Source organism: Zalophus californianus, chromosome 1 (genome assembly GCF_009762305.2).
Source record: "Zalophus californianus isolate mZalCal1 chromosome 1, mZalCal1.pri.v2, whole genome shotgun sequence".
In the NCBI taxonomy this organism is placed as follows: domain Eukaryota; kingdom Metazoa; phylum Chordata; class Mammalia; order Carnivora; family Otariidae; genus Zalophus; species Zalophus californianus.
In genome coordinates, this window is record NC_045595.1 from 43,576,404 (window position 1) to 43,648,492 (window position 72,089).

The following is a 72,089-nucleotide window of genomic DNA, read 5'->3' on the forward strand; positions in this document are numbered from 1 at the left end:
TGTAAAACATGCAGTGAAATATAGCAATTGGTTTGGCGGTTTTCTTCTGGTACTCTCCATTATTTAAATGTGCTATAAGAAAGGAAGATTAAAATGTTGCTATGTAAAGTTTCAGTTATAGATGTATTTTATTTTGCTTAAGTTTTTTAAAAATCAGCCATTCCTGTTTGGCGATGCTCATCATACCTAAGAACTGTGTGTTTTGTTGAATTAATTGCCATCTCTTGAGCATCATGCCCCAAAAGGAATGTGGTGGGGAGTGTGTATGCATTCACTTGGAAATCACATGAATGTATCTATGGTTTTACATACATGGTGAATACTCTTTGTATTTTTACATATGGTGGGAGAAAATGATGAATGGTCTGTCTCCAGAAATTCTGATAATGCTTATCTGTAGATGGAGAAGGGCTTCCCAGATGAATGGAAGCATTTTCTAATATCAGCTTCAAATTCTCTGTCTGCATCTTCAAGCAAGCACACTTAGGTAGAAGAGATTAGATGCAATTGGACCCCATTATGTAATCCGCTAGTGATGCAAAATGGGTTAGTGGTATACTTCATTTTTTCTTTTGTGACCAATCAACTATTATAAACTGTTCAAAGAATGGTGGTGAATTTCTTATCTGTCAAATATGTATCAGAGTCCAGGGATGGTAAGAATGTGCATGCATTGGTAAGCCAGTTACAACACTGATTTTTTTTTTAACACATAGATTCCTATATTTTCCTAGTACCATCAAAGAACACACGGTGATGCTATATAACGTGGTGATCCCTAGTTTACTCCCTTTAATTGGAAGTGTCAATAAAATGGCAACGGTCATACCTTTGTTATATAATCCAGTACTTTTTCTTATTTTAGCAATCTGTTTCATTCAAGCATTTGGACATATGTTAAGACTTTTAACCCAAATAAGTCAGTGAATTAAAACTTTAGGAAGATTCATTTGGGATGAGATCATTAAGAATGGGGAATTGAAATGTTCCATAAGGCAACATACTGAGAACTTGCCATCTTCTGTAGCGAGCCATGTCTACTTTGTTTTCTGTATAAGCTAGTCAGAAACAGGGATGTTTTTCAGAACTGTTCCTTTCAGAGAGCAGAATTCCAAGCTTTCCTCTCTGATAGTGTCTTCACTTGAACTACTTCATACACTCCTTCCCCCTGGAATGGTTTGCCCTCTTCCCCTCACTTCAAATTTTATCCACACCTCCATCACAAGTGAATCCTGCTGAAGGTGTTTTGTGGTCATTTACCTTCTTGATCTCTTACTTGTATCATACATTTGGGGCATATAATCTATTTTGTGAATTATAGTGGGTCAAGTTATTCTAGAAAAATAAGATTTCTCTTATATACTAAATCATGAAGTCTATTGAGATCTGAATATTGAAAGTGAATTTTACCTGATATGCATATAAATTATCTGTTAATTTTTTTTGCTAATCTCTATTTTATTTTTGCTAATCTCTATATTTGCCCAAGAAGCTAAGTATGATCATGCAGTATTTATTTGTCCCTTTTCATAGCACCTGAACAGTGCTTGGATCATAGTAGCAATAAGTAAAAGTTCACAGTTAGTAATATTTCCATGGAGAGAAACGTAAGTAGAATATTAGCATAAAAATGTCTCCAGGCTTAATCTGTGAGAAGCCACTGAAGCTAGCTTGCCCCGGGGGGAAATCTATGGCAAATTTGAAATATTTGCACTGTGCAGAAAAGCCTTAGTCCTCTTCTGCCGAATGGAGTGGTGAATTACTTACATAACCATCACATAACAATTTATTGACTTCAAGATTGTAAAGTACCCTATTAATGTTTTAAGCATTTCCCTTTATTTTAACACAAGTAAATTATTTAGGCAATGTTAAAATGTTTTATGCTTTGACTAACGAGTAGAGAAAGTGTATATCATATCTTATTTTAATTGGCTGTTTACCTTATCCTGTGAAAAATCATACATTTATTATTTCAGACATAATTAACCATGCATATACTCCCTGATGGATCTGTATGCCATTTGCACATGCAATATAGTCATTAAGACACATATTTGTGCAGATAATTGTTACATAGAAAAATGTCACTCTTTCTTTGACAAGGAGCTACATTTCCACCTAGAGGCAAAGCCAAATTTTTACCATATCTCTTTCCTCCATGTCATCCTCTTGGTGCTGTCTAAACAAGCCCTGTTACCAGTTTCTTAACACCTTATGCTCTCAGTCAACAGATACTGCAGGTATAAAATAGACCACCACAACCACAAGTTCATAGCAATAAACAAGTACCTCCTCAGTCAGGCTTTCTCTTTCAGAATTGTATGGACTCTCCTGGAATGGATTGACTCTAAAGCAATATCCCCATGTACCATCCTCATTATTTATCTAATCCATCCCATCACCTAAAGGAATGCCCTTTGATAAAGTGGACCTTGACTGTGGCAGAAGTTAGGACTATTTCTCAGAGTTATTTTAGTAGAGTATAAAATGAAAGGACACTTAGAACTTCATTTAATACCTGTGTAGCACGTGAAGGTTTTATTTAGTTTATATATTCCTCACAAAATCATGAAATAGGCAGAAAATTTCTGTTTTCTGAAATTCTCAAGCCAAAACCAGGTGTTCTAATGCCACTGTCTAGCTCTTAGGAAAATATAACCAGAAAATGAATCAATTTCACCACTAAAGAGCTCTAAAGAAAAGTATTCTGCAATCTCCTGAAGACACCTAATGAAAGAGGTTTCTTTCCTAGGGATCCTCAGACTAGTTTCCCAAATTCAGAAGTGAATTAAAATAAGGATAATTTATATATATTCTTTTTTTTTCTTAGATGAAAAATGCCTCTCTCTTGCCATAAAATACGTAATACTCCATTAAGCTATTGTAGTTAAATTTCAAATGCCCAGGGTAAGCAACATAAATGTAAGCTGGTTGGGTATAATATAATAGAGAGTGCTGACATTTATAGTAAACTAGAGAAAACAAGTCTCATGAAAAAATTTTCACAGTTAAATTTCTTTTTTTTAAGACAACCATTCATGCATTTTATTTATTTTTTAATTCAATTAATTAACATATAGTGTATTATTAGTTTCAGAGTTAGAGTTCAGTGATTCATCAATTGTAAATAATAACCCAGTGCTCGTTACATCACATACCCTCTTTAATGCCCATCACCCTGTTACCGTTAAATTAAAAAAAAAAAAACCACTGTACAATTGTACTCCTTGTTATTTATCCAAATAAGTTGCAAATTTATGTCTAAATAAAACCTGCCCTCAGATATTTATAGCAGCTTTATTTATAATTGCCAGAATTTGGAAGCAACCAAGATGTCTTTTAGTATGTGAATGGATAAATAAAATATTGTACATCCAGACAATGGAGTATTATTCAGTGCTAAAAAAAAAGGGCTATAAGATATGAAAAGACATGAAGGAATCCTAAATGCATATTTGTGAGTGAAAGAAGTCAATCTGAAAAGGCCAAATACTATATGTTTCTAACTATATGACATTCTACATAAGGTAAATCTATGTAGACAGAAAAAAATCAGTAATTGCCATGGATTAGGGGAGAGGGAAGGAAGAATAGGCAGAGCACAAAGTATTTTTAGGGCAGGGAAACTATTTTGTGTGATACTGTTGTAGTAGATATATGTCATTAGAAATTTGTTAAAACCCAAAGAAAGTAAACCCTAAAGTAAACTACAGACTTTGGATGATTCTGGTGTGTCAATGTAGTTTTGTCATTTGGAAAAAATGTTCCACTCTGGTCAAGGATGTTGGTAGGGGGAGAGGCTATGTATGTGGGGGGACAGGGAGTATTTGGGAATTTGCTCTAATTTCTGATCTCTTTTGCTGTGGACCTAAAATCCTCTAAAATGTAAAGTCTATTTAAGAGTTAAAAAAAAGAATCAAAACAAAATAGAGAGCCACCAAAGAGAATCTGCAAACTCTCTGGCTTTCAACCACTAGCTGAAATCTAAATGAAGATTGCTTTCTGTTTTACCTCAGGATAGAAGAATCTTTCTCTTACTTCTTGTAGTTAATATGTGAAAAATTATTAAATATTTTATAGAATTTTAAAAACAATTTATAGGTAAAGTTACCAGTTGGGAGTATACTAAGTGACTTTGAAAACTATAGTCATATATCTTTTTTAAATGAGGTTACCATAGATCAACATATATTTGCATATTCTCACTTTTAATTTAAACTCCTTTCTGTGTGTTCTTATGTCACCTTCATCATCTTTGATTTATTTGTTTTTTTCTTTTTAATTGATTAGTTTGGTCTGGAGATCATCTTCTTCTACCACTTATATGCATATTATATTGGATCCCTTTATCCAAAATCCAGCTCTTAGATTTATCATTTTTAAAAAAATGTTAGTTTTTGGCTTTCTCTTTATTGTTTTCTTTATTTTCTTTTTTTAAAAGATTTATTTATTTGAGAGAGAGAGTGTGCACTTCTGCCTGCACAAATAGGGGGAGGGGCAGAGGGAGAGAATCTTCAAGCAGGCTCCCTGCTGAGTGCGGAGCCAGATGAGGGCTAGATCTTAGGACCCATAAGATCATAACCTGAGCCAAAACCAAGAGCTGTATGACCAACCTACTGAGCCACCTGACACCTCTGTTTTCTTCTTTGTTTTAATTTTGTTTTCTTACTGTTTTTCTTTCCTTTTTTTTTAAGATTTTATTTATTTATTTGTCAGAGTGCACAAGCGCGGGGAGTGGCAGGCAAAGGAAGAAGCAGGCTCCCCGCTGAGTGAGGAGCCCTATGTGGGACTCAGTCCCAGGACCCCGGGATCAGGACCTGAGCCGAAGGCAGATGTTTAACCAACTTAGCCACTCAGGCACCCCTTATTGTTTTTTTCTTAAGCGGAATTCTTTATTTTTCATTCCTTTAACAATGAAAAAAATATAAATCTAGAAGTAGTTCTCTGAATATAATTTTGGCTGCTGCCCCTATATTTTGATAATTTTTGCTGTCAATATTACTGTCTTTAATGATTATAATATTTAAATTTGGAACCATTTTTGTATCCTCAGTCACTTGCAGAAAGTTTATAACTTTGTAACTTTTGAGAAAATGTTTGATGAGTGGAGAAATTTCCAGTTTAGTTATTGTATAAGTTCATATATAGACTTCCCAGACATAGATGTTTCAAATAAAAATAAATAAATGAAAATATTTGATGCCAGTGGGGAAGAGGATGTTTTTTGCTTTTTTAAACTACAAAAAAATTTTAAAGCAGTTAAATAATTTAATATCCATTAATTCCCCATATTTATTAAATCATATATTCAATACTTCTTAAGAAAGTACTTGCCATATAACAAGAATATAAATCAATAGGAAGCCATTTACTTTTATAATATCTTATATGGAAACTACCACCTAAATAGAAACTTCCTCTTAGTACCTCCTATTTTACCTTGCAAGAAATTCTGTTTTTAATAGTAAATCTAAAAATATACATATTTTAAATGTTTCTGAACATAAAATACATGAATCTGAAATTGTTAATTTTTGCAGGTGAATGGTAAGAAAATTGATGAGAGCTTTACCAGTGTGTACCTGGGCAGCAAAAACGAGCAAAGAAAGAGACAAAGTAGGGGCCAGGTGATGGGGAGAAGAGCTAACAGAAACTCACATGAAGAGAGCTGGTCTTTAATGGTCTCTGTTTTAGATGCACTCTCAGATCTTATCACATTTTATGGACCCTGAAATTCTAATGTGAGGACATCTGTTTAACAGCTAATGAATCAAACAAATGATTCCCAGAGGGCTCTAAAAGCTCAAAGTTTGCCTTGCGATTTGTGTTAAATGATTTTAAGTAGATTTGTTATCTAAATGTAAGCACCTGTAAGAAGGCATGACTACTTGCATTTTGGGGGGACGTTTTTGCTCTCATGGCCCCATGACCAAATTCTGTCTTCACCTCAAAGCCAACTGGACACTGGGACAACTGTAGAAAGAAAGCAGAACAGTTTTTGTTTTGTTTTGTTTTGTTTTGTTTTAAAGCAGAACAGTTTTTACAATAATAATTTCCAGGGGCTTTCTTCTACTCATTGGTTAGTGAACATTTTCTACAAGGGACTAAATAAAAGTTATTGTCAGTTTTGCAGGTCATATGGTCTCTACCACAACTACTCAGCTTTGCCTCCTACCATGAAAGCAGTCACAGACAATATGTAAACAAATAATAGCAGGTATGTTTCAATAAAAAAAAATTATTAAAAAAAAAAACCTGGCAACAGGCTGGATATGACCTATTTTTTTCCCCAGTTTTAATACTGAAGTTATTCAAGCATGTTAAAGCATTCTTTCTAAGATGTTTCAAGTAATTTATACAGTCCATCAGTGTTTATTTGGTCATTTTTGCTACCAATTATTTCCCACAAAAAATTGCATAATTATGTCTGTCTTAGCAAATTTCACATGTTTTTAAGGTAAATATGTGTGCCTTTGCAACCTGTAACTATACTGGAAGCTCTGGATTGTTTTTAAACTCCCTCCCTGTCATTATCTTAGCTTCTTTATCTCTGTAAACAAAGATTGTAGTTCCTTCCCACAGTAAATAAATCTTAGTACAAGCACTAAACTCAGAGTGCATGGGTTCAAATACAAACTCCATCACTTATAAGCTGTGAGTTTAGGCAAGATGCTTCTCTCTCCATGCCTCAGTTTTCTGCAGTGAAAACTGGTAATCATGATAATATGCTTCACAGTGTTGTCACAGGCTTAACTGTGATAATACCTAAAGTTCTTGTAACAGTACCAGGGCACATAGTAAGTACTTGATAAATATTAGATATTACTCTTCTTATTAATTAAAACATTTAGTTTATATAGTGCAGGACAAATATTGCACATATAAGTCAGTTTCTTTCCCCAGTTAAAAAAAATCCATAGAAAGGAAATAAAAGATATCAATTAATTCATGGAACAAACATTTATTTTCTCACTTTAACTTTTTCTCCTATGATAGGAAGTCATTGGCTCCTGTGGATAATAACTTGAGCCCTTGGCTGAGAGTACGAGCCTGCCATTCCTGACAGCCTGCCCTACAGATTTCTCACTTTCTTAGTCAGGGTCCACCAGCCCACAAGCCAGTTGACTGCAGCAATGTATCTCCTCCTTGTCCTGCTTCTCCAATAGAACTCTGCCTGATTTGTGATTCACTGAGGACTTAGATGTACCCGTCTGGAGTTAGAGGAAGGGTCTTGGTTAGACACAGAATTTGAGACTCATGGGCATGTAGATGTTAAACATAGACCTTGAGAATGGATGCAATTTCCTGTGCAATGAGTAGAGATATGAAAAAATAAAAAGACGGAGGATGGAGCTGTGGCGGCTGAGGGCTGCTGAGAGGTTGAAATGAAAAAGAAGAATAAAGGAAGGAGTCTGAAGATTAGCCAGAGACATGGTGAAAGTGAGTCTAGAGGAAGTCAAGTCCTAGAAGCCAAATGAAAAAGTTGTTTTAAAGAGGAAGGACTAAGAAGTAAGGGTATGGCATGAACAGGGGGAAGCAAAAGAAAGCAAGAAAGTATGTGGCTGTGAAGTGAACACTTAAGTCTCTGAAAACAGAGGCTTAAAGAGAAGGAAACATTAAAACCTAAAAAGAGAGAAAAGAAAGATCTCAGTCCACTCAAGGAAGAAGTCCCCCAGTATCCTTCCTGCTTATTCTTCCAATGTAACACACAGCTGAGCCCACCTGACCACATCCTGGTCGATACCAACTTTATCCACTTTTCCACTGAACACAAACTTGCCTTAGTCCAGTCAGTGATGGGCCATCCATATGCCACGTGTATCCTTGCAGAAATGACTGTGTATTGGCTGTCATTGAGAAATGAGAGCAGAAGTATCATGTGGCTCTAAGGATTGCCAATGATCCAAGATTTGAGCAATTACTGTCAACACACAAAAAACAAATGCAAAGGACTGCTTAGTACAGAGAGTAACTCAGCACAGGTGTTATCATGTGGCCACCAAGACCCTAAAGGAAGGATCTGGAAGATCCCTGGAGTTCTCACCATATACGTTTCTAGCCAGAGGTACAACATGGAGCAGATACCAGATGATTCTGGAGCCCCTCAGTTCTAATCCTTAGAAGATAGAGAGTTCCTCTGCCTTTATCAGCTTGTTCTGTTGCCCGTTCATAGAGCAGTACATGATAGCATGAATTATTCCACTTACCCATTTGCTCTGTTATGAGCTAGCTGAGTATGGTTAGATACACCCGGTTTTGGATGTTGTTTTGAAATTGATATTTTGTATCATTTTAAACTTTATTGTATCTTTTTATAAATCAGATGATTGCTCACATAAAAATAAATAAGACTGATAACCTGAAGAATGAGAAAATAATAAATGGTAAAGTGAAATATTTATGGATTAGGTCAGATCAAAATTATGGATTTCTTTTCTACACAGGACATCATGGACAAAATTAACAGTCTGGAAGAATATATTTTCAGGATCTAAAATGAAACAAGGTATTGCTATGTGGAATATATCAATCATGCCTTCAAATTACCAACAATAACAACAAGAGACATTAAACTTGGTAGAGAAAAAGGAATAAAAATGTAACTTAATGAAAAGGAAAGTGTATATGAAGAGAGTCCACGTTTTTAGTAATTAGAAAAAATGGTTATTAAAATAATTGGGTGATATATTTTTATACCATCGCATTGACAAAAATTAGAAAGTGAGAGAATTTTAGCTGCTGGCGATGGGTGAAAATGGAACCATTTGGGCTTCTGCTGGTGAGATGTAAACTGGCACAGACTTTCTGGAGAGCAATCTATCAGATTTAATGAAATTAAGTGTGTATTAATCTAATATCACTGCTGGTTTTACTCCCCACCCCACAACCTGACAGCTCGAAGGAAAACTCATGCATAGAACCATATGGTGGCAAATACAGGATGCTCTTTTAAGCATTGTTTTACACAAGCAGAGAATTGAAAGCAGTTTAGATGTCCTGCAAAGTTGATAAATCAAATAAATACGGTGGGTTCTTTCAGTGGAATATAATGCACTAGAAAGAGTGAATGAGAGTTATATGCAGCCAAATGAATAAAAAAGACAGGGAGAAAAAATTAAAAATGCTAGGTCAGTGTTCTCTGTGTGAATTAAACCTGCATAAGAAGAACTATATTAAACTATACTATGTTCTTTTTTAAAGAAACACACTGGTCTCAGGTCAGGTACTAAGCACTTTATAGTGCTTGCTTGTGTGTGGATGAGGAGGATGGGTGAAGAGATGATAATTTTTCAAAATAATGGGAAGAATATTGCAGAGATGATGGTTATGGTTTCCCATGAATTTCAGAGTATCTGAAATTAAAAAAGTTTAAAGAGCATACCCCCATAGTCACCATTCCAAAGCTTCAGTCAGCATTATTTCTTTGATTACTTAGTGTTCCCGTGTTGAAAATTGCAAACAAAATGAACTTTCATTTCTTCTTCCTTGTTGGTAAAAGATTCTCTGTTCAGCGAAGTAAGAAAAACAGGCTTCTCAGGAACCTCCATGCTGATCTGTGTTTACTCTCTGATCATTAAATGGTGTCTTACTTTTTCTAATCAAAGTTTTCCCTAATGGACTTGCCTTAGAGTAGGTCAGCTGAAGTTCCTTTAACGTGATGAAGTAGGGATAAGCACATAAGTCTTTATATTCTTCTTTTTAAGTTGCTATTGTTCACAGCCTCAAATCTTCAAATGGCAAGTTTATGCATCTCTGTTTTCTTACTAAATAATTTATAATCTCAAGTATTATACAAAATTAATGTGAATAGGCAGCACTCTGGGGATGCAATCTCATAAAAAGCGCCAATGGAGGTTCTTTTCCCAACTTATTATATTTCCAGTGTACAATAGCCTAGGCACGTTATGCTAAATTTGGCCCAAGAGGAAATGTAGTTTTCAAAATATTGACCAAATCAGAGAACTGTCATGTAACATTCCTTTCCTAGTGACCTCTAAAAGTGTTTTTTCCTAAACCCATTTGATTTGTGTTATTTGAAGTGCTACTTCCTTCTTCTGGCCTTCTCTCTTAACTTTGTGACTGTCAAGGGGGGATTTACTTTGAATGTCTCTACAAGCTGATTGATTAATACGATGATACAGTCTAGGTCAGAAACTGCCACACAGTCTGATGTATTGATTGCACTATCAATTGAAATACTGAAATAACATTATGTAGAAAAACTGGGTAGATTTTTTTTTTTTTTAATCTGGACCCATAGTACTGTGAAAGCAATGAAGGTGGAGGGGACATCTCCCTTGAACTAGCATGTTTTACTTAATATGCAACAAAAGGAATGATACAGCTAACAGAAATTTTTATTTGATCAAGAAATATAGCCATCTGTAGGAAATTTCATAAGGCATGGCCTGAGCAGGAAATGTCTTCAGGCTCACATAAAATTAGGTCATTGTCCGATATGCCTTCAAACAATTAGGATGTTAAAAACTAAATGTCTACTTTGGGTATCTAATTTTGGCTCTCTTATTATCCTGAAATACTGGAGGAGGGAGAATTTGTCTAGAAGAGGAAGAATGGAGCTTTCATTTGGGGGGAAAGAGAGCTATCAAGATGTCCACATTGACATACCAGTGACAGTAAGCAAAACAAGCCTTTGTTTCTGCTAGGGCTAGCCTCCATTTCCGTGGTCAAAAGTTAATACCACACTGATTTAAAATTTTGATAGAAACCTTTCTGTAAGATGCAAGAAAGTTAAACAAATTGCCTCAAAGTCAATATCTTTAACCAGAAATTATAGTGTCTATGTCTACCAATCTTTCTCCTCAATTTTGACAGGAAGCAGAGAAACAAACTAACCGAGTGAAAAAAAAAAGTTTCTCTCTATTACTTATTTCATAAAAGAAAACATACGGTTTGAACTCTACTCATTTCACAATGATTTAAAACTCAGAATTGGAAAGATGGCTCCCAGCTCCACACCATTCAGTTTTTGCTTTAGCAGATGAACACTTAGAGCCAAGCAAATATATCTAGGCTAGTTGTTTTTTTTTTTCTTTTTTCAGATGTAGTACAGAGATGGAGTCCTATGGCACAAAAGAAATATAAGACAGCAGTGAATATATGTAAAACAAAAAAACCGTAGAAATGCTGTGAATAGGGCGCCTGGGTGGCTCAGTTGGTTAAGCGACTGCCTTCGGCTCAGGTCATGATCCTGGAGTCCTGGGATTGAGTCCCACATCAGGCTCCCTGCTCAGCAGGGAGTCTGCTTCTCCCTCTGACCCTCTTCCCTCTCGGGCTCTCTGTCTCTCATTCTCTCTCTCTCAAATAAATAAATAAAATCTTTAAAAAAAATGCTGTGAATAAAGCAGGAAGAGATAGAGTCTGTAGACTGCTCTGCTCCTTCATTCTTGTTCCTCACCCATCCTCTGCCACCCTCCCCCGCACAGATGAAACCTCAAGGTTTTTCTTTACATAACATAGTTTGCAAACCACTGGTCTACATTGTGCCTCAAAATATTCACTCCTATTTTCTCAAATGCTATGCATATTTTCCCAACTTAAATCTTAAATGACATAGAATCAAGATTCTTAGATTACAGAGAAAATCAAAGACATATATGGAGTTTTATTCTGCTAATCACCCCACAGTCATTTTTGAATAGGTCTATGACTTATACAAACCATGACATGGTTTTTTTTTTAGTTTTTTTTTTTTCCCCATGATACAGCAACCTATTTTGTCTACAAATCATATTCAGGTCAGCCTCCTGCACACTGTAGTTCTTGTCACAAAAGGTGTCTTAATGCTCCCTTTAGACTTGGTGCCTGCAGAAGAGGCAGTCCCTCAGTCCCATAGCAGTTGGCTACTTATCTCTCATTCCCTAAAGGGTATTATCTGTATAGATATTGTATTTAGAATATCTACATACATCTACCTATCAATAGATTATATATATATATACATGCACACATTCATTTCTGAAGTTTTCATGACTATTTTGAGTATAAGTTTGAATTCTGTGACTACAAGTTCTGACTTGGGAAGAAGTACTAGCCTTTATGGATATAAGAATTTAAAACTATGATATCAGGAGAGGAGGTTGTATTAGTTTCCTGTGGCTGCCACGACAAATGATCACAAAATTGGTGGCTTAAAACAATAGAAATATATTACTTCATCATTCAGGATACTAGAAGGGTTAAGCCCAGGTATTGGCAGAACCATGTTTCCTCTGTGACCTCTTGGGGAGAATTTGTTCTTTGCCTCTTACAGCTACCAGTAGATGGCCTGGCATTCAGCATCACTCTGATCTCTGCCTCTATGGTCACTTTGTGTCTACATCTTCTGTCTGTGTCTTCTCCTCTTCTGTCTCAAGTCTCCCTCTATATTTCTCTTATAAGGACACTTGTCCTTGGATTTAGGGTCCACCCAGATAATCCAGATGATCTCCTCATCTCAAGATGTTTTTTTAAGATTTTCTTTATTTGGGGATGGGGGAAGGAGCAGAGGAAGAGGGACAAGCAGACTCCATGCTGAGCACAGAGCCTGACGTGGGGCTTCATCCCATGACCCCAAGATCATGACCTGAGCTGAAATCAAGAGTTAGAGGCTGAACCATATGAGCCACCTAGGTGCCCCTCATCTCAAGATTTTTAATGTAATTACATCTATAAAGGCCCTGTATCTAAGTAAGGTAATATTTATAGGTACTAGAAATTAGAACATGGATGTAACTTTTTTGGGTAAATTGTATTTAACTAATTTTTCACATACTTACCCTAATCTGATGGTTTTACCACCTCCCCACCTTTCTCCCAAACACATACCCAGTTTGAGGCCCCTGTCATCAGTAGTATTAATATTTTATACTTTTCCATTGACTCAGTTTAGCTAAATTATAATTAAATATTTTTATGATTATTTGATTAATGTCTGGATCATAATATTTCAGGGCAAAGACTTTGTCCCTTAGCTTGTCATTGTATCCCCAATATTCAGCAGATTGCATGCCACATTCTGTAAATTCAACAAACATTTTAGGAATGAATCAATAGAATAAATGGGTAAACTGAGAACAGGTGAACAGATGATTGGTTGGCTGGAAGAAATAAATTCATAACAGAGACAAGGACTAGGGAAGAGAGATAAGATTGTCCTTTGCCTTTCTTGACTAGTGGCTTGAGTTGTAACTGGACAGATCAGGAGATTGGGAAGGCCATAGGAGATTATGTAGCTGAGAAAATCTGAGTAAATTTTATTATGCTGAGGTGAGTTTGCATACCACATTTCAACTATGTCTTCTGTTGTTTGTGCTAGGCATAATAAAAATAGTTTCTTATCCTCCTTTAATTCTGAAAAACAGAGTGATCCCTTCATCTTTAAGATTCTCTGGGACCAAAGGTAGCTACAGCTACACGAAAAAGGACTGCAGGTACTACTAATATGGAGTGAAATGCGAGATGGTCAGATATGTTAAAGTCCTGTGTCTGTCCACAGTATGATTAACACTGTACAATTGAAGTCATTAAGTTCACAAAGCTTTGAATTTTTTATCATGCTTGATTGTGAAGAATCATGAATAGAATCAGTCTTCTCATTTTCTTTTGAAGATTCTAAAGCTCAGGGAGTTAGTGCACAGAACAAGTACATGCTAAATCTGGAACTTAAATTTACATACAGGACTCTCAATCTATATGCTCTTAAAGTATTATTACAGGTCTCACCCATCATGTTTCCCTGTATCTTGTTTTATGATGTAATTGGTTGAACTATATAAAATGACCATTTTTATGTGTCAAAAATTGCCAAATTTGAGCAATTACATATGGTTCAGCTGATAAAAACTGGACCTTTAGAAAATCAAGTAAACCTCTCATATTCGTAGGTAACAATGTGGAAACATTCCACATTGTTTTCATTTTAGTAAAAAGAATAACAAAGAGAAAAAATATCATGAAGGTTAGGAAATGAGATGTATTTAATCATAATTAAGACTCATTATATGATCAGTTAGGCTTGATACCTCCCCCAAATTTGTGCTTATTCATTGTTCTTTTATTTTTTTTATATATTTTTTTAAGATTTTTTATTTATTTGACAGAGAGAGACAGCGAGGGAGGGAACACAAGCAGGGGGAGTAGGAGAGGGAGAAGCAGGCTTCCCGCTGAGCAGGGAACCCGACACGGGGCTCGATCCCAGGACGCTGGGATCATGACCTGAGCCGAAGGCAGACGCTTAACAACTGAGCTTTTAAAACTATCTGGACCTATGCTAGTTGATATTTGAAACGTAAGTATGTTACTTACCACCTGGCATATTTAGGGTATATGTGAAGTGATGCTCAAAGCTGACTATTGGAAGAATCTGAAATTAAATACACAGAAAATATGTAAAATGTCATAGGTTCAAGAATTAAAAATACCCAGAAAAGAGTGGTTTGTTTTTGGAGAAGGTTAATATGGAAAACTCTTACCTTGAATTCAATAACATGAATATTTACGTCTACGTATGTGTGTTTTGTCCCAGATTTCATTATCAAAATCCTTCAGTCCATTGATCCCCAGAGATAGGAGATGACCTTCTTGGGTTACTAATTCAGGATAGTTTTATACACTGAATATTTTTAAAAATAGAGTCCTCCAAAATACAAAAGTAAATATAGGAGTCCAAAAAACAATAGTGTTGAAAGGCAATATAATCAATAAAGTGAATTCAAGTGAAAAGAAAACCAGTCTCATTATTTTACAGGGCTATATATGAACCTATTTTCATATATTTACCAAGGTGCTGAAACTAATTGCATGACTAGAGGGAACACGTATATTTACTGTTGTATTACCTAAAATGTGTATAGCCCTGTTGAATCTAAATACAAAGAATGATTTTTCCTCCTCCAATTAATATGAAATACAAAACATGCCTTCATTTTCTCTGATTGACAGCCCCAATTTTGGATATATATTCTAACTAATGGAATGAAAATTGCAATACATGAATCAATTACAGTTGTTCAATTGTCTATTTTATAAAGTGAGAACAGTTTAAATTATATATGATTTCATTGTGTATGTGTCATAGTATCTTAACTGACAACACTACCATTGGTAAATTTGGTTTTAATGAGGAGCTTATCTGAATGCACACAGCCCTATCCAATTGCTCATTTCCTATCTATTGTTATTTATGGAAGAAATAGATCTTTATTAATATTCAGATTTCTTCATATTTGCCTTTGACACAAGAGTTTACTTGGAATTGGATAGGGTCTTCAAACAATACCATACAGGTGGTATCTATGTGGTACTAAACAAGTGAAGTAGAGTTCTATCCCTAATATGATCTCTCCCCATCCCGAAAAAAAATTTAAAAAGAGAAAAAAAGTAAAGCACGTCTGTTGATTCAGTGACCAATAAGATGCCTCAAATATTCCACTTCAGTCTTGTCCAAGTTCATGGACACTAGCATATTTTATATAGCAATTTTAGGGAAACTAAAGTGAGTTGACAGCTTTTAGTTCTTCCATGTGTCTAGTTGCTCAAGCCAACTGATATGAACTGGACAACCCCCAAAATAAATGCTATACTAATGCTACCAGCCAGTTTTCAATTAATGGAATAGCAATGTAAAGGCAGCCTTGGTGTTTATCTAAGGAGTCTTACAATGCTATACTGTTGAAAGTTTTCCTATAGTCAGAGAAGCAAGGCTTGAATATTTTCACCATGATAACAGTCCTTTGCAATTTTTGCTTTTGCATTTTGAAATGTCAGTTTTATGACATAATGAAAGAGGCGCCTTATAGAATCTAATTGAATCTTTCTGAATGATAATATTATGTAAAACTTTTTTCTTGATACTCTAGATTTCTAAATTTACCACTGTGAGTGTGTGTTTACTTACTAAAAGCAGAGAAACAAAAAGTCATCTAACAGCAAGAGAATGGGAATGTTAAAGAGAGAGAAAGATTGAGGGAATGAGGAAGGAGGGGGAAAAAAAGGATTGAGAAATTTATTGGTTGAAGCATTCTAAGTTTTTCATCTGTTAGTGAGGTCTTACTACTTAGCTATATGAATTTCTGCCACTTCACCTCTTCAGAACAGTTTCCTAGTATCTAAAATGAAGAGGTCAGATATGATGATCTCCAGGATCCTTGAAGCTCTAACATTAACTTCATGTATTGGTTCAACTTTCTGCTGTTTTGGTAAAGTTGATTCTTCTAATTTCTTGCATTATTATAGTGAGTACTTAGAGGCTTGGAAATTCTACATTATATTTTTCTAAGCACAATAATTGATACTATGAATTGATATTTACGTAGCATTTCAGACCTAGGTAGAACCATGTGTAGTTCCATTAATAACTGACTCAGGGTTATACACATAAATATTGGCTGAAATATTCTTTCACCTGTCACCCAGTGCTATTTTTACTATACCATGCTGCACTTCTTTCATGATAAGAAAACAAGAACTACCAAGAACTTCCTAAATATTATTTCTACTTGCAAATATTGTTTTTCAAACTTGAACTTAATTAGAAAAATATTATTTTGCTTGTACAGTGCAAAAGGTTGAGCTACATTGCCACTTTAAAAAATGAAGTAAAATATTTTGGAACTTACTGATGTATATTTAGTTTTCTAGCATATAATCACAAAATCCCTTCTAAAATTGCTTGGGAATCCATTCCTGTATGCATGCAATTTACTGATGTGCATAGGCAAATTTATTTTTCTATATTCACAATGATACATATTTGCTACTTTCTAAGTAAGCTGCATTGTTGAATTGATATAAACAATAATCAGAAAACTCCATTGGCCACATTTGGTTTTCATAGTGCAGTACCTAAAATAAATAACTGGATAGATCATAACTAGCAAAAATATTTGTCACCTATATAGAAAACAATATTTATTTTTGAAAATTAGTATTCAACATTAAATACTCATATGGAAATATAAAACCATGATGGGCCAAGAGTCAAGAAAATATAATATAGATCACAGTTATCTAAAAATGTCAATGGGCACACACATTCTGATGTATTACAAAGTCCCCAATGCATAGCAATGTATCAGAACAATGTCTTTTCCTCAGCATCTCTATCCTTTGCAGCGGTCATGTAGCATGAATTCATGTAGAGAAAAGGAATGCCTTTGAGAATTAACCATTGTAGAAATAACTTACAAAAGCCTCTCTCTCTCATTAAATTTAATCTGGGTCTTATGTGACTTGAGCTGGAACTTCAATTTCACTGGGATGCCTGGAAATTTAGACAGTTTTTGAATGTTTGTTTTTCAAGTTAGTCTCAGTTACTTTTCTAAAGCATGACAGAAAATGAAATTCTAATAAAATGGGGGCTTAAAATTCTTAAAAATATGTATTTTTATTCCTTTAGTCATTTCCAGTTTACTTCTGTTAGTGTAAATTAGCATTCAAATGTAAACTAAAAAATAGATTTATTTTATATTGACTACTTTATTTATGATGTTAAAGTAGTGCCTGTTTGCAGTCAAAACTCACTCATGTTATGCAAAGTAATTTATTAATTCAGGCAGTTACATTCACTTTTTCATTCATCCGTTTATTTGCTCAATCATTTAACATATATTTTTGAGCATCAACTATGTGCTAGATATCACAGCAATAGGAAGATAAGGGTGAACAAAACAGTCTGAATCCTTATTTTCAGGGAATTTACAATCTAGCGGATAGAGACGGAAAATAAACAACAGTATCATGAGGTGATATATTTTGTCAATAAAAATAAAGCAGGATTAGAGTAGAGAGAGTGAGTGAGAATGCCATTTTTCATAAGGTGGCAAAAGAAAGCTTTTCCAATACGATAACATTTGAAAAGAGCCTTGTATGAAGCGAGGGAACAAGCTATGACAAACCTATGAATAAATTCTGCAAAATGCTGCTAATCAGCATAATGTATTATCTATCTGAAATGTAAGAATTAGTAAAAAATTATTTTTTTGCAGATCAGTTGAATAGACTGGTTATTTTAAGATTCTGTACATTGAAAAATGAAATTGAATACTTACTTATATTTCACTTAATTCTTTCAGATTTTCACAATATCTACTTAATTCACATTAATGATATAATAAAAACAGAACGGAGGTCATTTTGGGTCAACATCAGGGAATCAAGCTCTGTTACAGGAATGAATGAATGAGTGAGTAGAGTTACATAGATGGAAGGGCCCATCAGAGATCATCTAAAAATCATGCTAACTCTTCAGTAACAGTGGTCATGCAATTTTTTTTAACATATCCAGAAACCACAATTCATATCATAGAGTAGCCCACTCATTCTTTTGACAGCTTCATTAATTAGAAAGATAGTATGTATATTAAACTGAAATTTATTTCTATAAAGGTAGGGTCGCTGTCTGCCCTTTGGATTCATATAGATATAATTCTGGTGACCTGGCCTAAGAAGTACTCATCCTTAGGCTGGTGAGATTGCTAAATCTAACTGCTGTCATCAGTGTTCCAAGTCTCCTTGGGAAACGGTATGGGTAGTTTGAGAAGTAGGCTGTTTGCCAAACTGAGCTGAAGCTCTGATTTTCCTCTGGTTTATATTCCATTTCTGCCTCAATAGGTTAATCCCAACTGTCCTCATTATGTGTCAAGTAGTTTTTGATGCCAACAACATCAGGGCTAAAATGTTGATAGTTCAACCTAGATCATGACAGTACACTTAAAAAGGACATTTTTTACCTTGTTTTTTTCTTACCCTCTTGATCCCAATCTGAGAGGTCTAATGCCATTTTGCTCATTCATAAACATAATGTCTCTTTCATTCACCTTACAGTAACCAAGCAGATGCTTTGCAATGATGAGCCCTGGTTTGGATTTTTAAATTAATGTCGTTAGGTTTCATTTTTATTCCATCAGTGAGGAGCTGATATATATGGTAAAATCTCCTAGAACACTAATGCTTTGTTCCCTAAAATATGATTATAAATGTCAACAATTTTTTATAGATACCATTTTAAATTATAGCTCATAAATATTTCCCTTCTATCTTAAAGTGTGATGATTTCTTTGTGAAGTAACTGTTGGGGACACTTATGGAACTACGGTACCTATGAACTCCTGTACTGTTTAATCCAGTTCTGCTGTCTTTTTCTGTTTTAGAGTGTCTGGAAAGATATGAAGTTCCCCATCTCTGGAGGTATTTTACAATACTTGGCAAAATCACAGTAGAAAAAACACAAGAATCAGGGGATTGAACCCAGTGACATTTAATATCACTTTATCACCTTAAGATGATAATACATTCTAATGTCAATATGTCATAATGTTTTGTTAGGGTGGGTAGGAAGTAAGAGTTCCAGGCTTTACATAGACTTTGTGACAATCCTTGGGCCCCTAAGAGACCTATTTATGTTTGAGCCTATTTTGCTTCTGTGTTCCTAAGTTTGTTGCATTAGTTTGAGACACCATATGTCTAGAACCAAATCTGTCTGCAGGTAAACAAACTGAGGGGCTCTCAGAGCTCACTCTGCTATGCCAGCATGAATCTAATACTCATTCAAAACTACTGTTTTTCATTCATGATGGATACATTTATTAGGAGTTATATTTATTGATTTCACTGGCAAATAATCATTCATGTTATTGATTTTGTGGCTGACATGTTCTAACCATTATCTTTGGGAAAATGAACAGCGTTGATAGCTATCTCTCAGCCCCAGAATATGGAGGTTTTGGTCTGTAAAATACCAGCTGACACATCCTAAAATAATTACCAGTGTTAGCACTCCTTCAGGTAGAAACTCTTAGAAACTAATTTGAAAGAAAAATAAATAATGGGATCTTTTTGCATGAGTACAAATTGCACTGTGTGTTGCCATCTCCATGAAATGTGGCATTTTATAGCTTTGTTTTTAAGAAAGATTACAGAAAGCAATGAACAAGAAATTGTTTCCAAAAATGGTCAGTAAGCATTGTTCCCACTTTGATTTTCCATGGTAATGAGCAACATAACTTTTAATCATAGATTTTCTAGCCAGTCATATTGACAAGCATATCCTCTTTGTGTTCAATTCTGCAAAACAGTATATAGACTGTTCTATATGCTAACAAGGGAGCAAAAGCAATATGAATGAGATCAAAATACAAAAAGAGAGATATGGCCAAATTCTGGAATAAAAGTGATAAATTTGTGGTATAAATGTCTTTGACTTGAGGACCTATGAAGCAGGGAGCAAGATAATGTGGGAAAACAGAAGTGATGGTCTGTGCACTATATGCTTTAGAATATGTTAAGAGGTATGTAGGAACAATCATCTAGTCAGTAATCCAGTCACCTCTGCTCTCCGTGAAATTATAATTCTCTTTGCCAAGTGATTTAGGCTTTCAATAATGTCTCTCTATAAATAATGGGATAATGCAACACAGAAGTCAGTTTATCCCTAGTGAACCACTGGAAGACTTAATGCTACCATATTCCAATGTCAGTGCTTTAATAATTATATGAAGCTGAGGTCTGCTGAAATCCTCTATCTGAGAAAAAAAAAAAATAAGGTCCATTTGAAAGTGATCAAATAGATGCTGGAGTTAAAGAAAAGAGACCTGTCTGTTCTACATCATGTTGCAAAGTACAGAAGAAAATTACTGGGAGCAATTTACCAGAGATTGCACTTACATTAGGGTCCTGAGACATGGGTTTGGTAGTGAATGTTAAGTAGAACAAGGAAGATGGGAGATATGACTAGGTTGAGAGTGTAGACTGACTGACACTCTCCATCTTAGGGCAAATTGTTCAGTGATAGAAAGAGTTGGAAAATAAAACTCTCCAGTGATATTTTCCTCTTTTCGTGAGTCTTGGATTGCTTTTTTTTTTCTTAATTGTATCATTATCCAATATCTGTTGATCCAGCCATTTAAGTACAAAATCTGGTTTAAAACAGAAGCTTCTCTCGGCTTTCAGTTATGGAAGTCTTCGTGTATGTATGTACATTCCTCCTAAGAAAGGAGAGAAATGTAGGAAGAGGAAATATGAGAGTACATTCAGTAATGAATAGAATTAGTATGTCGTGATATCATTGATTATATTAACCTCTTCTAAACCTTTCTCAGAAATACCTCATTTTGTTCTGGAGAAATAATTCCTTGAAAACCGTAGGTGTTAACAGAGGACACAGAGTTAAAGGTACAGAGAAACAGAGTAACTTTTAGTTACAGGGCTTTGGAGTCACCTGGCCCATATAGTTAGATATGTGTGTGGTTGGAGGCAAGTTACCGAAATTCCTGCATCTCAACTTCCTCATCTGTAAAATGGAGGTAATTAGTTTCGCAGAAACTAAATGTGATAGTTAAAGCATTTCATAAAGTGCTTGTACTCCTTAAATTCTTTTTTTTTTTAATTTTTTATTGTTATGTTAATCACCATATATTACATCATTAGTTTTTTGGTGCAGTGTTCCATGATTCATTGTTTGTGCATAACACCCAGTGCTCCATGCAGAACGTGCCCTCCTCAATACCCATCACCAGGCTAACCCATCCCCCTCCCCCCTCCCCTCTAGAACCCTCAGGTTGTTTTTCAGAGTCCATCGTCTCTCATGGTTCGTCTCCCCCTCTGACATACTCCCCTTTTCTTCCTCTCCTGTTATCTTCTTCTTTTTTTTTTTCTTAAAATATGTTGCGTTATTTGTTTCAGAAGTACAGATCTGTGATTCAACAGTCTTGCACAATTCACAGCACTCACCGTAGCACTGTACTCCTTAAATTCTTGATCAGTGGTAGCTGCCAGTAATTGTAGTAATAGTAGTAGTAGTAGTAGTAGTACTAGTAGTAGTAGCAGCAGTAGTACCTGCTAGTAGTAACAGTAGTTGAAGGAGGAGGAAGAAGAAGTAGGGGTGTTTTTTTTGCAGGACATAGTAGAGTTCTTCAATGTTGCATTTTTAGGATCCAATATTAAAGATGGAATAATCCAGCTAAAAATACATAGGGAGGTTACAAATTATGAGGTTGGACTGAATGCTGCCATACTGCCCGGATTCAGGGAAAGGAGAGCCACATAAATGACTGTCTTGGAGCAGCTAGTACTCTAAGAAAGCCAGAGCAGCCAGTGTGTTCTGCCAAAGGTGCACCAACTCACTGGGTACCAGAAGCCTCTGCCACTGCCATGTTGTAAATAGTAGGATAAGGAGTATAATTTTCATGACAGATTGGACACAAGCACACATAATATATGAAAATTAAAGATGCTAATTTAATACTTTTTATCTGTCATCCAACAAAATAAATAAAAATGCTAGACTGTTTCTCTATAATCCACCGGTTGGTTTTCAAATGTTATTACTCTCTTTTCAACCAACAACAAACAGAGGAGTTGATTTTGCGGACTTTTTTTTTTTTTTTTTGTAGGTTTCACAGTCTTTCATATTTTTCTTTTTTGTTTAACAAATGTACATACCGGTTTTGACTACGTGTGCCATATTGAGTGTACTATTTTTTTTTCACTGCTGCAGTGAACCAAAAATCAACTCATCAGCAAAATGTACTTAGCTTTAATTTCATATATCTGTCTCATGACAGTGAATATAGAAAGTGTTGCTGTTAACTGGGTTAGATACTTCCCCACCAAGTCACAACCTATCTGTTTCCCCTTTAAAGAAATAGGTATAACATCCATCACTTGGAGAAAAGGGCTTGGTAAAGCAGAAAGGTGAGATAAAACTGCACTTGCTTAGTTACTTATTCAGGAAACGTATGGGGATAGAGTCAAATAGACAAGCACCTTTATGATTTATATTGTTGCATAAGAGACAGGCTCAAAATTCAAGGTAGGAGAAGAAAAATAAGAAAGAGGGCGGGAGCATTTTAACCTATCACTGAAAAATAAGTTCTTCATCTTGACAGTGATGCATTTAACCCCATTTAAAAGGTTGAAGACATTATCAGTTTTTGGGAGACATGCTGAGTGAATACTTTTATGTCAAGGACACGTTGCATATCAACAGTAATTGCTTCATTTGATTTAGCAAGAAAAAATAACAGCTGAATCCATATATCAAAAATCACTATGATTTTCTTACTATACTTCTGTTAAACAAAATTCAGCTTCCTATAATCAAACTCTCTATACCATATATGGATCCTTTTTCAGAACACTTCTCCCCCAGAACAATATCCAGTCTCTGAACGTCCAGTTTTGGGGGGATCATTATCTTCTGTTTTGTATAGCTCATGTTTTTAGTATGTGCTCTTTTTATTAGTCCCCTGCTGCTGCTTTAACAGAGCACCACAAACTTGGTGGCTTAAAATAACACAGGTTTATAATCCTATAATTCTGGAAGTCAGAAGCCTGTGTTGGGTATCACTGGGTTAATATGAAGGTGTTGGTTGAACTTTGGAAGCCACCTGCATTGCTTGGCTTGTGATCCCTTTCCATCTCAGCAATAGCTGGTCAAGTCTATTTCACATCACATAATTTTCACACTGATCCTTCTACCCCCTCTTCCACACTTAAAGACTGTTACCATTACATCCAGACCATCTGGAAAATCCAGGATATCCACCCCATTTTAAGGTCAGCTGATTAGCAACCTTAATTGTATCCACAAACTAAATTCCTATCCATACAACACAATGTATTCACAGGTGACAGGGATTGGGCATGGACACCTAATCATTCTACTTAAGGCAATTCCAGATGTTAGGTTCCATATTTCTCCTAAATTTTATGGTACTGTTTATTGTACCCCATGGAACCACACAGAATAAGTCTAATTCATCTCTTACAAGACAGCCTTCGGAATGTGTGAAGACTGCTATCATGCTTCCCATGATTCTTTAAGCACATATTTATTTTAATCACTTCATAGTGTAGTTTTACATATACTCCCTGTCCAGAAAAAAAATAACAAGTAACATCTACCAAGCAATGTGCCAGGTTGTGTGTATACATTTACTCATTTACATATATTTTCTCATTTAATTATTACAACAACCTGGTAAATTAGGTTCTCTTTTTTGTCTACATTTTCTAAGCTTTCTGAGACTGAGAGGGTTTATATCACTAACCCCCAAATTGCAAATAGACCAAAAATTGGAAGTACAGCTTGAGTCAGGTCAGTCTGAATATAGTAGAAGCTGTTCATTTAACCATATGCTATACTAAAGGACATATCCTATTTTGACAGTGTTTCTCTTAAATTATGGTTCCCAGCATTGAATGTCATGTCTCAGATATTTTCTCTCCAACATATGAAACTATTTTGTCCCACTAATAGGTCCCCAAACCATTTAATGTTGAATAGCAGAAATATAGAAATGGATACTTCATCTGACCCAAAATATTTCTGCTGGAAGAAATGTGTTAGAATCTCCTGTACTACTAGGGTTGTTCACAGAATGGGCAAAGAGAGAAGGAAATGTATCTAAAAACAGGTTCTACATTTGCTTTGACTATGTTGAAATATAATTATCTTTCTAACAACAATCTTATGCAAATTATTTTCATTATATCTTTTTTAAATGTGGGATTTGTTTAACATGTACCAGGCTGCAGAGCCTTATTGAAGAGTCAAATTTAATATAAATATTAGATTTTAAAATGTTAATAGTACAATTAATTTTTGTCAAAACTCATTTGCACTTAGAAGCAATTCATCCTGACTAGCTCTGCTCAGTTTCTCAATAGCAAAAATAAAACACATATGTTCTATTCTTATCGCTGATATGTCTTGAGTATAGGTTCTTAGGCTGTCACAAACCTTGAAACTAGGAGGGTGGTTTGCCTTCTGGTCTTTCTTTAGCAGGAAGAGAATTGTGGGAATTATTTTTTTCTTTGAGGTTTGCTAGGAAAATTAAATTGAGGCAGTAAAGGGGTAGTATTAACAGGGTGATTTGGATCTAGACATTAAAATGAAAAACAGAAATAGATCTCTGATATAGAAACCCTACAACATGGAAAGACTTGAATTTAAGCTAGTAATGACATAATTCAAGGAAAAGAAGCATATGACTCCCTAAGGTTCATTTCAAGTCTTTGCCCCTAGTGACATCTAGATAAACACTCAGCTTTTCATTCAATCATACATTTAAATATCTGTATTGAGTACCTACTGTGCTCCAGTCAGTATGCTAGGTACTGGGAATTCAGGGGATTTTCTTAAAACATCAAACATTTCTACCCTTTTTAAGGGTATATTCTAGTCAGTTGACAAAGAAAATAAAATAAATATGTAAAATCTATTTTATAATATATTGGATGGTAGTAAATGTTAAGGAGGAAAATGAAGCCAGGAAAAAGGGAAAGGGACTGTCAAGTTTAACCTAGAAAGGCCTTCCTGGGAAGACAGCATTTGAGCAAAGACCTGAAGGGAATGAGGGAGCAAGTCATGTGAATAAGTGGGCAGAAAGAACAGCAAGTACAGATGCCATTGTGTGGGTGGGTGTTGGAGGTCCTTATGGAAGATTCATGGTTTATATTCAAATTTGGAGAGCTTAGGGAGGAAAGAAGGAAAATCAGTGAAGAACAAGAAGCACATCCATTCCAGTTTTAGGCTCAAGAATGAAGAGTATAGAAAGGAAAAAAAAAAAGACACTACTTGATAAGGCTCAGGGGAAGCAGGACCCTGGGGGCATAGGAAGCCAGGCTCACTTCGAGTAAGGGAGTAAAAAAGCAAATGTTCTGAAAGGCATTGGAGAGACAGGAGATTTTGCTAATGATTGATCTTAAGGTTTCAGAAGTGAGGAATGGGTGGAAGATGTGGTCAGAAAGTGGGATGCACAAAGCAGCATTGAGATTACGGAAAAAGAGGTAAGAAACAATGTGGGAGTGCTGTCTATTTGTGACTGACATACATGAGGAGAATGGCAGAAAGTCGTGATTATCTCAAAGCAGAAAGTGAGGGGGAAAGAGGTAGGGAAAAGTGGGAAAATTGTCAAGATTTGCAGTCTTGAGCTCCTTCTTGACTGTGCTACTGGAAGTGTGCCTTGGAGGCTCATCACTGCCACTTCCTGTGCTCTTGACACAGCCCTTTGTCAGAAATTGTTGATTTTCTGGATTAAGAAATAGCTCACTGTAGTGAAGCTTGCTCTTTTAGCCAGAGGGAATTTGTAAGTTATAACAGGTTGAACATTAACAGTAAAGTGTCTTGGTTACCGAGGAAGATCTTCCTCCTTCAGAAAAGTTGAATCCTTTATAAAGAGTCTCTAATTTATTTCAGGGCTCATTGTATCTTAGATAAAGCTGAAACTAGAAATGTAATTTTTTTTTAAGATTTTATTTACTTGACACAGAGAGAGACACACCGAGAGAGGGAACACAAGCAGAGGAAGTGGGAGAGGGAGAAGCAGGCTTCCCATGGAGCGGGGAGCCTGATGCGGGGCTCGATCCCAGGACCCTGGGACCATGAGCTGAGCCGAAGGCAGACGCTTAACGACTGAGCCACCCAGGTGCCCCTGAAACTAGAAGTGTAGAGTGGTGGATAGTAAGCAAACAGCAAGCTTGAGATTCAGCAAAGGTATATGGCAAATTAACAGTGCAAGCTATCAGGAGAACAAAAGTTAGACAAGCATCAACACAGAGGGTAAAACTGAGAATTCTGTGTAAGTTCAGGAGGTAATCAAGGTATTTGGTTTAGATTTTTATTAAGAAGCATGATGAATGTTGTCAAGGTAACCACTAAGGAATAGACATAGAACATGTAATTTCTAAATCACTGGGGGGGAAGGGGTAAATTAAATAATAAAAAAAAATCCTACAATTATTTAATTTAAAAAAATGAACACCAAAAGAGATATAGTAACCATGTCTTTATTTTCTGTATTTCTGATGCTTTGACATCTGAGGCCTTGCTGCCTCTGGAAGGACTGCCTCTCTCGGGATTAACTAATTCCTAGAAATAGTAAATAATTCACCTGTAAACATACTTTTTACATGCAAACCAACCAAACCAGAGGCCATATTCTAACCTCCTCCTTTATTGGTTCTCTCAATCAGGGCCACTGTTATCTGCTCTAATCATCCCAAGGTCAGGTTCCAGACAAACACTGACAGCCTCTATGTACCAGAGCCTGCTGAAATTATTCAAATTCATCAATCCTAAACCTGTCGAAATTAAAGATTGAGAAAAAAATCTTATGAGAAGTCAGAGAAATTTGATTGCCTATGAAGGAGCAAAAATAAAAATCAAATGTGACTTCTCAGAAACCATGCAAGAAAGAGAGTGATGTGAAGCATTTCGTGTTGAGATGTCAAAAAAAAAAAAAAACTGCCAACCTAGAATTGTGTATCCAGTGAAATTATCCTACAACAGTGAAAGAGAAATAGATTTTCTCAGATAAGCAAAAATTGAGGGAATTTATTGCAAGTAGACCTGCCTTGCAAGAAATGTTAAAAGAAGTTTTTCAGAGAGAAGGAAATGATATAGGTAAAAAATTTGGATCTATATAAAGAGAACTAGAGAATAAACACATGTAAAATAAAAATTCTTGTTCTTACTCTTTTTCTTCTTTTATTTATGTATGTATTTCTATTTATTTTATTATAAAGTTTTATTTTAATCACCTGGTGCTCATCGCGACAAGTGCACTCACCTATTTTTCCTATCCCTCCACCCACCTTTCCTCTGGTAACAAAGCGTTTGTTCTCTGTAGTTAAGGATCTATTTCTTGGTTTGCCTCTCTTTAAAGTAATTATTGGTAGATATGTATTTATTGTCATTTTATTACTTGTTTTGTGATTGTTTCTAAAGATTTCCTCTGATCCTTTCTTGTCTTTCTTATTTTCATAGTTGGCTTTTCTTTAGTGCTATATTTGGATTTCTTTTTAGTTGCATATTTATTAGTCATTTTTTGATTTGTGGTTACCATTAGGTTTATATATAATGTCTTCTGCATATTGCAGTCTATCTTAAGTTGATGGTTGTTTAAGTTTGAACCCATACTTTACTCCTCTCCTCCCCATGTTTTAAGGATATAGTATATATTTTGCATCCTTTTATTCTGTGAGTTCTTTGACTTATTTTTTACGGAAATATTCATTTTTACTGCTTTTGTTTTTCCTACCTTTATACTGTCACTCTTGGTCTTTCTTTTCCACTCAGAGTCTCCTTTAATATTTCTTACAGGGCTGGTTAATTGTCATGAACTTCTTGAGTTTTTGTCTGAGAAACTCTTTATCTCTGCTTCTGTTCTGAATGATCACCTTGCCAAGTAGGGTATTCTTGGCGGAGATTTTTCACATTTAGCACTTTGAATGTATCATGCCACTCTTGTCTGTCTTGGAAAGTTTCTGCTGAAAAATCCCCTGATAGCCTTATGGGATTTCCTTTGTATGTAACTATCTTTTGTCTTGCTGCTTTTAATATTTTTATCATAATATTTTGCAAATTTAATTACAAGATGTCTTGCTGTGTATCTTCTTTTGTTGATTTTGTTGGGGTTTCTCTGTGCCTCCTGCATCTGGATGTCTGTTTGCTTCCCCAGATTAGAGAAGTTTTCAGCTATTATTCCTTCAACTAAATTCTCTGTCCCCTCTTCTCTTCCTTCTTCTTCTGGAACTCCTGTAATACAAATGTTACTACATTTGATGGAGTCACTAAGTCTATTCTCATTTTGCACAATTCTTTTTTCTTTTTTGTTCAACTTGATTATTTTCCATTACTCTGTCTTCTAGGTCATTAATACATTCCTCTGCTTTTTCCAGTCTGCTATTCATTCCATCAAGTGTGATTCTCATGTCATTTATTGAGCCCTTTATCTCTGCTATGTTATTCCTTATCTCTGTGTTAATGGTCTCACTGATGTCCTCCACTCTTTTCTCATGTCCAGCGAATTCTTATAATCATTGCTTTCAATTCTCCATCAGGCATGTTACTTATATCTGTTTTGCTTAGATCTCCAGCTATGACTTGGTCCTATTCTTCCATTTGGGGCAAATTCCTCTGTCTTCTCATTTTATCTAGGTTTCTCTGCCTGTTTCTGTGTGTTAGAAAAGTCAGTTATGTCTCCTGTTCTTGGCGGTAATGGCTTTATGAAGAAGAGGTCCTGTAGTGCTATGCAGTGTAATATCCCCTGTTATTCAGGGTCTGGTGCTTCCAGGAATGTCTCCAATGTGTGCTGCATGTGCATGTTGTGTTTTGGCCACTTTATTCTTCAGGTCAGTCATCTGCAGAGGCTCTCTTTGCCTGTTATGCACAGTGTTTAGTCCCTGGCCTGAATGTGGCACATTTTAACTAAGTATATTCTCATCTGCTTGTGAAATGAGACCATTCACTGCTGCCCCCAGAACTGAAGCCTCACAAAACTCCCAGGTCAGGAGACATGCTGTTGGCAGGGGTTGGGGCCAGTCTTCTGGGGGAGAGGACCTACTGCACTGGGACTGAAGCAAGCTTGACAGGAAAAGGCAGTTTTTCTGAAGCACAGGGGTAGGGGGAATGGGGGTTAGGGAGATAGGGCTTGGGTAAGCAAGTTAGTTAGTGAATGTCTGTGCTGTGCTGGTTCCTGCAGGTGGCCCTGTGCTTATGCTGAGAGGCAGGGGAGGAAAATGGTGCCAGTCAGTTCCTTTGTTTCTGGAAGAGTCTCTCTGTGAATGGTGCCTCTCTGCGATACACTCTGAGATGAGAAAATAATCTCCCCACTATGTGCCCCAGGCACTCTTCACTTTGCTGTTTCTACACTGTATGTCCACAGGCTTTTTGCCCTGACTTTTCTCCAAGAGTGGCCCTAATGTCCTCCAAGTTCTCTCAGAGCCAAGAATGCTGACCTTTAAAACTCCTGGTTTTAAGCTTTGCTGGTTACAAGAACTCACAAAACTCAGGCTCTCTCACTTTCCAAGTCAATTGCTATGAAGATTTATTTTCCCCATGCACTCCCCTGTGTGCTAGCCTGTCTCTTGCCCTTCTCTGTGACCCTAGCTCCCTCGCCACCACAGCAGCCATGATCTGTTTCTCTCCCAAGCTGTGTCTCTGAATATCCTACCTTCTTCATTGTGGCCTCTTCTGTACCTTGAGTTGTGGAGTTTTTTATGCCAATTCTCAATCGATTTCTGGGATATTTAGAATGAATTGATAGTTATCTAGTTGTATTCATGGGATGAGGTTAGCCTAGGGTCCTCCTACTCTGTTGCCATCTTCCCCCTCTCTCTTTTCATTATTGTTAACTGAGCTAACAGATCAGAGTTTGTTCATGATAACAATAGCAAAACTATATATTTTGTTATTATAGTTTGTACATAAATAAAATGAATGGCACCAATGATTTAAGAAATGGGAGGGAAGGATTAGGAAAACTTTATTATAAAGTGTACTACCTGTGAAACAATATAGTTTTATTTGAAAGTGGACTTGGGTTACTTGTAAATATCTAATGCAAGCTCTAGGGTAACCACTAACATTTTTTTTTATAAGAAGTAAAATTGAGGGACACCTGGGTGGCTCAGTCAGTTAAGCATCTGCTGTCGGCTCAGGTCATGATCCCAGGGTGCTGGGATCGAGTCCCACATCAGGCTTCTTGCTCAGCGGGGAGCCTGCTTCTCCCTCTGCCTGCTGCTCCCCCTGCTTGTGCACTCTCTCTCTCTCTGACAAATAAATTTTAAAAAAATCTAAAAAGTAAAATTGATATACTAAGAAAGGAGAGAAAATTGAATCCTATAAAATGATCAGTTAAAATCACAAAAAGAAAAAAAAAGTAAAGACAAAAATAGGAACAAAGAACAAAGACAACAAAAAGCAAACAGGAAACAATATGATAGATATCAATCCAAGTTTATCAGTAACCATACTATATTTCTGTAGTCTAAATACACCAATTCAAAGACAGAGATTTTCAGAATGGATTAAACAAAAGGATTCAAATGTATGTTGTCTGTAAGAAACCCACTTTAAATATAAAAACATATAAGTTAAAAAAAAAAGAATGGAGAAAGCTATACTATGCTAACATTTATTAGCCAAAAGAAAGGTGGAATGCTCTGAAAACTTCAGAGCAAGGAAAATTGTCAAGGATAAAAAGGGCATTATATATAGCAGATGCTTCTACCGATGGTGGATTCACAGCTGCCTGTGGTGAACTTTGGCTCCCTGCCCCCAGCAACACCTTCTGCCCCACCACCTCTTCCTTTGTTACCCATGGGCTCAGCTCTACAGACCCTAGCCTGACTATGTGGCCCCCACCTGCTCCTGCTACTTGGGTGCTACCTTCACCTGCCAGACTCTTCCCTTCTAGTTGGAGGCAAGCATACCTGCACCCAGTGGAACTAAAGCCATTCCAGGATTATCATAAACTGAGCAAGGGGACCTGAGTCATCACATACTCTCCCAGCTGGAACGTCTTTGTCTTGCCTCAATTCTTGTCTCAAGGCCCTACTTTCTACCTAAGTGGAGTCTTCTGCACCTAGCACATCAACCTCTACCAATAGTCCTCGACACCAGATGCCCTGTGCTGAATGCTGAAGCCTTGGGAGTAGACTAGACAGGGCCAGCTTGTTGAGAGGGACCTTCCCCAACAGGCAGATGAGCCTGGTTCCTGAGCGGACGTGGACTCTTGGTTGCTCCCACCCCACTAGGGAGTTCCCCTTCCCCCTGGCCCCCTAGGGCTTGTGTATAGATTATAAATATATAAGGGGGAAAGGGGGGGTGGGGCTGGGGCCTCACTTTCCCTCTCCTCCCTCCCTTGGTCCACTATCCCTGGGGCCATTTGTTAAAAAAGAATAATAAAAGGATTTTTAAAAATAAGAATGAAAGAAGAAAAAAGGAAGAAGAAAGAAAGGAAGGAACAAAGAAAGAGAAAAAGAAGGAAAGAAAGAAAAAAAGAACATTACATGGTGATAAATGGATCATTTCTTCAAGAAAACATAAGAATCCTTGATGCCTATGTGCCTAACAATAGAGTACCAAATTATGTGAAGTAAAAACTGATAGAACTGCAAGGAGAAATAGATGCATCTACTATTATAGTTGGAGACTTCAACACCCCCCCAGTCAAAAATTAATAGATCTAGTAGGCAGAAAATCAGTAAAGACATAGTTGAATTTAATAATACTGTCAGTCAACTGGTTAAAATGGACATCTATAGATGACTTCATCCAGCAACAGCATAATACATATTCTCCTCAACCTCACATAGAACATATGCCAAGATAAATTACATTCTGGCCCAGAAAAAAAAAAAAAAAAAGAAACCAACAAATTTAAAAGAGTGAAAATCATTCAATACATACTCTTAGATCACAATGGAATTAAACTATAAATCAAAAATTTTAAAAATTCCAAAGTCTTTGGAGGTTAAATGTGCCAAAAAAGTAATCTCCAGAGAAAATTTTAAAAATATTTTTAACTAAGTAAAAATGAAAATACAAATTACAAAATCTGTGGGATATACAAATTTATAGCACTGAATGCATATATTAGAGAAAAAGAAAATTCTAAAATCAATAATCTAACCTTCTATTTTAGGAAATTAAAAAAGAATAGCAAGTGAAATCCAAAGTAAGCAGAAGAAAAGAAATAATAAAAGTTAAAGCAGAAATCAATGAAATTGAAAATAGGAAATCAATAGAGAAAATTAATGAAACCAAAAGCTGGTTCTTTGGAAAGATCAATAAATTAGTAACTCTGTAGCCAGAGTAACTAAGCAAAATGGAGAAAAAACAAATTACTAGTATCAGAAATGAAAGAGGGGACCTTCCTATAGATTTGATGGAAAATACATAATAGAGGAATACTATGAACAGCTCTGTGCCCACAGGATTCGATAATTTGGATGAGGTGGACCAATTCTTTGAGATATACAAATTGCCAAAACTCACACAAGAAGAAATAGACAAAATGAATAGGCCTGTAACTATTAAATAAATTGAAGCAGTAATTAATGACATCCAGAACAAAGTGCCAGGCCCAGCTGAGTTCAATAGTAAATTCTACCAAATATTTAAGAAATATACTAATTTTCTAGAATCTTTTCCAGAAGATAGAAGTAGAGAGAATACTTCCTAAGTCATTCTTTGAGGCCAGTATTACTCTGATACCAAAGCGGACAATGACATTACACGAAATCTTAACTATAGACAAGTATTGAACATATATGCAGAAATCGTCAAGAAAATACTAGAAAAGTAAATCCAACAAAGTAGAAAGGCAGTTATTCACTACAAGCAAGTGAGATTTACAGGTTTGTAAGTTTGGTTCAACCTTTGAAGTTATAAATATATGAACCTTTGATAATAAATGTAATTCATCATAGTAATAGACTAAAAGAGAATCACTTGATCATCTCAGTAGATGCAGAAAAAGCATTTGATAAAATCCAACTCTCATTCATCATAAAAATGCTCAATAAACTAGGAATAGAGGGAAACTTCTTCAACTTGATAAGGAATATTTACCAAAATATCTACAGCTAATATAATACTGATTGAGAAGAAACTTATGTTTTCCCAGTAATTTCAGCTACAAGGCAAGGATGTCTCTCTCATCACTAAACTGATAAGCTAGACTTCATTAAAATTAAAAGCTGCTCTGTGAAAGACAGTGACAACAGAATAAAAGAACAGCTACACATTGGGAGAAAATATTTACAAAAGGCACATCTGATAAAGTGCTGCTAACTGAAATATACAAGGAACACTTAAACCTCAACAATAAGAAGACAATCCAATTAAAACATGGCACAAAGACCTTAACAGATACCTTAACAAGAAGATATGCACATGACAAGCATATGATGCTCCATGTCATATGTCATCAGGGAATTGCAAATTAAACCACAATATCACTACACATCTATAGAATGGTCAAAATCTAGACACAACAGATGCTGGTGAGGATGTGGAGTAATAAGAAATCATTGCTGGTGGGAATGCAAAATGGTATAGCCATTTTGGAAAACAGTTTGGCATCTTTTTTTTTTTTTTAATAAAACTAGATATATTCTTATCATACAATCCAGCAATGATACTACTTGGTTATTTATTTAAAACTATTGAAAACTTAGCTGCACACAAAACCATACATATGTATGTTTATAGCAGCTTTATTCATAATTGCCAGAAATTGTATGCAACCAACATGTCCTTCAGTAAGGGAATGGGTAAATAAACTATGGTACATGTACATCCAGACAATGAAATATTAGTCAATGATAAAAAGAAATGAGCCATCAAGACATGAAAAGACAAAGAGAAACCTTAAATGCATATTACTAAGTGGAAGAAAGCAGTGTAAAAGGGCTGCATAATGTAGCATTCCAACTATATGATAGAGCCAAAATGATGGAGACAGATTGAGATCAGTGGTTGTCAGGGGTTAGGAACAAGGGAGTACAGAGATTTTTAAGCCAGTGAAACTATTCTGTATGATACTTTAATGATGGGTACATGTTGATAAATATTTATCAAAACCCAGAGATTGCACATCAAGAGTGAACCCTAATGTAAATTAAGAACTTTGAATGATAATGACATATCAACATAGGTTCATTGATTGTAATGAATGTACCATTCTGTTGGGGAATGTTGAGAGTAGGGCACCCTGTGCATGTGTGGGGACAAGGGATTATGAAAACTCCCTGTACTTTCTCTTCAACTTTTCTGTGAACCTAAAAATGCTCTAAAAATAGTCTATTTTGGGGGGGCGCCTGGGTGGCTCAGTTGGTTAAGCATCTGCCTTGGGCTCAGGTCATGATCCCAGGGTCCTGGTATCAAGCCCTGTGTCAGGCTCCCTGCTCAGCGGGGAGTCTACTTTTTCCCTCTCCCTTTCCTACTGCCTCTGCCCATGACTCATGATCTCTCTCATGCTCTCCCTCTCAAATAAATAAATAAAATCTTAAAAAAAAGTCTGTTTAAAAAAAAAAAATCTTGTGTAAGTTTTGATCAACTGCTATCAAATTTTTCCTGTGTTCATATATGCCAGGGTATATTAGTTATATTTATTCAAATAACAAAAGTAAGAAATAGGAGGAAAAGGAATAGAATAATAGAACCATGAACACATTGAGTTTTGGGTCTGAGCAAAAAGATTTTTAATAATATGATGACATTAACATATAAATCTGATGTTTGTAGTTTATAAAGGCAATCTCATTTACTTTGCCTTATTTTATTAATACTATCTGTGAAGTTCATGACCAAATGCTTTTATTATTTCATAGTAAGAAAAATGAGGTTTATTGACTTGCCCAAAGTTGCGAAAATAGTAAGTAGTAGATATTTTTAAAGAAAATCTATGATATATTCATTACCCCTTAACAAGATAGTAGATAAAAGACCTGTTCTAAAAGTAAAAGACTGCAATTATTCTTGAGATACTTTTTATACTACAAAAAATGATTTGTATAAAATAATCCGTCATTTAAATAAAATCTTTCACTTAAATTATTACTAGTGAGAATATTTAGTTACCATCTATAATTTGTAATGTGAAATGGTTATTTGAAAGTTCTTGGTGAGAAAAGAATAATCATGTTATAAAATCAAGCTTGAATTTAATATTGAAATCATATAACAGGAGCAAAATGGTAGCACAAAGAGAATTTAACAGTAAGCTAAGAACTGACAATTCACAGTCTGATTCATTAATTTGCCATCTGGCATTCATTATATGCCTCAGTTTCTACTCTGTGAAGCGACAAGGTTGAATACTAAATGATCTCAAGCACTAAAATTCTGTGATTCTGTGCTCACATGGCACTATATTTTAAAGCACATACGCCTCTTGTAAAGTGAAATTAAAGTGAATAAGCACACATAAATGGTACAGTGATTAAATTTACTGAGAGCTAAAAGTCATAACATATTAGCTTTACATACGAAAAATTTGCCTAATGAATCAAACTTGAAGAATCTGTCAGTGTGTAGTTGTTTGACAGAGAACAAGAACTGTGAAATTGCTGATTTTATCCCAATGATTTCTTGTTCCATGGGTCACACACAGGAAAAAGGAGGGTCCGTAAGTTTCTCATTAATACGTATCAGCTTGTAAAAGGAAAAAAAGTATCTTTTGACATTGCAATGAACTATAATAGTCTTAATGAATATTACTGCTAAAGCACCCATGCAAATTAGCATTTCCTCATATGCTTTAGCTTGAAAGAAATTAAATTTGGTCTAAATGAATTGAAACAGTGGACCTAAGGGACATCTGATCATTTCTGTGTCTCAATTATTTTACCTTTGGTCAGATTTTCTTGGAAATTATTATTTGCTTTGAAACTCTGCTATTCTGGTTGGGTCTGTCTCTATACTCTATTATGCAGCTCAAGAAGCTGTGGAGTATGGATTCCAAGTGTGATGCCCACTATGGAACACTAAATGTTCAGAGGGATAATTTCAGAGTCAGATTTATCCTGAATGTGGATTCCTATAACATTACTAAAAAGTGTTGGATTTCTGTTAGGTATGATGAGCAGTGTTTTAGCTTTAGGGGAACCCAGGAGTCAGTGGGAGTTGTCCAAAGATAATTTACTATAAGACAATGCTTGTTTAGGTACAATAATCAGATCAAAATTAAGATAAAATCAAATCATATATTTCATATGGGTATGTTATAAAAAAATGTGTTCTGTATATGTTGTGAAATCATATGCACAACAGAATGCTGATTATCAAAACAAATGTCAGGCTTCATGATCATGGTGAACATTTAGCAATGCTGGATAGAGGTTACCAACCAAATGAGTGAATATATGTAAAAGAAGATAGTATAAAACCAGTGTTTCTCATTCTTGGCAATATTGACATTTTGGGCGAGATACTTTGTTGTAAGGGGCTGACCTGTGCAATGTAGGATGTCTAGCAGCTTCCCTGACCCCAATCAATTAGATAACAGTAGCACTACCACATGAAAGTTGTGAAAACCAAAAATGTCAAATGTCAACATTTGGGATGTTGCCAAATGTTCCAAGATGGGCAAATTCTGTCCCAGGTGAAGACCCCTGGCATAAACAAAGATTCCAGAGAAAGGAGGCAATCACTGTAAGAGGAAGTTTCTTGCATCTTATGTTTCATTTAGCCAGTGAGGTATGGCTAGTTTGCAACTGGTGGTGTCACTATCACTAATGACTAAGAAAGAGTATATTAGAATGTACTGTTTTATTTCTGCCTGTTGTTGCTTGTCCTAAGCCCTAACATTATAAATGAGAGTGGTGGTTTTATTTATTTTGAATTTCCTTTTGTTTTGACACCACCTATAAAAAAGTATTGTGGAAAGATTTAGAATTTCAGACCAGTAACTCACTTGCATGCCTGATTGGTGCAATATATAAGATAGAGTGGTTCACTGCACACTTAAGGAAGCATAACCTACGTAGGAGGGGGGTAGGTAGAAAACATGTCAAATTGTTACTCTAAGGATAAATAGTATAAATCCTTCCTCGCTGGGGTTCTCTAGTCGGAGAAATAAATGTATAGGCCAAAGAAAGAGATAGCTGTCAATTACTGATTTTTGTAAGCCCTTGGCAATGTATTAAACTCTTATACCTTCACAAAACACTGTTTCCCTCCACTCTGTCACTAAGTGTTAGAAGGCAGGCATTTTCATGGATACACACATTTGTAATAGAAAAAAAAAAAGCCAACAAAGAAAAGGGATAGCTTATTAATTTTGTGGATAGAGAATTGTTTGCAGGAGGGTACCTGGAACTATATGCTGTGTTTAGACTTGTTTCACATTTTAATAAAGTAGTTCAGCTTCTCACATAATAATTGATCTAAAAGAGTATGTACAAAATGGAATATCCAAGTTTGCAGATGATACTCAGCTCATCTGAAGTAGTTACAAGCTGATACAGATAAGCTGTGGAAAGAACTCACAAAGAACTCAAAAACAGGCTCTATGCCTCCAATACTGCAGTTGTTGCATGTTATATTTAAGAAGAAATCTAAATAATTTTTGTGAAATAATGGATGTTAAATTATTAGTTTTAACTCTGGAGAAGAGCTAGAAGTAACTTATTTTAATTGAAATTATTGGACTAATGATTGGGAAGACAGACAACATTAAAAAGGATGTTTTTAATAGAATAAAATATAGATAATAATTGCAATACCAAAACAAAAGACAGTGTTCTCCTAACTTCCAAATGAACTATAGTAAATCAAAACATTTAACCTTTAGTTATAACTGCCCCTCAAAGTAGACATAATGATAGTCTCAGTGGTTTTGCATCTCAGAATAAATATGATCAATAAATTTAAGAGTCACATATAAGAATAGAGTGCAGGTAAGAATTATTTCCACCTGCACAGAGGATATATCTGTCATTTATAAACTCATGGAAAATGTTATTAAGATAGATATGGACTTCTTCAACAAAGCCTACAATAAAAGAACTAAGCAGATCCCATTATAGCTTGAAAGAGATAACAAAGAATGAAAACATCAGGTCTTACATTATATCTAAAATTTCGTAGAACCTGGAAGATGCCCGAATATAATGTATGTCAAATCTTTATTTATCCTTTTGTTTGTTCAACTGTCAACATGTTAGTTATATTTGGACTAGCCGTAAACATTGAATTTTATATCAAGGAGGACAGTTATGCCTTCTACATAGCAAGCATGAGATATTTATGAGAAAACAAATGAGGTAATAGACATGATAGGCATTATAAATTGTAAAAGTAATGCAAATGGGAGCTAACTTGTGATTGCATACAGGTCAGAATTTGATTGTGGTTAGATTGTTCAGTAGCCATACATTCTTCCTCTCCCTATATCCACAGCCTTTAGGAATTAGCTCTTACACTGACTTTGAGCTTAGTCTCATGATTTGCTTTGGCCAGTGGGGCAATATCAAGCATGAGGCAAACAAAGACTTGAAAAGTACTTTTCACTGAGGCTTACCTTCTCTTGTTCTGCTTGGAGTCCTTCCACTTCCATTGAAGAAGGACTGAGCTAGCCTGCTGAAAGAAAGTATGTGACCTTATCATCTCCATCCCACCAGCAAACAATCAACACCTATAAGACATGTGAGGGAAGCCATTCTAGATCCTCTAAACATAAAGAATGACCACAGACACATTAGCAGGTGCAGTAGAGATCAGCCAAGGTACCCTAATTCAGAATGGCCCAGTTCACCCACACACTTATGAGCTAGATTTTTTTTAAGCTCTTAAGTTTTGGTTTGTTTCGTTTTACAGTAGAAGCTTATTTCTTAGCAGTTCGGTTCCTAGAAGTTAGATATATTTACAGTAGATCTGGCCCTTTTGAATTTTACCTCATGAAGAGAGTTACACCTTCCCAAGAGCAAACCCCATAGGGTTTTGGTAAGAAACAGCTGAGAAGACAGACAGGAGAGTGTATTGCAAATTTTAAGTATTTCAGAAGTTAAGATGTCATAGATTGAATTTTTCCTGTTCCTCCTCTCTAAAATACTGCTAAGTACTCTAGAAATAATTTTATAGACAGTCATAAAAGGATTAAAAGCATGGAAAGAAATTGCCCTGGCAAGGAACCTCAAGACTAGAAGAACAACACCACAGATAATTTCCTGGATTTGCTTTTCATATATCATATATCTTAGAGTGGGCATCAGAGAGGGCTGTGACCTGAAACTGCTAATGGGCATAGAAATAAACCAAAAAAAAAAAAAGAAGAAGAAGAAGAAGAAGAAAAACATTCTCTTTCTGAGCAAAGGATTTGGAAAGGGGATGCCTAACTTCCCTGCCCCAGAGGGACCAGCAGATACAGAAGAAGATATGCACTGGAACTAGATGGCTAAAAATAGGCCAGGCAAAGTGCTCTTTCTATTGTAAGTCCAGCCTCCCTCACCCAATGGCCAATGGAAACACCTTTCATTCCCAAGGTGACTATATCAGAATTCAGTCGGAATTCAAACAGAATAATGAAGCAAGAGATCAGAAAACTAAATTCTCTTTGGGATACAGCCCAGAAAACTAGGCAATAACCTGCATGTTGAACCTAAACAGAGACTTCCTACTAAAATCATAGATGTAAATAGGATCCAGGGCTTCTTAACATAGTATCTTAGTATCTTAGTATCATAGTATCTTAACATAGTATCAAGAATGTCCAAAATACAACCAAAATCACTTACTGTACCAGGAACCAGGAAGAGCATAGCTTGAATGAGAAAAGACTCTCACCTGATGCCAGTGCTGAGATGACTCAGATGTTGAAACTATCTGACATAAACTTTAAAGCTCCATGTTTTTAACAACTAATTAAAAATTCCCAACACAAGTGAAGAAAAATAGAAAATTTTAGTCATGTGATTTGCTAATATTTATAAATGATTAAAAACAACAAAATGGGAATTATAGAACTGAAAAATATGACTGAAATAGAAAACTCACTGGATAGACACAACAGTAAAGTGAAGTTAAAAGATGGAATCCAGAAACTTGAGAAAAGAGCAGAGGAATTTACTCAACCTGAATAACAGCAAATAAATGCTCCCCCCTCCCAAAACAAAGAATGAAAAATCTTGGGGCTGAGAAGGTATTTGAAAAAATATGGCTAAAAACTTCTAAATTTGGTGGAATACCTAAGGTTATAGATTCAGAAGCTTAGCACATCTGAATAGGTTAAACACAAAAGAATCCATTCCAAGACACGTCATAATTAAATTCCTGAAAAGTAAAGACAATGAAAAAATTTTTTAAAGGAGCCAAAGGGATATCAAATCAAATGACGCCAATTTTTCATCTGAAACTATGGCGGCTAGAAGAAATGAGTATAACATTTTTCATGAGCAGAAAGAAAACTGTCAGATGTGAATTGTGTATCTAGAAGAAACTATCAGGAATGAATGAAAAATAAAGACACTCTCAGATGAAGGGAAATAGAAAATTTGTTGGAAGCAGACCTACCTTTAAAGAATGTCTAAAGAAAACTCTCCAACAGAAAAGAAATGATAACAGAAGGCATAGAATTTCAGAAAGAAAAGAAGAATAATGAAATGGTAAAAATAGAGGTTACATATAATATACTATCCTGATGAACCTTTTAAGTTTTATTTCATAGTAGAAATAAAAATATCTGTTGGGTCATTCAATATACTGAGGAAATAATTGAAACAATCACATATATATAATGAGATATATATATTATTACATATAATGGGAAAGTAAACTGGCCTAAAAGGAAGTTTTTTATAGTCCACTTAAAGTGGCTAAATGAAGATACCCAACAGACTATATTTTAATGTCCAGAGCAACCACTGCAAAATGAATTGTACAAAGTGATACCCTAAAAATTGCTATAAATCAATCAAGATAGAATCCCAAAAATTGTTCAAATAACACACTTGAAGGAAAGAAATGAGAAACAGGAAAGAAAGAAGAAACAAAACAAATCGTAAAATGTCAGCAATGCAAACATCATACAAATATAATCTGCAATGCAGTTGATTATGGAACAGAACCTGAATGTGGCCCACTATTTCTGAAACTCATAGACCAGACATTTGAATTAACCTCAGTTGTGTTTAATTTGGCTCTGTGATTTAAATGGATTTTTTTGGGGGGGTAACTATCCAAGATGTTACTCATTTTGGTAAGAACACTCCCTCATTTAGCCATGGCTGAGAGATTCTTGATGGAAAACTTCATTAAGAAAACTTAACTTACTTCCAAATATATATGGAAACAATTTGTGGCTTTCAGGTTTCAGGGTACTTACAGATGTAAGAGTGCATACTTCAATGATTTTAGGTTTAATCTTGTGAAAAATCATAAGGACACAAGAAAATATGATAAAGCGGTAAATGGAGATTGACAATGAAATTTCATTTTTCACCCAGTCAACTGACTTGCATTTAAACTGTTGATAACCAGTGTCTAAGAAACTACTCTCTTTAACTGTGAATGAGGAAGTCAATCTATACAGTAATCCTGTAGGAGAATTTAGCACTATTTATTCAAATCTGAAACCTGCAGGTCCTGTGATCCAGCATTGCTACTGCTCATCTACTCTAACATTCAGTGTTCACTGATGTACAGTGTAGGATTGTTTGTAAAAACAAACATTTTGAAACAATCTAAATGTTCATGAATAAGGTGATGGCTATAGGGGCTGCCATGGGCATAGTTCCTAAGGCCAAGCCAGAAAATTAGTATTAGTGAACAGTAAGTCTTTTCATGAACCATCTTTTTGAAAGGAGAGAAGATAGAAAATAGGGTACTGAGTCAAAGGACAGAACAGACCAACTGAAGCTTAAAAATAAGTGCAAGTGACAGGTTGCCAGAGAGATAGAACCTAATGGTTTGGAACAGAGAGACCATGAGACACAGATGCAGACCAGAGCCCTTTCAGGGTGACTTACAAATATGTCATCTTAGCATATTATTGGGCAGCCTCCCAACAAATTATATAAATTAATTGTAGGCTGTAGTCCTTGTTTTTATGATTTACTTTCTCTAGAGATTATTAGGATTTTCCTTCTAATCTAGATGTTCTGAAATTTCAGATGTATACATATGTATTTGGAACCAATTGGTTTGGATTTGCTTTTTTTTTTGTTTTGTTTTGTTTTGCTTTGCTTTGGTTTTGTAAACCCTCCTCAATACTGAGTGTGCTCCTTTGTCCTATCTTTCTATCCTTATAGAAGAATTTCCTTTTTTATCTCTAAATATTGCCTACTCTCCATTCAAGCTCCATTTAGATAATTTTTTCTGGAACTTCTGGACCTATTTTCCAAATCTCTAAAATTTTCTTTTATGATTTCTGTTTTTTTCCTATTTTCTCTGTTTTCCAGCATCTCATTTACAGCCATGTCCATTTTATGCATTAGCCTATTCCAACAAGTTTCTATTTATTTATTTATTTATTTATTTTTTATTTAAGGTGGGGGAAACAGATAGGGGCAGAGGGAGAGAGAGAATCTTAATCGGTCTCCACACCTAGCATGGAGCTGACGCGGGACTCGATCTCACAACCCTGAGATCATGACCTGAGCTGAAATCAGGAGTCAGAAACTCAACTGATTGAATCACCCAGGTGCCCCTAGTTTGTTTTTAATTTTACAGCTCTTGTTGGTTCTTCCTTATATTCACCTAATCATCTTACTGAATAAAATGCAGTCTCCTTTAAAAACATTATTTTTAATTTTTCAAAATCTTGTTCTCTTATTTTGTTTCCATATGTGTAAGTTTGTCCCAATGTTTGTTCTCTCTCTTTAATGGCATTGACTTCCACAAGTGTTGAGAAGAAATTGTGTATTCATCTTAGTAAATTGAGTTTTCCTATTAGACTATATTTCTTATTCGCACAACTCACCAGCTCCAGCCATGGTCTTTACTTCTGCCACTTATCAGTGAGAATGGATAAGATATAGAACTAGACATTGAACAGCTAGTAATCTGTAGTGCTCCTCATTCCTCTCAGGCATCCATTGCCAGATAACAAGGTACTGCCCTGAGTCTCTGATGTAAACTCACTTACTCATTGCTTCATCTTGGAAACAGATACTTGGATCTTCACTGCCTGTCCTAAGAAGCATTTGACAGAGGTTAAACTGTCAGGTTGCTCCAGTGACCTAGGACATTATCCCTGGGCTTTCTCCTACTTTTTCATACAAACCTACAACTGTAAAATTCCTTCTGAAATAAGCGATAGTCCTTGATCTTTTGAGCTGCAATTTCCCTCTTCAATTTCTACCTGCCCGTGATTGCTCAAAATTCCCTTGTTCCATTTATTTTTTTATGAGTGTGACTTTTAGGAATGGGGTGCTGTGGACTTGCCAGGTGTGCTTAGTTTGCCACCTGGAAATGAAAATCTATCATCTAATATCTATTGATGTCTAGAGATCAAGAGCTAGGGCATCAGGGGTCTCAGCCTTTAACACAAATGACCATTTTAGGGACTTGGTTAAAAGCCCTTAAAATGATGCATTTGTATGTATTAAAATTTCAAATAAACATAACCTTTGACTCAGCAATTTAAATTCTGGGAATTTGACCAGTATTGTTAATGATACCATTAAGTTAAGATGCTTAGTTAAGGACTTTTATTACAGCATATTTTGGAATGGCAAAACACTGAAAGCCATCTGGATGTCCTTCAGAACAGTTGACTACAAATTTTGGTCTATTTTATTATGGTATATTATGCAGCTCTTCAAAAAAAAAATGAGGAAAACATACATGTGTTGACTCACAGGCCTGACAGTGATTTACCTTTAAGTGAAAATATCAAGTTATTGAGTAGTCTATGAAAGACAATAAATGGACAATGGATAGACTATATATACACAGTTGAGCAGGGTTTGGGGTGCTGACCCACATGTAGTTGAAAATTCCCATATAACTTTTGACTCCCCAGAAACGTAGCTACTAATAGCCTACTGTTTTTTGTTTCATTTTAATAGCCTGCTGTTGACTGGAAGCCTTGCTGATAACATTAGCAGTCAAATAATACACATATTTTATAGGAAATTCTGAATAAATATTCTTTGCTTGTTCTCATTTGGTTGGTCTTCATTTATTCCCACATATATAAAGTATGATATTGTTTGTAAAAATAAATAGTGTATGTTTAAATAAACAATAACAAAAAAAGGCTACACATGATTTTAGAGTGATTACATCAGGTATATGGGATAGCATGTATTAGTTTTATAATTCAAATGACTAAAAAAAAGATACCATGACACATTAACCCACCCATTTATCCACATAGCTTATTTCATATAGCAAATAAATTCTGATGTATTAAATGTTATGTTTTTCTATCCTTATAAATATTGGGTGCTCCATGTGACTATTTTAGGAGACTTCTGACAGTTCTTCTATGTGAATGGGATTTCAAAACTAGAGAGTCCTTAAAATGACTAGAAAATTTATTTTTGAACTACAAATATTATAGCTTAGTGAGAACAAAAATTTTTAAATGCTTTCCTGCTTTTTCTTTTCAACATTCCCTCCATATTTTATTCTCATCCAAGTTAGACTTGGACACACTCTAAAATGTACTTGAGTTTTATCTAATGTATTACTATATCCAAATGAACAAAGAATTTTTCTTATTGGCCCCTTCCTGCTGGACTTCCTAATGCATTTGATTCCCTGCTATTAACCCAGGGGACCTATGTTCACAATCACTTCGTGCTTAAGACCCTAAAGGTTTAGTCGTGTATAGACACTCCTATAAAGAGTATTAATTTTTTTATATACTAAACAAATATTTGCCAATATCCCTATGGCTTGTGGCTAAAAGATGACTAGGAGATCAACCAGTCAAAACACTGGAGAATCTCAGCTATTCTCTGGAAACATTATTTGCTTGAGGGGGAAACCACCATGAACTTTCAACAGTATCTTGTAGCCTTTTGTTAGGAGAGTGCGAAAAAACCCACAGTTTAGTCAACCTTTAAACCCTAAGTCCCTTCAAAAGAGTTTCAGCATCTCTTGATAAATGAAAAATGTGTAATTGTAACAAAATAGTAACAGTCAAATAAAATAGTGTTCAATTCTTAGCCATATATTTAAGGGAACTCATAAGTTCATCAGCTTTCCCAAACCTTTTACTATCTACATGGGTAACAAAAATGCTTCATGTTGCAAGAATAAAAAAGGAGGAAGTTGTTCTGTTTTAGCTCAAAACTGTATGATTTTTTTCTTCCCAAGAAAAATTTATGTATATATACAAATTTTATATATTCCATTATTGAGAAAATATCATTTCTAATTACATTAAATATTTATCCCTCTGAATTTAATTCAGTATATAATTACTCAAATATCACTTGTTTTTATCAGAAAAGACAGGATTAGTTGTCTTTGGCCACAGAATTCTGGTAACTATCCTCTTGTCAAAAAAACCATGATTAAGTGATCTACATAAAATCTCACCATAACTTTTTGCAGCGACTATGTTGGACTCCAATCACCAAAAATGTGTATTTTAGGATCATATTTTTTAAGGACAGATTGTTTGGATTGACTACCATTTACGAAGATGGTGGGGATAGAAAAAGTACTTGTCTGAAATGAAGGTGTTGCATGCATTCTGAATTTATCTGGTGTTTGATTCCATTCCAATTTAATCTATGCATTCCTATGTCATTTATTGCCATGGTAACTGGATACTCATTTTAAAAATCACATCAAAATGTGAGTGAGGAAAGATGCAATATTTAACTGACGATACACTCTTAACATGATGGAAAATATTTTAGTGATAAGTGAATATTTAAGCAAATATCATTGTCTGATATAAAAACTAATATATTTAAATCACTAATTGCTATTTTGTCCCCCATTCATAGAATTAAACATTGCTCTAGTGTTTTATATAACATTATTTATTTTATTTTTATTTTAAAAAGCAATATATGCCACTTCTGAAAAAAAAAAAACCTTGGAACTTTACCCAGAGAGGGGTCCATATGGCGTTGTTCTGCATTCCCGTCGTAACTTAAAGGGAAACTTTCACAGTGTCTGGAGCCCTTGATATCAGGCAAGTGAGGGAGGAGGATGTCCTCAAATTCCTTGTAGCAGGAACCTTGGCACCAATATTGACTTTCAAATGGAACAGTACATCTACAAAAGGAAATGTGATGGCATCTACATCATAAATCTCAAGAGAACCTGGGAGAAGCTTCTGCTAGCAGCTCGTGCTATTACTGGCATCAAAAACTTGGCTGATGTCAGTGTGATATCATCCAGGAATACTGGTCAGTGACCAATGCTGAAGTTTGTTGCTTCCACTAAAGACCCTCCTATTGCTGGCCACTTCACTCCTAGAAACTTCACTAACCAAATCCAGGAGGCCTTCTGGGAGCCACAACTCCCAGTGGATACTGATCCCTGGGCTAACTACCAGCCTCTCACAGAGGCAGCTTATATTAACCTGCCTACCATTGCTCTGTGCCATGTGGACATTGCCATCTGGTACCACAACAAGAGCGCTCAGTTAGCAAGTGTAATGTGGAGGGTGTTGACATTCTGCGCATGTGTGGCACCATCTGTGGTGAATACCCGTGGGTGGTCATGCCTGATCTCTGCTTTTATAGAGATTCTGAGGAGATTGAAAACCTGAAAAGCTATGACTAAGGATTGCAGGCTAAATGGACCACACCAGTTCCTGAATTTATTGCTGCTCAATCTGTCTGAAGATGTGCAGGTACCATTGATGTCTACCCAGCAGTTCCCTACTGAGGACTGGTCTGCAGCTCCCGCTGTTCAGACCACCGAATGGGTAGGAAAACTGCTGAATGGTCTTAAACTGTACTTCCTCGGAGTCTTAAATAGAAAATAGAAATAAGATTGATGAAATAAAGTTTCTTTAAAAAAACTTAGAAAATACAGAATATATAAGGAATAAGAAAGTACCCATACTTCCTATTTTGAAGGGCAATTATTGCCATGATTTTGAAAGTGTTTTCTTCCAGCTTTAATAAACAAATAACTTTATTCATTTAGATTTACTTATTAGATATACAGAGCCTTTTATGTAATGACAAAGAAGGGGATATGATGAAAGCATGGTTGAGTAAAAAGAGGGCAAATTAAGATGTATATTCATTTATTTCATTGGGGAAGTGTTTTAAGAGTATGTATCAGGAAACTATGACTATAGCTAACTAATGCTTAACTGAGTGATTTTTATTTTAGGAGTTAATTTTTGTCTATATCAAGGCTATTGAGGCAGTCAGTAAAGTATTCTTGCAACTGCTTAATGATATTATCATCCAGGACATTTATGTACTACCACTCCAGTATTCTCAATGTGCCAACTTCTTACCTCATGCTGCCAAGGTGGCTGCTAAAGCCCCTGACTGCCTGTCTGGTTCAAGGCAAGAAGAAAATAGAAAGGACAGGAGCCAGTGACATATGTTCCTTTTATGAAGAAAGCTCAAGTTTTCCATAAAGTTCTCCTCAAAGATGACTTCTTTAATCTTGCTGAATCAAGTTTAACTTATGTTTATTATCTTTTTAGTAGAAACCAATTGTTATTGACCAGTGTTCTGACTTCGCTACCATAATGAAGGCAAAGAAAATGAATATTAAGTTTAAGGTTATTTTTTTTCCAGTCCTTCTAGGAAAACGGGCAAGTGAAAAGGGGTTATGAATTTTATTAGTTTGCTAGGGCTGCCATAACAAAGCACCAATGACTAGGTAGCTTAAACAACAGAAACTGAGCCTAGAAGTCCAAAATCAATGTGCCCGCAAGGTTGATTGCTTCTGAGGGTATGAGGGAAGGATCTCCTCCGGGCCTCTTTCCCTGACTTGTATGTGGCTGTCTTTTGTCTACATCTTTTCACATCTTTCCTCTATCTCTGTCCGAATTTTTCCTTTTTATAAGGACATCAGTCATATTAGATTTGGGTGCACCCTAATGACCTTACTTTGTTACCTCTGCAAAGAGTATATCTAAACAGGATCATATTGTGAAGTACTGGGGGTACTGGGGGTTAGTACTTCAGTGTCTGAATTTGAGGAGGAGACAGTTCAACCCTTCAACCCGTAATAGGAATGTTTTATGTAGAATACGTGGGGCTCATTATAGCTATCTCCTTATGGAGACCGCAGACTGAGAAATGACTGAGCCATTCACAATCTTCACCTATTCTCACATTGAGGGGCAATTTGGGTCAAAGGGCTGATGTGGCCAAACCCCATCAATTCAAAGCTGAATTGGCCTCCAGGGCTATTATAGCTTAGTGTGACATCCAATCTCAGTATGTACTAGTTCCTGTGGGGTCTCCATGGGGATACCTTGGTATAGCTAATGGGATTGCTTCTTTAATGATCCAAAGAATACCTAGTGAGAAGAATTCAATAATTAATTGTAAATGACTCATTTGAATACTTGCTGATTAAGAAAATCATGTTGAATGTCCTAATGTTCCTATTATGAGTTTTGAATATTGTCCAAAAGGGAATGCTGTGGTTACTGGAGGCTGAGATAAGAAATTAAATGGACAAATCTCTTTGTAATATAGGAAATCTTCTCTCAGCCCAAAAAGAAAAGAACATTCTCATTCTCTAACTACAACTAAATTTGTACTGGGTGGTGTTATAGGTTTAAGTAGTATGTATTTTTACATAATTATTTATATATTACAAAGTTTGTATCCGATATAGGAAACATATTTAATGTCTATGTCAAGTAAATTAAATATTGCTATCCAAAAGAATCAGAACCATAAGTTCTGAAAATAATTTATTGAGGTGAAATTCACATAACATATAGACTAATTTAAAGTTAACAATTCAGTGGCATTGAGTATATTCATACCGTTGTGCAAGTACCACCTCTTTCTAGTTCCAAAACATTTTCATCACTCCAAAGTAAAACCCTTTATCCATTGCAAAGATTCTCCCAGTCCCTTCTTCCTCCAGCCCTAAGCAACCAGCAAACTGTTTGTTCTTTCTTTTTTTTCTTTTCTTTTCTTTTCTTTTCTTTTCTTTTCTTTTCTTTTCTTTTCTTTTCTTTTCTTTCTTTTTCTTTTCTTTTCTTTCTTAGCAAGCAAGCATGAGAGCAGGGAGGGGAGGAGGGCAGAGGGAGAGGGAAAGAAAGAATCTCAAGCAGGTTCACACCCAGCACGGAGCCCGACATGGGGCTCAATCTCACGACCCTGAGATCATGACCTGAGTGAAAATCAAAAGTTGGATGCTTAAGTGACTGAGCCGCCCAGGTGCCCTGTATCTTTTTTGATTTATCTGTTCTGGATATCTCATATAAATGGAATCATATGATATGTGACCTTTGGTGTCTGGTTTCTATCACTTAGCATAATGTTTTTGAGGCTCATCCATAAATGGCATTTGGGCTGTCTCCATGGCTTTTTTTATAATTAGGAAAAGTGCTGTTAAAAGCATGCATGTACATGTATTTGAATAAATTTTTCAGTTCTTTTGAGTATATACTTAAGAATAGAATTTTGAGGTCATATGATAATTTAATATTTAACTTTTTGAGGAAACACCAAACTTTTCCACAGTAGCTGAAACATTTTCCCTTCCCACCAGCAATGTATGAGGCTTACGATTTGTTAACATCTTGCCAATACTTGTTATTATCTATTATTATTATTATTATTGCCACCCTAGTGGATATGGATTGGTACATCATTGTGGTTTTGATTTGCATTTCCTTAAGGACTAAAAATGTTGACCTTCTTTTCATGTGCTTGCCAGCCATTTATCTTTCTTTAAAAATGTCTATTCAAGTCCTTTGCCTCATTTTTAATAGAGTTGTCTTTTTGTTGTTGAGTTGTAAGTGTTCTTTATATATTCTAGAAATTGGACCCTTATCAGATATATAGTTGCAAATATTTTTTTTCCATTCTGCAGGTTTTATTTTACTTTTTTGATAATGTCCTTTGATGCATGAAATTTCAAATTTTGATGAAGTCCATTTTATTTTTTCTTTTGTTGCTCGTGCTTTTGGTGCATAAGTATTTTTTAATCACATGCACACACACTTATGCAGTATTGGTGAGCAGGCCATTATTCCATATATATATATAGGGTAATTTTTCAGAGTATTGGGATGCATATTCATGACAATATAATCAGTTTTTATTTTGCTTGAATGAACCTTGTCTTCATTATTTGAACAAAATATTTACCATTGTTAGTTTGATAACATGTTTTTCATCAAAATGAAATAAAGATAGAAGGATATATATCACCTTTTCTGAGGTATATAATAACATGAAATATAAACTTTTCTCATTTATTCATTCATCAAACATTTTTCAAGTACCTACAATATGCTGTTTTAGACAATGGAGACATCCTAATGAAAAGATAGACAGTGCCCTGTCCTCACTGAGTGTACATCCTAGGAAATAAATCTAAATAAATATATAAATTCAGGTAGTCATGAATCCTATGAAAAAATAAAGCAGACTAATGACTTAACAGGCAGACTATTTTAACTAGGGTGATCAGGGAAAGGCTGCTGAAGATGTGACAATTGAACTGAGACCTGAATTAAAATTAGGGAGGAAATCCTAGGAGGAAAGCATTCCAGGCTGAGGAAATCACAAATGCAAATGTCATGAGTTTTCCAGTGACAGAAAGAAAGCTACTATGGCCCGTGGAGAATATGATGTTTATCTTGGAGTAAAGCAATGCTAAACATAGTGCATAGACAGCAAATATCTGTTGTTGGTCACTTGATTTATTCAGTAACCATAGACTGGGCATGGGGCAGGGCATTAAATGCTATAATACATACCCAGGGTTAAGGAGAAAAATTGGGAAAGGGAGGTGGATCAGAGAAGAGAGGTGTACAAATAAAAAAGACATAACCTTTATCTCCGTGGAATTACAGTCTAGTAAGGGTATTATAAAAGCATAGCTAACTGTAGCATAATGCAGAGGAAAGGTCAATTAATTATGAAGGATTGAATCAGGGACGTTTATTAATCTTGCATTTAAAGCATACATAGGATTTCTGCAGCAGTGGAAAAACTTTTAAATTAAAGGGAAATAAATACCAGAGACATGAATGAGCAAAGTGTGTTTGGGAAATGGAGCAGTGCATTGTAAATCAGAAAGTATACAGAGAAATATGTAGGATATAAAAGTTAAGGGTGTAAAGTGGGAACCTACACACCTGTCCCCGCTACACTAGAACCACGTGTTTCAAAGAGGATGGAGCACATTCTACTATCTGTCTAATTTCAACCAGAACCTTGGTAGAAACTCTGTGCTCTGTCAGTACAATGGGGAAAGCAATGCAGATAGCTTTCTTATGATCACTGTTTGAAATCGGATATAAAATATTCTTCAGCAAAAGTAAGAAAATAAATATATATGCTAAGCATTATCGGTTGAATTGTTTTCTCTCCCAAATTCCTAAATTAAAATCCTAATTCCCAGTACCTCAGAATGTGGCTGTATTTGGAGAAAGGGTCTTGAAAGAGGGGATTAAAATACAAAGAGGTCCTATGGGTGGGCCCTAGTCAATATGAATGGTATCTGTATCAGAAGAGGAAATTAGGGGGCGGAGCAAGATGGAGGAGGAGTAGGAGACCTGGTTTTCGTCTGGTCTCAGGAATTCAGCTGGATAGGGATCAAACCATTCTGAACACCTACAGACTCAACAGGAGATCGAAGAAAAGAATAGCAACAACTCTCTGAACAGAAAAGCGACCACTTTCTGGAAGGTAGGACGTGCGGAGAGGTGAATCTGAGGCAATATTCGGGAGGATAGACGGGGGAAGGGGCCTCCGTTGGCAGCTTCTGGCAAGTGATAGAGCCGCAGAGCACAAAATCGGAACTTTTAGAAGTCGGCTCCACTGAGGGACATCACTCCAGTGGCTAAGCGGGAGGTGGAAACCTCGCGCGACAGTGTGGTCTCAGTACCTTCAGGGTCGCAGAAAGACCGGGGGTGCCTGAGTGTGGCAGAGCTCCCAGGTATCAGAGTGGGGAAGCCAGGTGCAGAAGCGGAGCTGAGGCGCGGGCTCTCAGCTCGGGGTTGCCATAAACTATGATTGGTGACAGTTGGGCCACTGCTCCTCCAGCAGGGACCCAACAAGCAGCAGATCCGGGGAGACTCCCCTTCCTCCCCCAGGAGGAGCGGCGCGGGAGTGCACCGCAGGGATCTGCTGGGTTTGGAGACTCCACACGGGGTCGGGTGCCAGAGACAGAAACACTCGGTCACAGGCAGGGTGAGCACGGAGTGCGGCCGGAGAGCGGGAAGATGGGAGTGACTGACTGCCTTTCTCTGGGGGCGCACTGAGGAGTGGGGCCCCGAGTTCTCGGCTCCTCCCGGGCGGAGATTGGGAGGCCGTCATTTTCACTCTCATCCTTCAGAGCTGTACAGAAAGCCTGCAGGGAACAAAAGCTCCCGAGAGCAAACGTGAGCTGATTACTTAGTCTGGACCCAGCAAGGGCGGGGCAATTCCGCCTCCAGCAAAGACATTTGGGAACCACAGCAACAGGCCCCTCCCCCAGAAGATCAGCACGAACAGCCAGCCAAGACCAAGTTTACCGATCAATGAGAACAGCAGAACTCCAGTGCTAGGGGAATAATGCATATAGAATTCATGGCTTTTTTACCATGATTCATTAGTCTTTCAAAGTTAATTTTTTAACTGTTTTTTTTAATTTTTCTTTTTCCCTTTTCCAACCAACATCTTATCAATCCCTTTTTTTAAAAAAAAAATTTTTTATTTTTCATTTGTAGAGTCATACTCTATCCCTTCATAGTAGTTACCTTTATTTTTGGCATATATATATAGGTTCTCTCTTTAAAATTTTGAGATACAGTTTTTCTAACATATCAAAATATACCCTAAATCCATAGTGTATGGCTTTTTTCCAGTCTCCTGCCTGATCACATTCTTTCCTCTTTTGTTTCTTTCTTTCCTTTTTTTTAATACTCTTCTTTATTTTTTTTCAAACACCTTCTGATCAATTCCTTTTTTAAAATTTTTTATAATTTTCATTTTTACAGTATATTCCATCCTTTCATCGTATCAACCCTTATTTTGTACATATATAAATCTTTCTTTAAAATTTTAGGAGGCTCTTTCTTTAAAATTTTAGGAAGCACTTTCTTCTAACAGACCAAAATATACGCCAAATCTAGTGTGTGGCACTGATCTATGCACCAGCCTGATCATATTTGATCATATTCTGTTTTTTTTTGTTTTGTTCTGTTTTTGTTTGTTTTTATCTTTTTCTTTTTTTTTTCTTTTCTCTTTCTTTCCCTTTCTCTTCCCCTGGTTTCAGGTCTTTTCTGCTTTGTTTAGACTATATTTTCTGGGGACGTTGTTAACCTGTTAGCATTTTGTTCTCTCATTCATCTGTTCTCCTCTGGACAAAATGACAAGACGAAAAAAATCACCTCGACAAAAAGAACAAGGGGTAGTACCGTCGGCCAGGGACCTACTCAATACAGACATTAGTGCGATGTCAGACCTAGAGTTCAGAATCATGATTTTAAAGATACTAGCTGTGCTTGAAAAAAGCATGAAAGGTATTAGAGAAACCCTTTCTGGAGAAATAAAAACTAAAATCTAACCAAGTTGAAATCAAAAAGGCTATTAATGAGGTGCAATCAAAAATGGGGGTGCTAACTGCTAGGATAAATGAGGCAGAACAGAGAATCAGCGATATAGAAGACCAAATGATGGAAAATAGAGAAGCTGAGAAAAAGAGAGGTAAACAACTACAAGATCACGAGGGCAGAATTCGAGTGAAAAGTGATACAATAAGACAAAACATTAGAATAATTGGGATCCCAGAAGAAGAAGAGAGAGAGGGGCAGAAGGTATATTGGAGCAAATTATAGCAGAGAACTTCCCTAATGTGGGGAAGGAAACAGGCATCAAAATCCAGGAGGCACAGAGAACCCCGCTCAAAATCAATAAAAATAGATCAACACCCCGACATCTAATAGTAAAACTTACGAGTCTCAGAGACAAAGAGAAAATCCTGAAAGCAGCTCGGGAGAAGAGTTATGTAACCTAAAATGGTAGAAACATTATTGGCAACAGACCTATCCACAGAGACCTGGCAGGCCAGAAAGGGCTGGCAAGATATCTTCAGAGCACTAAATGAGAAAAATATGCAGCCAAGAATACTATATCCAGATAGGCTGTCATTGAAAGTAGAAGGAGAGATAAAAATCTTCCAGGACAAACAAAAACTAAAGGAATTTGCAAAGATGAAACCAGCCCTCCAAGAAATATTGAAAGGGGTCCTCTAAGCAAAAAGAGAGCCTAAAAGCAACATAGACCAGAAAGGAATACAGACAATATACAGTCACAGTCACCTTACAGGCAATACAATGGCACTATATTCATATCTTTCAATAGTTACCCTGAATGTAAATGGGCTAAATGCCCCAATCAAAAGACACAGGATATCAGAATGGATTAAAAAACAAGACGCATCAATATGCTGTCGGCAAGAGACTCATTTCAGACCCAAAGACACCCCCAGATTGAAAGTGAGGGAGTGGAAAACAATCTACCATACTAATGGACACCAAAAGAGAGCTGGGGTGGCAATCCTTATATCAGACAAATTAGATTTTTAAACAAAGACTGTAATAAGAGATGAGGAAGGACACTATATCCTACTTAAAGGGTCTATCCAACAAGAAGATCTAACAATTGTAAATATCTATGCCCCTAACATGGGAGCAGCCAATTATATAAGGCAATTAATAACAAAAGCAAAGAAACACATTGACAAGAAAACAATAATAGTGGGGGACTTTAACACGCCCCTGACTGAAATGGACAGATCATCTAAGCAAAAAATCAACAAGGAAGTAAAGACTTTAAATGAAACACTGGACCAAATGGACTTCACAGACATATTCAGAACATTAAATCCCAAAGCAACAGAATACACATTCTTCTCTAGTGCCCATGGAACATACTCCAGAATAGATCACATCCTAGGTCACAAATCAGGTCTCAACCGGTACCAAAAGATTGGGATTATTCCCTGCATATTTTCAGGCACAATGCTTTGAAATTAGAACTCAATCACAAGAGGAAAGTCGGAAAGAACTCAAATACATGGAGGCTAAAGAGCATTCTACTAAAGAATGAATGGGCCAACCAGGAAATTAAAGAAGAATTTAAAAAATTCATGGAAACCAATGACAATGAAAACAAAACTGTTCAAAATCTTTGGGATACAGCAAAGGCAGTCCTGAGAGGAAAGTATATAGCAATACAAGCCTTTCTGAAGAAACAAGAAGGGTTTCAAATACACAACCTAACCCTACACCTAAAGGAGCTGGAGAAAGAACAGCAAATAAAGCCTAAACCCAGCAGGAGAAGAGAAATCATAAATATCAGAGCAGAAATCAATGAAATAGTAACCAAAAGATCAGTAGAACAGATCAACGAAACTAGGAGCTGGTTCTTTGAAAGAATTCACAAGATTGATAAACACCTGGCCAGACTTATCAAAAAAAAAGAGAAATGACCCAAATAAACAAAATCATGAATGAAAGAGGAGAGATCACAACCAGCACCAAAGAAATACAAACAATTATAAGAACATATTATGAGCAATTCTATGCCAGCAAATTAGATAACCTGGAAGAAACGGATGCATTCCTAGAGATGTATCAACTACCAAAAGTGAACCAGGAAGAAACAGAAAACCTGAACAGACCTATAACCACTAAGGAAATTGAAGCAGTCATCAAAAATCTCCCAACAAACAAAAGCCCAGGGCCAGATGGCTTCCCAGGGGAATTCTACCAAACATTTCAAGAAGAATTAATACCTATTCTCCTGAAACTGTTCCAAAAAATAGAAATGGAAGGAAAACTTCCAAACTCATTTTATGAGGCCACCATTACCTTGATCCCAAAGCCAGACAAAGACCCCATCTAAAAGGAGAATTACAGACCAATATCCTTGACGAACATGGATGCAAAAATTCTCACCAAAATACTAGCCAATACGATCCAACAGAACATCAAAAGGATTATTCACCACGACCAAGTGGGATTTATCCCTGGGATGCAAGGTTGGTTCAACATCCGCAAATCAATCAACGTGATACAATACATTAACAAAGGAAAGAACAAGAATCATATGATCCTCTCAATAGATGCAGAAAAGGCATTTGACAAAGTACAGCATCCTTTCTTGATCAAAACTCTTCAGAGTATAGGGATAGAGGGTATGTACCTCAATATCATAAAAGCCATCTATGAAAAACCTACAGTGAATATCATTCTCAATGGGGAAGAGCTGAGAGCTTTCCCCCTAAGGTCAGGAACGTGGCAGGGATGTCCACTGTCACCACTGCTATTTAATATAGTATTAGAAGTCCTAGCCACAGCCATCAGACAATGAAAAGATATCAAAGGCATCCAAATCGGCAAAGAGGAAGTCAAACTCTCACTCTTTGCAGATGATATGATACTCTATGTGGAAAACCCAAAAGACTGCACCCCAAAATGCTAGAACTCATACAGGAATTCAGTAAATTGGCAGGATACAAAATCAATGCACAGAAATCAGTGGCATTCCTATACACCATCAACAAGACAGAAGAGAGAGAAATTAAGGCATCGATCCCATTTACAATTGCACCCAAAACCATAAGATACCTAGGAATAAATCTAACCAAAGGGGCAAAGGATCTGTACTCAGAAAACTATAAAATACTCATGAAAGAAATTGAGGAAGACACAAAGAAATGGAAAAATATTCCATGCTCATGGATTGGAAAAACAAACATTGTGAAGATGTCAATGCTAACTAGAGCAATCTACACATTCAATGCAATCCCCATCAAAATACCATCCACTTTTTTCGAAGAAATGGAACAAGTAATCCTAAAATTTGTACGGAACGAGAAGAGACCCCAAATAGCCAGAGGAATGTTGAAAAAGAAAAGCAAAGCTGGCGGCATCACAATTCGGGACTTCCAGCTCTACTACAAAGCTGTCATCATCAAGACAGTATGGTACTGGCACAAAAACAGGCACATAGGTCAATGGAATAGAATAGAGAGCCCAGAAATGCACCCTCAACTCTATGGTCAACTCATCTTTGACAAAGCAGGAAAGAATATCCTATGGAAAAAAGACAGTCTCTTCAACAAATGGTGTTGTGAAAATTGGACAGCCACATGCAGAAGAATGAAACTGGACCAGTTCCTTACACCACACATAAAAATAAACTCCAAATGGTTGAAAGACCTGAATGTGAGACAGGAGTCCATCAAAATCCTAAAGGAGAACACAGGTAGCAACCTCTTCGACCTCAGCCACAGCAACTTCTTCCTAGAAACATCACCAAAGGCAAAGGAAGCAAGGGCAAAAATGAGCTATTGGGACTTCATCAAGATAAAAAGCTTTTGCACAGCAAAAGAAACAGTCCACAAAACCAAAAGACAACCAACAGAATGGGAGAAAATATTTGCAAATGACATATCAGATAACGGGCTAGTATCCAAAATCTATAAAGAACTTATGAAACTCAACACCCAAAGAACAAATAATCCAATCAAGAAATGGGCAGAAGACATGAAAAGACATTTTTTCAAAGAAGACATCCAAATGGCCAACACACGAAAAAGTGCTCAACATCGCTCGGCATCAGGGAAATCCAAATCAAAACCTCAATGAGATACCACCTCACACCAATCAGAATGGCTAAAATTAATAAGTCAGGAAATGACAGATGTTGGCGGGGATGCAGAGAAAGGGGAACCCTCCTACACTGTTGGTGGGAATGCAAGCTGGTGCAACCCCTCTGCAAAACAGTATGGAGGTTCCTCAAAAAGTTGAAAATAGAGCTACCATACAATCTAGCAATTGCACTACTGGGTATTTACCCCAAAGATACAAATATAGGGACCCGAAGGGGTGCGTGCACCCCAATGTTTATAGCAGCAATGTCCACAATAGCCAAACTGTGGAAAGAGCCAAGATGTCCATCTACAGATTAATGGATAAAGAAAAAGTGGTATATATACACAATGGAATATTATGCAGCCATCAAAAGGAATGAGATCTTGCCATTTGCAATGACGTGGATGGAACTGGAGGGTGTTATGCTGAGTGAAATAAGTCAATCAGAGAAAGACATGTATCATATGACCTCACTGATATGAGGAATTCTTAATCTCAGGATACAAACTGAGGGTTGCTGGAGTAGGGGTGGGGTGGGAGGGATGGGGTGGCTGGGTGGTAGACATTGGGGAGGGTATGTGCTATGGTGAGTGCTGTGAATTGTGCAAGACTTTTGAATCACAGATCTGTACCTCTGAAACAAATAATGCAATATATGTTAAGAAAAAAAAGAAGAAGAATATAGCAGGAGGGGAAGAATGAAGGGGGGTAAATTGGAGGGGGAGACGAACCATAAGAGACGATGGACTCTGAAAAACAAACTGAGGGTTCTAGAGGGGAGGGGGGTGGGGGAATGGGTTAGCCTGGTGATGGGTATTAAAGAGGGCATGTTTTGCATGGAGCACTGAGTGTTATGCACAAACAATGAATCATGGAACACTATATCAAAAACTAATGATGTAATGTATGGTGAATAACATAATAAAAAAGTTTTTAAAAAATGAATATACCACAGACCCACACACAAAGACCATGTGAAGGCACAGGGGGAAGATGTTCAACCTCAAGCCAAGGAGAGGAGCCTCAGAAGAAACTAACCCTGATGACACCTTGATGTCAGATTTTTAACCTGCAGAAGTGAGAGAAAATGAAGTTCAATAATTTAAGCCACCCAGTCTGTGGCACGTGATTATGCCAGTCTTAGCAAACTAATAGATAGAGAAAAAAAAATTTTTTTAAAGCTTCATTTATTTGAGAGAGAGAGAGCAGGAGGTAGGAGCAGAGGGTGAGGGAGAATCCCAAGCAGTCTCCCTGCTCTGTGCAGAGCCTGATGCGGGGCTCGATCCCACGACCCTGAGATCATGACCTGAACCAAAACCAAGAGTTGCACACCTAAGTGACTGTGCTACCCAGGCACCCCAAGAAAAATTGTTTTAAATGACAGTTACTCTCTGTATTATTCATATTAGATATGAGGAGTTTGGAATATCAAAAGGTTATGCAACTCGGCTGTCACATAAATCTTGCCATCAAAAAGAAGACAATTTTTCAATAGAGGGAGCCTATAATCTATTATCCTAACTGGGACATTTTTGAGAGTGTATTTGCCGTTATTATTAATTACGATGAGACAATAGGTGTAAACCAGGTCAGACATCTAATAAATAGTATCTAAGGCTCCCTGAGGAAGCAAGCAGTTCTCTCTTCAATGAATCTTTCTTTGACATGTTCTAGCTGGAAATGAAGATGTTTCATAAGCTATTAACAGGATGTTGCCAAGTCATACCTTGCCTCCTTTATGAGTATCCACAGTAGAATTTTTCTAATTTTAGTACCAAAAATAATTGTACTTCTCATGAGCAATTAATTGGTTTGGTTTATCTTTTTGAGGCTATGAACTGTGTGACTGTGTCTCCCTCTTCAAGTTAGGCTGCTGGAAAGCTTAGGCCAAATGTGCTTGCTCTTGCAGGTGTAAAGATCAGTATGACAGGCCATTTTCTTAGTCTCATTTCATTTTCTGTTCTCATATTTGTTTTCCCTTTTTCTTTCCCTTCCATCTTTGTCTTTATTATATCTTGTTATGCTTTACATATACTTGTAAGCCACCTTAAATCTTCTTCTGGAATAAAGTTATCAGTTAAATCAATCAGTCACTCAAAAGATCACCTCCTTTTCTGCCGCTGTTCAGACTTTGTTTTGCTACTCAGCATCAGTTACAAAAATCTGCATCCAGATTCCCTCTTATTAGATCATTATGTTTGTGCCCTAGATGTTTATAACTTCAGGGTTTCTGAGCCTGTGTGCAGTCATGTGGAGATTCCAAGGTTGGATAAAAATGTGAAAATACAGGGACCATCTGGAAGAAGCCCACATTAGTTTGTAATACCTGCATATATTCTTCAGTTGAAGTAGAGGAAAATTAATTTTCCTTCTCCAAAATAAAAACTACACAATTATATGCTTTAAAAAAAACATTTTCTAAACTACAACAACACTATAGGTTGTCTATAATTATAATGTGCCACCTTACTGAAATTACCCTAGATCAAAAAGAATAATTTTAGGTTTATTACATTGTACTCTGTGTACCATTGCTAAATATAGACTCTCATATTGGTCTACTCCAAATATACAACTGTTGAAACATGGGGAAAAGGAGAGCAGTTTATTGGCATGGCTTCAGGCGAGTTCTTACTGTGTTATTCTTCCTGGGTACATTTTTTTTTTACACTTAATTGTAACACACCTGCCTTATTTTTCAAAGATACAAAGAAATAGTGTGTCCTAGTGTGTTTGGCTCTGAACAGGACTAAATGAGCAGCTGTATCTCCATTGCAAGTCAACCATGGATAGTTCTTCTCTAATTCTTACTTCAGATAGACAAAGGAAGAGAAATAAACTCTGCTATACTCCTGTTTTCATTCAGCAATGCATAGGCTTTGAGGCTTTCTTATAATCAGTTTGTGAGGGAAAATATGTGATGGTTTCCTGCCTGAATATAAAGTGTACACTGAAGAATACAAATAGCAAAGAGGGTGTTATTTATGGACTGAATTTGGCCCCCCTCCCATTCATATGTTGAAGGTATTTCCCAGTGTGACTGTTTCAGAGATGGAGCTTTTAAATAGGCAATAGGGTTAAATGAGATCATAAGTATGGGGCCATAACCCAAGACCTCTGGTGTCCATATAATAAGAGGAAGAGACACCAGGAAGGCATGCACAAAGGAAAGGTCATGTGAGGACACAGAAATTTGCCGTCTGTGAACCAAGGAGAGAGGCCTAAGGAGAAACCAACCCTGCCAATATCCAAGGACTTCCAGCCTCCAGAATGGAGAAATAAATTTCTGTTGTTTAAGCCAGATTTGGTGTTTTCTTATGGCAGCCCTACAGATGAGGATGAGTACTAATGCAATGTATATTTATTATGTTTTTGTCTAATCCTATGCAAATTGTATTATTTTGAACCCTGCTACAGACTAAGAGTAAGCAGACCACATGTTCTTACATATATTCTATAAATGAGAATATAGGAGTAGAGGACTTGACCTCTAGTTACTGACTTGAAGCTACAAATGCAAGAGCCATTCCTTTATGGAATCCCTTGTGTATATTTCTCATCTTTCAGCACTTAATCTTCTCTTCATATATTTTGAAGCATACATTCAAATACACATTTTCTACGTAAAAGGTGATAGCTTTTATTTGGCCCTGTGTAGTTTACCAGCTCACTTGTATACCCAAATGCAACATAAAAGCTTTGGCATTGGGAAAATATATTAGCTCCTGTGCTGTTCTGATAAAGTAAATTTCAAATAATGCTAGCTAACTGGAGTGCCCCAGTGACATTACAAGGCCTTACATTAAGGACTTCAGAGGATTCTAACTAAAAATTATACAGTGATTTTTTTTTTAATTCCTACAAGACACATTATAAGTAAACATTACACTTTCATGGTAGAATCAAGACAGGAAAGTAAAAGTTGAAGACAGGGAAACAGAGAAAATCAAAATGCCGTAAGATATACGCGATCCTACCAATCACTATAAATGAGCACTAATTTACTTCCAGCATTCTGATATGTTTGTATTAATTTATTCAAAACCAGTATATAAACAGTTTTGTAGTTTAAACGCTGTTTTGGATGACCAGCCACTTGCCAATGATTTGATAAGTTTTGATACTTTTCATTTTTTATAAAGATGTTCATGGAGTAATTTTTAATTGTACTGTAAAAAGAGATAATTGGGCCCAGACAGCAGCGGAAACACCACTTTCTGGGTAAGGAAGAGTTTCCTGCCCAGTTTGTATGTTGTATTTACTTTTGACAGGAGCTTGCCAACTGAGGCAACCTAACTATATGAAATTCAACACTGGAGGTAACTGCCTATATGTGGGCAGGTATGGTTCGGTTACATTATGTGAAGGAAGAGACCTTCATTATTTTTAACTAGGATGTTTATTTTTCTTTGATAATTTAAGGAAAGAGACTATCTGCATTTGAGAATCACTTGTATTCTCTTTAAATTTTATGAACAAAATGGAAAAATTGGATCAATTTTGAACACATTTCCAAAAAAAAAAAGAAATGAGTTTATAAGCTGGAGCTTAATATGAGAATAGAAAGATGTTAAAAGCAGATTAATCTTTTTAAAACATTATTTATTTCAATTCAAGTATAATTAACATACAGCATTACATTAGTTTCAGTTGTACAGTATAATGATTCAACAATTCTGTACATTACTCAGTGTTCATCACTGTAAGTGTACTCTTTAATAACCTTCACCTATTTCACTGTTCCCACCCACCCACCTCCACCTCCCCTCTGGTGATCACCAGTTTGTTCTCTGTATTTAAGAGACTCTTTTTTTATTCGTCTCTTTTTTTCTTTGTCCATTTGTTTTGTTTTTTAAATTCCACATATGAGTAAAATCATACAGTATTTGTGTTTCTCTGACTTATTTCTCTTATCATTATACCCTCTAGATCCATCCATCTTGTTACAAATGGCAAGATTTCATTCTTTTTTTATGAGTAATATTTCATTGTATATTTATGTGTATATATATATATCTATGTACGCACACACACATACATATCATACATATATACCATATCTTCTTTATCCATTCCTCTTATAGATGAACACTTGGGTTGCTTCCATATCTTGGCTATTTTAAATAGTGCTTCAGTAAACATAAGGTTATGTGTATCTTTTCGAATTATTGCTTTTGTATTCTGTGGGTAATTCTCTTTTCAATTTTTTCAAAGAACCTCCATATGGTTTTCCACAGTGGCTGCACCAGTTTGCATTCCCACCAGCAGTGCAAGAGGGTTCCTTTTTCTCCACATCATCAGCAGCACTTGCTGTTTCTTGTTTTTGATTTTAGTCCTTCTGACAGGTGTGAGGTGATATCTCATTGTGGTTTTGATTTGCATTTCCCTGGTGATTAGTGATGTTGAACATCTTTTCATGTGTCTGTTGATCATCTGCATATCTTCTTTGGAAAAATGTCTCTTCATGCCTTCTCATTTTTTAAATTGGATTATTTGGATTTTTTTGGTGTTGAGTTGTGTAAATTCTTTATATATTTTGGATATTGGATATATCATTTGCAAATACTGTCTCCCATTGGTGGGTTGTCTTTTTGTTTTGTTGATGGTTTCCTTTGCTATGTAAAGCTTTCTATTTTGGTGTAGTCCCAATAGTTTAATTTTGCTTTTGTTTCCCTTGGCAAAGGGGACATATCTAGAAAAATGTTTCTATAGCTGACCTTGTAGGTATTACTGCCTCTCTTTTCTTTTAGGAATTTTATGGTTTCAGGTCTCACATTTAGATCTTTAATCCATTTTGAGTTTATTTTTGTGTAGGGTGTAAGAAAGTGTCATTCTCTTGGATGTAGCTGTCCAAAAAGTATATTAATCTTTTTCTTCCCCTAAGATTTTATTTATCTTAGAGGGAGATAGAGAGTGTGAGTAGGGAGAGGGGAAGAGGGAGAGAAAAAGAGAGAATCTCAAGCAAACTCTGTGCTGAGCACGGAGCCGGATGTGGGGCTTGATCCCACAACCCTGAGATCATGTCCTGAGCCGAAATCAGGAGTAGGACACTTAACTAACTAAGCCACCCAGGGGTCCCCGAAGCAGATTAATCTTTAATGAGGATGAAGGTCTAGGTATAGGAACCAGTTTTTTCTTCCCTTTTCCACTAGGCATTTTTAGAATCAAGTGAATAAGTGTTTTCCCTCAAAGAGGGAATTAGAAAACTAGATTATTTAGAAAGCTAGAAAATGGGAAGCCATGTCTGACACCTCCTTCCACCCTACCCCTGTATCTAATCCACCACCAAATCTGGGTGGTTTCCTTTTGCTTTGCCAAGATACATTATTTTTTACCTAGATTACTATAGTAGCCATGTATTGGTCTCCATACTCTCTATTTTGTGTTTACCTCAGTTTATCACCAGATTGGTTCCAAATTAAAAAGGAAATCTGGCTACCCCCTATCAAAACTTTTAAAAGGATTCCCAGTGGTCCTAGGGCAAACTGAAATCCTTAACGTAACCTGCTTGACTTTGCATGGCCTGGTGCCCACCTTCCTTCAAGGAGAACTCTTTCCCCCTCTCTGTGATACAATCACAAAAATCTTCTTTCATATTTTCTAATTAACCTTGCTTCCTTCTGTTATGAACCTTTTCACATTCAGTTCCTGCTCTTAAAATACCATTCACCAGCCCCCTTCACCTAATTCACTTGAACTCTTAATTCACATCTCCATTCAATTATCATTTCCTTAGGGAAGGCTTCTATAATCTAAGTAGGTCAATTTCTTCCCATCATGTGTTTTCAAAGAATCTTGCACTTTTCTGTCATACTGCTTTTCACGGCTGTGATTTACTTTTATATATATATTATGCATGTTCATCTACACCACTATAAATTTGGTAGTGGCCTATACAATGTCTGCTTTTGTATGCTGTCCCATATCAGGATCTAACACAGTAACTAGAGCATAATTTGTTCTCAGTTTTTTCATTAAAAGTTAATAAATTTATCTTTGTACATCTAATGACTCATTAAAAATTTATAACCTCTATTTTTGTTCCCTCTCATGGGAATACAATTTCTACATACAGTAGGCACACACAAATTTTTTGTGAAAATTTCAAATGTATCAGAGAAACATGGTAAGATCTTAATTTATGCCTTAGAAAATGTCAGTGTTGTGATGTACTCTGGTACTTAGAAACGTCTTATGGTACTTAGATCTAGGTGTATTTCTTTTAAGTATAATTTTATTTGTCTTATGGAGTCCCCGCTTCAGTGGAGTTTAAATATTCACATAGCAATATTAATTAAAAGATCATCTTGTCAGAAAAATATCAAAGCTTGAATTTTGTCAATAATCTCTTATGTCTTAATTACACGTGAAGTTCCAAAAGCATAAACATGCTTTAAGAGATATGTTGACCAATAGGACCCAATTTTAATATTAGCAAATTTTATAGATAAGATTTTTTTAAAGGCCTTATCTATCTGGAAATGTATAGTCTCATAGCGGACAAAAGACCAAAAGAATATCATTTATAATATAGAGAATTTAAAAATAGATGGTCATGAGTTTGCAGTGCTCTCCAGTTAATATTTTACTCAAGTTATATTTATTTGAACATGCTTAATCTGCCTAAATTAGAACACAGTGTAGTCATTTAGATTGGCTAAGAATAAACAACACTGAGAAGGCTTTGAACAGACTTTAGGTTTGCAGGAAGTAAGTCAAATGGGTGAATTTTATGGATCCACATTCATTTTGCAAAAGCTAGGTTGACTTGCATAGTTGTTTTGTTTTGTTATAGTCTGTATTGGATACCTTCCTCTTATTATGTCTTAAACCTTATTTCCTCCTTATGTGTTATTTATATGGTCCATTTGTCATAATCATTTCTAAATCAACTAATAAATTGTATACTCATTTTGATTATTTGACATTTATTTTTCACCCCACTTATTTCATAAAATGGGTGTTTTATTCATACAGTGTGGCAAATAGAATAAATTATGGTGGTACACCTTCCTAGAATTTCACAAGATAGTTAAAACTTACACACAAAACTTCACAACAGCCCAGCATTGTGATTTGTATTTCAAATCAGGGCCAGAATTTCCCTAGTTTTCATTAGTGAAATATTCATTTCTCCATGTCCAGGGGGAAAATACATTTTCTCTTGAATGTAGAGCCCATGCTACTGAATTTAGCAATTCCAGATAAGTCAGAGAGTTCATTATTTCTGCCCCACCTTGGCCTGAGGTGGGTTAACTTAATTGTGGCTCTCTTTCCCCATGTTAACAGCAACACTGAAAATAATTTAATGCAGTCTGGGGCACTTTACCCATTCTGTGAACTCCAGATAAGTTCCAGATGAGCTACAGAAAGGAAGCAATATATGATGAGGCAGGAAGTCTGCATTTATTAGCAGCAAGTGCTAGGTTGCCACTAGGTATCGGAACCCTCTCTCATCCACTTCCAGGCTGTCTTAATATACCGGTAGTTCCAATGCATATGTAATGGACACCTGTGTGACCAGAAAGCTCATTGTTATTAATTCCTAAGGTTAACAGTATTTATATCTTTCCCTTTAAAGGCATGTGTCCATCTAAGAGATAAACATTATTATCATTTTATAAATGACCCAAATTGGCTAATTTTGACATACTGGATGTCAGTTGTACGATTATTAACCATAGGACTAAAAACATCTAGGTGGTAAGGAGACAACCAACCCAATTATCCAGAGACATGGGTTCTTCCTGCTTGGTTTCTGAGGAGAGCAGGTCCTTCAACACTTAGGATGCATTCCCATTTTTCAGTTATCCCTAAGCTCTCTCCATCTTTAGCACTCTCTCTTTTTATAAGGCAATTGAGATTTATGAAAACATCACACATATTGATGTATAATATCTTTTTAAGTCTATAGGCTATTTCTGTACCATCTAAGCCTTTGGTAACACATCCTTTAATTCAACCTTTTTTCAGAAAACAATCATGCCCTGTATCTCTTCTAATTGTTCCATTTGCTTTTCTTAATGTTACAGGTAAACCAACATTAAAGGAGTCATATAGCTTACTCTTCATTTTTTTCCCATTGCTATTGGAGACAGTTGTCTTAAAGGTCAAGTTGACTTCTAAATTAGTCTGGAAAACATTGTATCTATAGGCCATCTAAAAGAAGCACCAATATCTCTACCTGAAGAACAGAATTGTGTCACCAGGTACATTAGTGCATCATAGGCAATTTTTCTTTCACATGCTGGATAAGGAGAAGAGAGGAAAAAGTACTAGAAATGCAAAATCTTCCATGATTAGTTTGTGTTTAGGAAAGGAAAATGTGCATCTCTAAAGTGATTAGTTTGTGAAACATTAGCTTTAAAAGCTCTGTAAATCATGGTAAATTTTGCACATGTTCCTTAGTTCTGCCACTTCAAAATCGTCATGGAAGTTATAGATTTTACAATATCTGAGCATTCAAGTGGAAGCAGTTCTCAAAGCTCACCATTGAGTGCCTCTTACGTTGGCACATGCTTTGTCAGAGCTCCAAATTCCCTTCCTATCCATGAAATAAGAACAAAGAATTCCCAAATCCCATTACTGACCCATTGTTGATTCAACCTGCTCAAAATTCCAGTGCTAATGAGTTTAATAAAACAAACAAAAATCTTATAACCTTATTAGGACAGCTTAGGGTAGATTCCAGTTTGGGGAGTTGTAAAATATTTTTGGATGTTTGATTTCTTTTCTGCCTAATAAATTTTATGGGTTCACTGTCTATTACCACTGAGGAGGAGTAAGCCTGCTGGGGAATGCACCATTCTTCTTTGTACTCAGAGAGGGGTGGAATGACCAGTTAAAAAACCTATTGGATTTTTCATCTATTAAGAAGACAATTAAAAAGAAATAAGAGTGAGATAAAGCAGGAGCAGTTTAAGAACAGATGAAATTTAGAAAGGAAAGACCTAAACTTCTCTGAAAAAACAAAACAAAATCCAGTGGTACTCCCTACTTAGTGCAAAAAGGGGCTAAAGAATGTAAAAGAGAATATATAGGTAACATATATACATATATATGTAATAATATATGTGCTGTAATAATATAATAAGTACTTAATTGCCAATCACTAAATGATAATAGCATTTAAAGTAATAAATAGAAAACAGAATCAAAACTAACCATTTTGAAGTAAATACCAAAATAAAACTTTAAGAGATTTACTCATTTTAATATTCCCAGTGACTAGTTTAGTGCATGACACATAGTAAAGATGCAATTAACACATGAATTAATGAATAATTGAATAAATGAGTGAATGTGATGCAAGCAAAAGAGAATCTTTGTAAGTTAGGGGTGTCTGACTGGCTCAGTTGGTAGAACATGCAACTCTTGGTCTTGGGGTCATGAGTTCAAGCCCAAAGTTGGGCGCAGAGGTTACTTTTTTAAAAAAAAGAATAAAAACAGATTAAAGGGGAGCCTGGGTGACACAGTCAGTTAAGCGTTGGACTCTTGATTTCAGCTCAGGTCATGATCTCAGGATTGTGATATCCAGCCCTGCATCGTGTGGAGTCTGCTTGAGATTCTCTCCCCTTCTCCCTCTGCCCTTGCCACTCGTGCTGTCTCTCTCTCAAATAAATCTTTTTTAAAAAGATTAAGTAAATAAATCTTAGTAGGTTCTATGCCTTAAGATCGAAAAAGAAATACCTGATTTGATTTTTTTTTTAAGAGAGGAGAGAGAGAGTGAGCTTGTGTGCACATGCACACAAGTGGAGGAAAGGCAGAGGGAGGGGGGAGAGTGAATCCCAAGCAGGTTCTATGCTTACCACAGAGCCCAATGCAGGGCTCGATCTCACAACCCTGAGATAATGACCTGAGCTGAAATCAAGAGTCCAACTGATTCTGGCTGAGCCACCCAGGTGCCCCTATTATTTTCTTTAATGTATACTGTTATTCCTGAAGTTTTCTGCAATACACAAACCAAGGATTGTGATATTTGTAGTGGAAGGTCTGTGTTTTATTCATTAACTAAGAAGAGGGAAGAAGAGCGGTTGTGGAAAGGAGTGAAGAGCACAGTGAGATCCTGAAGGTGGACATTAGGGAACTACCAGTTTGACTTTAAGCTCCTAAGTTTCCATGTCCAGAAAGGTGGCCATATGGTAGGCAAGGCTTCTGCTGCTCATTTCCTGTGCGAAATGCAACACTTTCCCTTCACGAAACCTGTGCCAGTTGGTAGTCAGAGTTAGTCAAATCAAAATAAGATCAAACCAAAACATGTAAAGAGCTTAACTTGTTATGACAAGAACCTTCTTTTCCATGAAAAAGTGACTACGCACTCCAGCCCTTCCTTTTATAAGACACAAACCTACTCCGGAAAGTAAATTTCTCAAAACAGTTCATCTGAACCATTGCAAAAACCCTCACTGTCATTTGCATCATCTTCACACACAGGTGAGGCAGCATGGTGGCTGGTTGGAAGTTCTGAATCTAAAGCCAAATTGCCTGTAATCAAGTTCCTGTGAGGATTCAATGAGTGAATAATTGGAAGCATATAGAGCAGTCATGGCACATAGGAAGCATACAGTAAAATGTTAAAGCTTATTAATGTTGTCCTAACTCAGTCTTTATGTGCAGTATCTTCTGATTAGGTATATCACTTTCTATGTTGGTAGTACTTTTACTTTAAAGACCACTTTCACATGTACTCTTGCATTTGGGAAATGGTTAGTAGCCTTGCCTCATTCGTCCCTGGTTTGAACCCTAATTCAGTTTATCTGCATGACCTTGAGTAAGTTAGGATTTCTGAGAGTCAGTTATCTCACAAGTAAAACTGGGGTTATAATTGTTCTTTACTGTTTCAGTAATTGTAAAGTAAATGAAAATACTAGCATAATACTTGTATATACTGTGGTTTGTGCTGAATAATAATTAAAGTGTTATATTAAACCTTAGAATATCCATAGTCTCCACTCCCAAAATGATGCCTCTGCAGGAATACATCAACACCTGTGTAACTCAACAAATCTATATTGAATTTAGCAGCTTTTCCCCATGAGCTAAACTTCTTCCCAAATTTTTATTTCCATTATCTTTCCAAACACACATATTGGATAGAACTCTTATTGCTATGATTCTGCCATATTGGCTTTTTATGTAGATGAACAAACTGAACTGAGAGAGGTTATGTGGCTTGCCTGTGGATACATTAGTGGGTAAGAAAGAAGTGAAATGATCACAGGTCTGAATTTAGAGCTTTTTTTCTCCTCTGCTGCAGTTTCCTGTTACTTTTCAAAGTTGCATAATTGCTGTAAGTCATCTACCAAACACATCCTCTAACTGTGAGTGAATGTCTGTGAAATTTACACATATTTTTCATTTCTTTTGCATTGCTGAAGTGTCCAATCTAACAAAATCTATCCTATGGTCTTATGATAAAATATGCTTTAAAGTAAGTATCACATGGGGCACCTGCGTGGCTTGGTCGTTGAGCGTCTGCCTTCGGCTCAGGTCATGATCCCAGAGTTCTGGGATTGAGCCCTGTATCCGGCTCCCTGCCCCACAGGAGGCCTGCTTCTCCCTCTCCCATTCCCCCTGCTTGTGTTCCCTCTCTCACTGTGTCTCTCTCTGTCAAAAAATAAATAAAAAATCTTTAAAAAAATAAAATAAGTATCACATAACCATTCATTTTAGGGTATGAAATAAACATACTACTGGTAACTGCAGAGTAAATTGATGTTTTTCTTAATGCTAAGCTTTTGTTACTTTTCTCTGGTGAACTCAAAGGTTGCACTTTAATGCAGTGATGCTAACCAAAATGTGTGAGTAAACAACAAAAGCAAAGCACACTCCAAGTGGTACACATAAAATCTCTCAAACAGAATGCAGTTACCTACCCCCAAATCTAAGCATTTCCCACATGAATTTCTCTTCTATTCAAAGAGATTAGTTGCACTGATGTCTGGTATTCCTCAGTCATCTGGCACATAGACAAAAAGCTGTGACATATACAAACATTACCTTCCAGATACATACACACACACACACACACACACACACACGCACACGCACACGCACACACACAGAGGAGACTCAAAATTTAATGCTTGGGAAACTAACTGAAAATAATTAACTTTCTATATCATTCATGGTGGCTATTTATTGTTCCTTGCAAAATCAATGTTTAAGCATTTAGGACAAAGCCCACTTTATCCAAGGACTGAATTAGTATTTTGAATTGTATGTTGAACTGACATTGTGTTTCTAGGATTTAATTAATTCACAATTGGGTTTTTTGGTGTGTGTTTGTGTTTGTTTTTGTTTTTCAGTAAAGCGTAAAACTCCAAGGGTAATAGCCTCCTAAACAAAACAAAACAAAACAAAATACTGTCATGCATATCTCAGATCCTAGATGTTACAGACAGAAAAATTCTGGTTTGAAAAGATAGAATACCTACTCAGAATATGAGAGTGGAACCAAAAGGATGATTTACCAAAGGGTGTGATTTCTGCCTTTTCTCATTTCTTCTGAATCTGGTCTTTCAGAAATCAGTGTTGACCTCCTAAACACAAAAAGACCTCATTTTCTTTCCCTTCTAGGCAGTACTCCACACTGTTCACAAACATCTTTGCCATGAAACTACCTCTTTTATACATTAATTCATTCAGTAGTATTTATTGAGGCATTCTCTATGTCAGGCACAATTTTAGGTATTATGCATCCAACAGTGAACAAAACAGGCCAAAATCTCTCCTATCACTATTTGCCTCCTCAAACCTGTTTAATGTACTTACCTTCCAATATTTACCCTTGGACATTTTGCTCAGAGCTGTCTACCCATTTTATGACATCTGTTCATTTTTTCATGCCTCACCATTGCCTGTTTGCTGAAGACACTCAGAATGTATCAATTTGCCCACCATCTCTCCATAACCCACCCCCCTCTAAAAATGATGCCATTTCCGGGATACATCAGCACCTCTGTAACTCAACAAATATAAACTGAACTTTTTCTTGTAAGGTAAGCTTCCCCCAAAGTTTCCATTTCCATTATTTTTCCAAATACTCATTAGTAAGAGGGCTCTGGCTCT

At 36.2% G+C, this 72,089-nt stretch overlaps 2 pseudogenes; both read left to right on the top strand.

Annotated features, from left to right (window-relative positions):
• Positions 1-7,525: 7,525 nt before the first annotated feature.
• Positions 7,526-8,117, top strand: LOC113916046 (annotated as a pseudogene).
• Positions 8,118-25,741: 17,624 nt separating this feature from the next.
• On the top strand, positions 25,742-46,990 carry LOC118356911 (annotated as a pseudogene).
• Positions 46,991-72,089: the final 25,099 nt, after the last annotated feature.